At 41.2% G+C, this 71,789-nt stretch overlaps 2 protein-coding genes and 2 pseudogenes across 3 annotated transcripts; 1 reads left to right on the top strand and 3 right to left on the bottom strand.

The window, feature by feature from the left end:
• Positions 1-3,971: 3,971 nt before the first annotated feature.
• CLDN25 (claudin 25) lies at positions 3,972-4,664 on the bottom strand. Its single transcript, XM_019974840.2, has one exon. The coding sequence runs from the start codon at positions 4,662-4,664 to the stop codon at positions 3,972-3,974; it is 693 nt and encodes a 230-aa protein (XP_019830399.1).
• Positions 4,665-13,348: 8,684 nt separating this feature from the next.
• ZW10 (zw10 kinetochore protein) lies at positions 13,349-48,601 on the top strand. 2 transcript variants are annotated; one of them, XM_070803450.1, is made up of 16 exons: positions 13,349-13,537; positions 15,731-15,865; positions 20,447-20,548; positions 20,751-20,828; positions 20,982-21,141; positions 22,598-22,750; positions 23,181-23,372; positions 31,482-31,645; positions 32,535-32,717; positions 36,648-36,886; positions 39,580-39,651; positions 42,375-42,544; positions 43,387-43,517; positions 44,155-44,286; positions 45,102-45,255; positions 48,075-48,601. In XM_070803450.1, exons 1-15 carry the CDS (start codon positions 13,433-13,435, stop codon positions 45,213-45,215), a joined length of 2,130 nt encoding a protein of 709 aa, XP_070659551.1. In that variant the 5' UTR covers positions 13,349-13,432; the 3' UTR covers positions 45,216-45,255; positions 48,075-48,601. The 2 variants fall into 2 exon arrangements, with proteins under 2 accessions (XP_070659551.1, XP_019831062.2); XM_019975503.2 differs by having other exon boundaries at positions 13,350-13,537; positions 45,053-45,255.
• LOC109568752 (large ribosomal subunit protein eL42-like) lies at positions 16,321-19,835 on the bottom strand (annotated as a pseudogene).
• Positions 48,602-67,711: 19,110 nt separating the features above from the next.
• LOC109568794 (lysosomal-associated transmembrane protein 4A pseudogene) overlaps positions 67,712-71,789 on the bottom strand; it is a 9,229-nt pseudogene continuing 5,151 nt past the window's right edge.

Genomic DNA, 71,789 nt, shown 5'->3' with positions numbered 1-71,789 from the left:
ATTTGCCACAAATGTATGAGAAAAGACTGAGCTGAAGCTAAGATTTAATGAGTTCTATTTTTATTTCTCATTATTTTCCCTACAAAGTAGCAGGTAGATAAAAGCACCGTGGCAGTTTTAGGTGAAAAACATCTTCTTCCTCAGATTCTTTCTCGAAAAGTAGACTCTGTCCAGAATGCAGATCACTTCCTTCAGGGGATGACATGCTATTGACTGCTTGGGAATCAATCAACAGGGCCTGCTCCACTCCCGAATTTTTTTTGTTTAATGCCTTTGTGTCCTTTTTAAAGGAGAGTTAGAAAAACAGACTTTTTTTTTTTTTTTAACAGATGTTAGTTTGTGCCCTTTCTTTGCAGAGGAAGCCATAATCACATGCTGATGGAAAACATCGTCAGCACCTGCACCCTGGGGATTAGGGTGAGGGCTGCAAGCCACCAGCAGGAGCAGGTGAGCTATCTGACAACAAAGACCCTGTTTAGACCCCAACAAATGCACAGAGAACGAGATTTTTCTGACAGGTCTTTTTTCTTCTTCTGCTGGGGTGCTGGTTTTTCCTTTGTTCTGGTGGATTGTCGGCAGCCCACCCCCACGAAGCAACCAGCGGGGTGATGAAAGACTTCGGCAGCATCCAAACCTTGGATTCAAGTCTCTGCCAGCTAATTACTCACTGTGGGCATGTTGCCTAAATTCTTCATTTCCTCATTAGGAAAACAATATCTGTTCTCCCCAGCTCAAAAAACAAAACACCAACCCTCAAAATAACAGTAAATAAAGCACAAGATATGTGAAAGTGCATTGTCATTCTTAAACCCCACCCAGCTATGTGGCAGGGATATGGCACAGGGACAGTTCAGTTCAGTTCAGTCACTCAGTTGTGTCCGACTCTTTGCGACCCCATGAATCGCAGCACGCCAGGCCTCCCTGTCCATCACCAACTTCCGGAGTTCACTCAGACTCACATCCATCAAGTCAATGATGCCATCCAGCTATCTCATCCTCTGTCGTCCCCTTCTCCTCCTGCCCCCAACCCCTCCCAGCATCAGTCTTTTTCATTGAGTCAACTCTTCGCATGAGGTGGCCAAAGTACTGGAGTTTCAGCTTTAGCATCATTCCTTCCAAAGAAATCCCAGGGCTGATCTTCAGAATGGACTGGTTGGATCTCCTTGCAGTCCAAGGGACTCTCAAGAGTCTTCTCCAACACCACAGTTCAAAAGCATCAATTCTTCGGTGCTCAGCTTTCTTCACAGTCCAACTCTCACATCCATACATGACCACTGGAAAAACCATAGCCTTAGGTGTTAGGAAAGTGGGGTGGGCTCCTGCTGCAGGTCAGCTGAGCTCCTATTCCCAGCCCCATGCTTGGCTTCCTGTGGTTCTAAGAACACAGATAACGTTCTTCAGGCCTTACAGGCCCTGCAAGGTCTGGTTCCTTCCTACTTCACCAGCCTTGCCTTACACTTTCTTCTCTTTCCATCTAGAACTGCTGTCCACCCTTTAGCTTTTAGCCAGTTACCATTTCCTTAGGGTACCCACTCATCGAACCTGACTAGGTTAAAGTCCTCCTATTGCATGATCGTATAGAACTATGTGGTGGTGGTGTTTAATCACTCGGTCATGTCCGACTCTCTTGCAACACCACAGACTGTGGCCTGCCGGGCTCCTCTGTCCATGGGATTTCCCAGGCAAGAATACTGGAGTGGGTTGCCATTTCCTTCTCTAAGGGATCTTCCCCACCCAGGGATCAAACCCGTGTCTCCTGCATTGGCAGGTGGATTCTTCATCACCAAGCTACCAGGGAAGCCCATGGAACCATGTACATTTCCAAGTTTGTAAAGTCTGTCACAATTACAATTTCCACTGATGTGACTCCCTGTCAATATTTGTGTCCCCTAATTGCCTAGATGAGGGGCAGGGACAAGTTTTGTCTTACTCCTGGTTGCTAGCACAATGCCTGGGATGTGGTAGGTGGACAGTAACATTTGTTCAAAGAGATGGATGAATGATGACATGGGTCCTCCTTGTAGATCCTATGGGATCCAAGGACAACTCTTGGCTATTTGAGCTTCGATGGCACCCCACTCCAGTACTCTTGCCTGGAAAATCCCATGGACGGAGGAGCCTAGTAGGCTGCAGTCCATGGGGTCTCAAAGAGTCGGACACGACTGGGCGACTTCCCTTTCACTTTTCACTTTCATGCATTGGAGAAGGAAATGGCAACCTACTCCACTGTTCTTGCCTGGAGAATCCCAGGGACGGGAGAGCCTGGTGGGCTGCCGTCTATGGGATCGCACAGAGTTGGACACAACTGAAGTGACTTAGCAGCAGCAGCCTGGTTGAAACTTGGCCTCGAGATCTTTGAAATGTAATCGAGAAAGGATAGTTGATAAAATGGGCATCAAAACCAGAGAAGGCCAGAATACAAATTGGATGCAATCCCCTTTTATACTGAAAAATTCATTTACCTAAGGCTTTTAGATCTGTGTATGTGAAGTGAACATATACAAAAGGATATATGTAAAAGGGAAAAGAGCTTTCTGGAGAAACCGATCCCTACAGGATGTTATTCTGGGTGAGAAGGTATGTGAGTCAGGTACTGCAGACAAAGCTGCACCAGGGCAGACTCATTTCCTCAGAAAAAATAAAGGGAACTGATATGGGCTACGCTGGCAAACGGTTTATTCTTGTGTTGGTATGTGCATATTCTTGTTGAGCAATGGGTACCTCAAGATGCCAGGGCTAGGCCAGGGCTCTTCATTAGAGAAGGAGAAGCATCTGAACACAAACAGTACAGCCTAAGGGCAAAGTGCACCACCAGTGTGTGGAGGGAGGGTCTCCTGGGTCCTGTGAGCAAAGGTGCCTTTGAACTTGAAGAAGCGATCTGTGTGAGGACATTGGGACCATCACGCTTAGTTGTTCTCCTGTGGGAATTGTCGATAGGGTCAGTGGTGACTCTTAGCCAATTAGGGGAGTGGGAGGCAGATGGTAGTGAAAGGAAGAGGGCGAGTTTGCAGGGTAATTTCAGCTGATGAGCGGGTTTACGAGCAAGCAGGAGGCTTCCTCTTGAGGACCTGCAGAAATTCCTAGGGAAGATTTGGGGCGGATGGTCAGGAAAGGAGGACAAGCAAAGGAACTGGGGTCATTGTGTGAAAGGGACTTTATTGGTAGCTACAGCCTAGGTAGGTCATCTGACACTTGGATTAAAATGTAAGGGATTTATGATGTGAGTCATATAGTAAAAGGTATTTCCAGGAAGCTGACAATTCTTTCCAGGTATATGCCCATGTTGGGCAGTCCTTGGGCACAGCCACGCCAGGGATCTTCCTAGGGTCAGTGCTGAAAGTGCCCTGTTCTGGGCAAACCAGGATTGTTGGTCACCCTATCACTCACTCACACCATTTCTTACCTTCATGTTGGGGAGACAGACCACATACAGCCTCCTAACATAGCAGAAATAAGAATATGTCTTCCCTTTGGAATATTAAGAATCTACAAAACAGCAAAGATATATTGTGACACTCCCTTTCAAATCATGCACCTGAAGCTGAAAATGAAGGCAAGGAGGGTTCCAATCCTGAGGTATTATTCTAGGCCAATATTTCATTTTCAGTTGCCAAGGTATATTCTTAAACTTTTCTATCTACATGTAGAGTAGACTAGTTTTTCTAGGATGGATGCAATTTTGTAATGTTTTCCTTGGTAATAGAAGAATCAAGTATATAATTCATAAGTTTAACAGCATGTTACGTAAATAAAATCTAAATCAGATAAATATGCTTTTAGAAACTGTGCTTTGATTTTTCATTCTGAAATTAGGATCATCACATCACTAAGACAGTCAAATTCCTGAACAAACAGGACAGTGACCACCACCCCTAAAATGAGGCAAACAAATATAGAGTGAAGAGGGTAAGGAAGAAAAAGGATTCTACTGACATTCCTCTGTCCCAGAGATTCCTTGGCAGAAGCTTGTCCTAGATGAGCAGAGTCCTAGGTCTTGGCATTAGGTAGAACGAGCCATCAGATACCTCTGCTGGAGCACAGGATGGTGGGGCTGTTGTAGGAACAGCCATGTGGGGAAAAGTCACATCTTCTTTTCCCAGGCAGGCTGAGAAGACGAGGAGTAACCCACCAAGGGCCAGGAAAACACCAGAAGCCCAACCCAGGTAGAGGGCATCTCCAAACTCCCACCGAGGCACAATCTCAGGGATGCTGTCATCCCAGAAGTCTTGGATTGTGGCGTAGGCCACCCAGGAGACGGGAAGGAGGGTAGTGGCCGCAGCTGATGCCTCCAAAGTCCCTCCCAGGAGGCAAAGCCTCCTTTTAAGCACCCGTCTGATCCTATGAAACTGGAAGCATTCAGCCCCAAAGCCAGAGAGCAGAAGCCCCATGAGTCCGAGCCCATGGGAGGCCACCATGAGGATGCGGGACGCCTGGAGCTCCTGGGGCAGAGACAGGAAGGACTCAAAGGCTTTGCACACGGTGGCAACTTCCTCCTGATCCACGCAGACCTCCCAAAGCCCCATGGTCCAGGTCTCCATTTCGTTCAGCTCCAGACTGAGAGTCTTCCACCGGGGAAGGATAGTGGTGACGCATAAGCAGATGCAGCCAAGGAGAGAAAGGAGCAGTCCCCCTAGCTGGATTTTCCCGTGGAAACTCCAGGACATGGTTGCTCCCACCAGAGAATAAAGGCAGAAAGCAAAGGGGGAGAGGCGGCTCAGTGACGGCGTCAGGCAGGACTTTTGGGAAGCTGAGCAGAAGGTCCTTCAGGTTTGGGGAGGGTTCCTGTTTCAGTTTTCTAGGCGGCTGATGCCAGGGACTTGGCAATGTTTGGGTTTAGGGGGTGTGCCCAAGATTAGATGTGGGGGTGGATCCTGGGGGAGGGGCCCATGAGAGGCAAAATAGTCAGATAGTAAACCATCAATACATATTTGATGAGTACATTCAAAAAATTCCTCCCCAGGTCCAAGAAGACAAGAATGATGTTCTGGGAGTACACATTTAATGTAATCTTTCCGGAGGGTAACATGACATCATGATTTACACTTTTTGTTGTTTTTTTTGGTTAGTTGCTCAGTTGTGTCCGACTCTTTGTGACCACATGGACTGTAGCCCATCAGCTCCTCTATCCACAGGATTTTCCAGGCAAGAATACTGGACTGGGTTGTCATTTCCTTCTCCAGGGGATCTTCCTGACCCAGGGATGGAACCCATGTCTCCTGCATCTCCTGCATTGGCAGGCAGATTTTTTACCTCTGAGTCACCAGGGAAGCCTTTTACACTTTAAAATATATACACAGGTGCATGCGTGCTCAGTCGCTTCAATCATGTCTGACTCTGTGGGATCTTATGGACCGTCACCTGTCAGGCTCCTCTGTCCATGATATTCTCCAGGAAAGAATAATGGAGTGGGTTGCCATGCCCTTCTCCAGGATATATATGCATACTTTGTCCCAACACCCTACCTCCAAGAATTTATTGTGAATATATACAAAGATGTATGAAAATATCCTTTGAACTAGTGTTGATCATTGTGTATTATTATGTACAGTTTAGGCAGCTGTTTTAAATTGATGTAGAAGAAATTTTAATGACGTGAAAAATGTTTTTGATATGTTAAGTGACAAAAACAGTGACCAAACAATATATAGGTTCACTTTCACAAAAAAGTGCATATATCTGTATCTATATGTATTAATATGTATGTGTGTTTGTATATGTATATATGTATTAATATGTATGTGTGTGTGTATATATATATACACATATATGTGTATATATATATACATATATGTGTGTGACAATATACCACAACGTGTTAACCATGGTTATTTTTAGTGGTAAGAGCATGGATAGTTTTTTATTTGTGCCTATATATTGAGTTGGCCAAAAAACTCGTTCGGGGCTTTCCATAACATATAATGGAAAAGCCCAGATGAACTTTTTGGCCAGCCCAAAATTTTATACATTTTACAGATTTAATCATTTCGTGATTTCGTAGGCAGAAAGAAAAAAAAAAAAATCTCCTATCCAAGGAGTTTATTCAGACCCAGAATATCGCAGGAGGTAAGCGCTTCCACCTCCGTCTCCGGCTGACAGCAGCTGTAAATAGATGGTAGTCACACCAGCTTTCATTCCTACTTGCTGCTGCTGACAAGAGGCAGGCTCCGACAGGAAAGGAAATAATTCGCATTTACTGAGTGTGGTTAAAAACCAGACTTTTGGCCAGATTCTTTGTCCTTATTTAATGTTCACACCCGCGCTGTGAGATACAGGTTAGGGAGCTTGCCAAGGTCCCCCAGCTGGTACGAAGAGATCCAAGTCCTGAGCCCGCGGCTGGGACTCATGTTTCCTGTGCGGTCTCCCGCCCGTACAGAGACGCTTCCTGCGCTGCGCCTGCGCACTGGTGACACAGCACGCCGCTGTGGGCTCATCTTTATGGCAAAATACGAAAGAAAACTGGGGTTTATTATATTGAAGACGTAAGTGTTGACCAACGTATTCCCCTATTTACATTTTAATCTGAGTCCCCTGTAGTACACTAGGAAGTGAAAAGGGGGCGTGGGATAGTAAGGGGGAAGCATCTGAAAAAACAGTACCTTGACTTAACCTGAATGACACCTCAACGCTTAAGCAACCTGATTAACTTGTCAGTCTTGTAGGGGTGGACAGAGGTGAGCAGAATCTTCTGGAATGTCTCCTTTCCTTTCATGTTTTATTACGGAAAATTTCAAACATAGATAAAAGTAGAGCAGATGGCATAAAGAAATCTCATGTACTCTCACTCAGCTTCAGAAATTCACTGATAGCAATCTTGTTTCATCCATACCTGCAGCCACAGCTCCCCGTCCCTCCTTTAATCCTGCCTTGAAACAAATGGGATGCTCTTTTAAATTGTAGTCTCCTTCTGCTGCTTTTACAGCAACCACATGTTCTAATCAAAGCGATGGCAAAATATTATGCTTCCCTGGAAACCCTGTCTGCTTGTACTATATCCATCCAGATTTGTGTTTGACACTTTGCTTCCTGAATCCAGGCATGCCACATGTGTGTGAGACATGTTCGGTCAGGAGGAGTTCTTTCAGACACTGTTCCTTCCTTCTTTGGCTTTTCTTCAGAGCCCTTTCTTGTGAAAATCTGTGAGTTAGGAGATATACAAACCAGGATAAGTATGAATTATAAAAGAGATCAGGTAAGGAAAAACAGAACCCATTTATTTGTTAATTTCTTTAACAAAATTTAAAATAAATATCTGGCTGCACCAGGTCTTAGTACTGGCATGTGTGATCTAGTTCCCTGACCAGGGATCGAACCCTGGTCCCCTGCACTGGGGGCATGGAGTCTTAGCCACTGGACCACCAGGAAGTCCCCTAATTTCTTTAAAATTTTTTTTAAATTTATTTTTTATTGAAGTATAGTTGATTTACAATGTTGTGTTAGTTTCTGGTGTACAGCAAAGTGATTCAGTTATACAAATATATATATATACACACACAACAGTTATATAAATATATATATATATACACACATGTAAATTCTTTTTCAGATTCTTGTTTATTGTAAGATATTATAGTTCTCTGTGCTATACAGTAGTACCTTGTTATTTATCTGTTTTGTATGTAGTAATGTGAATCTGCTAAACCCAAACTTCTAATTTATCCCTCTCCCCCTTTCCCTTTAGTAACCTAAGTTTGTTTTCTGTCTGTGAGTCTATTTCTATCTTGTCAATAAATTTATTCGTATCATTTTTTTTTAGATTTCACATATAAGTGATACTATATATTTGTCTTTCTCTGATAGGTCCATTTGTATTGCTGCAAATGTCATTATTTCATTCCTTTTTATGGCTGAGTAATGTCCCATTGTATATATACCACATCTTTTTTAATTCATTCATCTGTCAATAGACATTTAGGTTGCTTCCATGTCTTGGTTATTGTAAATAGTGCTGCTGTCAACATTGAGGTGCATGTATATTTTCAAATTCGTTTTCTCAAGATATATGCCTTGGGGCTTCCCTGGTGGCTTAGAGGGTAAAGCATCTGCCTGCAATGTGGGAGACCCGGGTTCTATCCAAGACTCGGGTTCAATCCCTGGGTCGGGAAGATCCCCTGAAGAAGGAAATGGCAACCCACTCCAGTACTCTTGCCTGAAAAATCCCATAGACAGAGGAGGCTGGTAGGCTACAGTCCATGGGGTCGCAAAGAGTAGCACATGACTGAGCCACTTCACTCACTCACTCACTCATGACTAGGAGAGGGATTGGTAGATCATATGGTAACTCTATTTTTAGTTTTTAAAGAAATTTCCATACTGTTTTCCATAGTGGCTGCATCAAATTACATTCCCATCAAGAGTACAGAAGGGTTCCTTTTTCTCCACACCCTCTCCAGGATTTATATTTGTAGCCTCTTTGATGATGGCCATTTTAAGTGGTATGAGGTCAAACCTCATTGCACTACTTTTGATTTGCATTTCTCTAATAATTAGTAATTTTGAGCATCTTTTGACCTACTTTTTGGCCATCTGTATGCCTTCTTTGGAGAAATGTCTATGTCTTCTGCCAATTTTTTTGATAGGGTTGTGTGATTTTTTGGTTATTGAGTTGTATGAGTTGTCTGTATATTTTTAAAATTAGCCCCTGTTGGTTGCATCATCTGCAAATATTTTCTGTCAGTGTGTAGGTTGTCTTTTCGTTTTGTTTATGGTTTACTTTGTTGTGCAAAAACTTATAAGTTTGATTAGGTCCCATTTGCATATTTTTGCTTTTGTTTCTATTGCTTTGGGAGACTGACCTAAAAAGACATTGTTATGATTTATGTCAGAAATGTTTTGCCTATGTTTCATCTAGAAATTGTTTGGCCTCATGTTTTACACTTAAGTCTTTAAGCCATTTTGAGTTTATTTTTGTGTATGGTATGATGGAGTGTTCGAACTGCATTGATTTACATGGCAGTCCAGCTTTCCAAACATCACTTGCTGAAGAGATACACCACCCCCTGCCCCCTGCCACGTTGTATATTCTCGCCTTCTTTGTCGAAGATTTATTGATGGTAGGTGTATGGGTTTATTTATGGGCTCTGTATTTTGTTCCATTAATCCATATGTCTGTTTTTATGCCAGTATCATGCTGTTTTGATTACTGTAGCTCTGTAGTACTGTTTGACGTCTGGGAGGGTTATGCCTCCAGTTTTTCTCTTTTTCATCAGTATTGCTTTGGCAATTCTGGGTCTTTTATTGTTCCATATAAACTTGAGCATTATTTGTTCTAGTTCTGTGAAAAAATTTCATGGGTAATTGGAAAGAGATCTCATTAAGTCTATAGATTGCTTTGGGTAGTATGGCCATTTTAACAATATTAATTCTTCTAATCTGAGAGCTGTTAATTTCTTTTTCTTAATTCAAGTGTTCACTTGTACTTGGGTACATTGTCTGTGTGTAGCAATCCCATTCCATTCCCTATGCTCTTTACTGTTCTTCCTGACTCTTCCTTGTCTTTTGCTGGAAATTTGAAGAACAGTCTTTAGCTTATCCAGTGCTCAGGGAGAGGTGGAACTTCTACAGTTTAGTTTCTTAGAAGAAGATTCCAGAACTTCAACCTGATAACTCTTTCCATTCTTAATTCAGATTCCTTCTTACTGTGAAACCTCCCTGATGCAATCTGAGACTGGGTTGCTGCTGCTGCTAAGTCGCTTCAGGCATGTCCAACTCTGTGCGACCCCATAGACGGCAGCCCACCAGGCTCCCCCATCCCTGGGATTCTCCAGGCAAGAACACTGGATCGGGTTGCCATTTCCTTCTCCAATGCATGAAAGTGAAAAGTGAAAGTGAAGTTGCTCAGTCGCGTCCGACCCTCAGCAACCCCATGGACTGCACCCTTCCAGGCTCCTCCGTCCATGGGATTTTCCAGGCAAGAGTACTGGAGTGGGGTGTCACTGCCTTCTCCGTCTGAGACTGGATACTCCTCCAATATTTCTTCTGCCCTTTGTATCTTCCTTAGAGGTAGATTAAGCTTCCAGGGCTGTTACTTGTACGGATCCCTTCCAAGGGCTGCACTTGGTTTTATATTTTTTATTTTACATTCTTTTCCTTAAAGAGTCCTCCCCCTCCTGACAATTGTGTAAGATTTAGGTCCCACAATATCTGGATCAATCCCTTAACTACCTCCAAGATAGTAATGACCAATATTTTTTCCTGAGATTATTTATTCACATATTTAGGATTCCCAGCCTAGCAGTGTCTGTCATATAGTAGTTGCTCAAGAAATATTGTTACAAGTTTTCAAGAATTTCATCTGCAGGTCCTTCTTTCCTCACTGGGCATTTGTTAGTATAAATATTTAGATTTCAAGGAGAGGCTGACAGGTCCACCAAACAAAAGTTGGTTAATCTTCTAGAGAGAGGCACTTCTCAAGATATTATGGCTTCCTGTCTCAACCCCAAATTCATTTCCTTTGCTTATGTCACAGGAAGATTCCCCTGCCTCACTAGTACAAGAAGATTGTTCCATGGACACTTAAAAATGACAAGAACCTTCAGGTCAGCATCCACTTGGGGTCTACCCTCACAATGTACCTTTAAAATTTTTTTAAAAAGCATTTTAATCAATGCAATATATGTTTATTGTAGAAAAATAGAAAAATCAGGTGAAAGAAGAGAATAAATACCATCAGTTCATCACTAAAAGTTAATTTGGTGTACATACTTTATATTTGTATCTATTTGTATATTTGTATCTATTTATTATTTTTAATACTCTAAGTTTATAAGCATGAGCAGAAATGAGAATATCAGGAATCCTTGCAGTTAGTCACAAACTAGAGTAGGCGGGTCACACATATTCACACTTTGCAATTACAAGTGGGAGACGCTGCTCTCATCAACTTTGTATGTGGCAGCCGAGTGCTGGCAATTTTAATTAGGTCATTTCATACTTGACGCTGTGTACTTGTTCTGAGAACACCTCCCAAATTAATTACTCTTCTACACCTTTCCCAATAAGGACCTTATTTTTGTTTGAACAAAGTTTACATGTATGTTCATTTTTTTTTTTTTAGAACTTTATAGCTTATAAAGCTTTATAATTAACCCTGTGCCCAGATCCGTGGGTCAAGAAGATTCCCTGGAGAAAGAAATGGCAACTCACTCCAGCATTCTTACCTGGAGGAATCCCCATAGACAGAGGAGCCAGGTGGGTTACAGTCCACGGGGTGGCAAAGAGTCGGGTATGACTGAAGTGACAGCAGGCAGGCACATATGCACATAGTATATTGCGAACATCTTTTAGTATGTAACACTTGAAAAGTGAAACAAATTTTTTAAAGTTTTGATAAAATTGATTTGTAACCTCTGACAGAAAGCTCTAAGTATCATGTTCCACTCCATTCAGTACTAATGTTATTTATACTTCAGTTCAGTTCAGTCGCTCAGTCGTGTCCGACTCTTTGTGACCCCATGAACTGCAGCACGCCAGGCCTCCCTGTCCATCACCAATTCCCGGAGTATACCCAAACTCATGTCCACTGAGTCAGTGATGCCATCCAATCATCTCATGCTCTGTCGTCCCCTTCTCCTCCTGCCCTCAATCTTTCCCAACATCAGGGTCTTATCAAATGAGTCAGCTCTTCACATCAGGTGGCCAAAGTATTGGAGTTTCAGCTTCAACATCAGTCCTTCCAATGAACACCCAGGACCAATCTCCTTTAGGATGGACTGGTTGGATCTCCTTGCAGTCTCCTTGGAACTCTCAAGAGTCTTCTCCAACACCACAGTTCAAAAGCACCAATTCTTCTGCACTCAGCTTTCTTTATAGTCCAACTCCCACATCCATACATGACTAATGGAAAAACCATAGCCTTGACTAGACAGATCTTTGTTGACAAAATAATGTCTCTGCTTTTTAATATGCTGTCTAGATTGGTCATAACTTTCCTTCCAAGGAGTAAACGTCTCTTAATTTCATGGCTGCAGTCACCATCTGCAGTGATTTTGGAGCCCCCCAAAATAAAGTCTGACACTGTTTCCACTGTTTCCCCATCTATTTCCCATGAAGTGATGGGACCAGATACCATGATCTTCGTTTTCTGAATGTTGAGTTTTAAGCCACTTTTTTCACTCTTCTCTTCCAATTTCATCAAGAAGTTCTTCAGTTCTTCACTTTCTGCCACAAGGGTGGTGTCATCTGCATATCTGAGGTTATTGATATTTCTCCCAGAAATCTTGATTCCAGCTTGTGCTTTTTCCAGCCCAGTATTTCTCATGATGTACTCTGCATAGAAGTTAAATAAGCAGGGTGACAATATACAGCCTCGACGTACTCCTTTTCCTGTTTGGAACCAGTTTGTTGTTCCATGTCCAGTTCTAACTGTTGCTTCCTGACCTGCATACAGGTTTCTCAAGAGGCAGGTCAGGTGGCCTGGTATTCCCATGTCTTTCAGAATATTCCACAGTTTATTGTGATCCACACAGTCAAAGGCTTTGGCATAGTCAATAAAGCAGAAATAGATGTTTTTTCTGGAACTCTCTTGCTTTTTCGATGATCCAGCGGATGTTGGCAATTTGATCTCTGGTTCGTCTGCCTTTTCTACTTAAGTTAGGTAATGTAAATAATATAAATGTATATTTAATAAATATTACACATACGTATGGGGCCTCCTAGGTGGCGCTAGTGGTGAAGAGCCCGCTTGCCAGTGCAGGAGAGACAGGGGATTCAGGTTCCATCCCTGGGTCAGGAAGAGTCGCTGGAGGGCATGGCAACCCACTTCAGTATTCTTGTCTGGAGAATTCCATGGACAGAGGAGCCTGGTGGGGTACGGTCCATAGGGTCACAAAGAGTCCGACAGGGCTGAAGCGATGTAGCATGCGCACACTGACACACACATAAATAAATAAATATACATACATATAAACTATGCAATATGAAAGGAGTGCGATTATGGGCATACTTTTATTTATAAGGTGATGCCACGTCCTTGAACAACTGCAGAGGCACCATTCACATACATTCTGATGGTCACTGCAGTCCATGAGAATGAATACTTAACGAAAAAAGATCAAGATGCGCTTCTTGGGTCTTCAGGCTACATAAATTTCACAGGAAAGCGTTTTGCAATTGAGAAAGGTTCACTCTGGACTGGTTATTAAATAAGACCATTTCACTTCTAGTGAAAAACCGGCGGGAAAAGACCAACTATTTAAAAAGGAGCTAGTAAACGCGTCTACGCACAGTTTGCCAACTACGGGACACCGTGGAAAATCCCCGCCAGGATAGCCGCGGTGCCTGCTGGGAGCTGTAGTGCAGCCATCGCTTTTCGTGAGGAGACCTGGGCCCCGCGAGACTTCGTTTCCCGGCAGGCCGCGCGCCAAGGCTGCCGGCGGGACGGGAGCTGCCGCGCTGGCTGAGAGTGACCCTGTCAGTTTTGGTTCTTGTGGTGGCGATGGCCTCGTTCGTGACGGAAGTCCTGGCACACTCCGGGAGGCTGGAGAAGGAGGATCTGGGCACTCGGATCAGTCGCCTGACCCAGCGGGTGGAAGAAATCAAGGTGAAGCCGGAGCAGCGGGCGGCTGACTGTAAAGGGACGGAGGGAGGAACGAGAGTGGGTGCAAGTATGTGGGATGAGAAGGGGGCTTAGAGGGGAGCCCAGACTGGGACTGGGACTGCGGAGCCGAGGAGGCTGGGACGGTGGGAAGAGGCGGTGGCTGGGGCAGTATTGGGAGTGGGGTTAGGCTGGGGAGGTATGGGATAGGGGGACGAGGGGAGGGCGGTGGAGACCGGCGGAGCAGGGAATTTGGGACTGGAAGCCCGAGGCGTCTAGGGAGCGGGGGATAGCAGCTGGATAGAAATGAGGGCAGGGTCACCCCACCCCTCTTCGGTGTGTAGTTTCCTCCTCTGTATGATTCGTGGATGAATGTGATAGCTTTGGGAGGATTGTACCGTTCTCCTCCCTGAATTTTTGTCATTACAAACGTATCAGTACTTTATTAAACTCAACTCTCTTCACCCCCAGGCCTTTGAGACTATGCCGAGTGTTATAAAACACGTGACTAGCACTTCTTTGGACCTTGCTGTCTTGGAATTGATACAAAAACAGAAGGCACCTGACCACACGGAGTTTCACTTAGTGCTACTGTCATTACCTTACATTTGTTATTTGCCACATCTTTGTTGCTTTCTTAAACATCTTAAAAAGACGTGTACACTGTGGATTTAAGAGAGCAAGTTTGGCACTGAACCATAAAGGCACAAAAATGGTTTTATTTTACCAAAATGATTTCCTAAGTGTTAAGTATTCACGTCACTGGCATCTCCTGGAATATGGCTTTAGGATTTTTCATTGCTTTTTTATATGATGGAAAGAAGACCAACTGTTAAGCTACAGGCTCCTCCCTGTTCTGGAACTAACTTGCCTTTCTCTGGTTTATTTTCCCATCCAGACAGATGAGAATTACTTTCTATTCTCCAAGCAGACCCACTTTTTCCCTAGTTGCCAGATTTTGTTTATGTTGCCATCTCTCCATCTTTTACCTGTTAGTAGTTCTACTCATTCTTCAAGTTCCATCTCAAATGTCGTTTCGTGTATGAAAAATATCCCCATTTACCCTCAGGCAGAGGTGCTCTGTCTCTCAGCTGTGCTTCTGGAGTACCTGAACTCTTGTTATATTGTATTTCTGTGTTCTGATTACTTAAGTGTATCCTATCTTTCCTACCTAAAAGGAATTTATTTGGGACAAGCATAATTTCCTTGGTTCAGTTTAAAGAATCTGCCTGCAGTGCAGGAGACACAGGAAACGTGGGTTCAATCCCTGGATTGTGAAGCTCCCCTGGAGGACGAAATGGCAACTCACCCCAGTATTCTTGCCAGAAAAATCCCATGGACAGAAGAGCCTGGTGGTCTACGCTCTGTGGGGTTCAGAAGAGTCAGACATGACTGAGCAACTGAGCATGCATGCAAGCATCGTTTATTCTTGTCTCCCAAACATTGACTAATTCAGTGAAAAATATTCAATAATTTATTAAATTATTTTGCGTTAAAGGAAATAATGGAACTCAGATCAACTTAGGTTTTAAGATTGTGTGTGCTCAGTCGCTTTGTTGTGTCCAACTCCATAGCCCCATGGACTGTAGCCTGCTAGGCTCCTTTGTCTAGGGAATTCTTCAGGTGAGAATACTAGAGCAGGTTGCCATTTCCTACTCTAGGGGATCTTCCCAACCCAGGGATTGAACCTGCGTCTCTTGGGTCCCCTGCATTGGCAGGAGGATCTTTTACCACTAGTGCCACCTGGGAAGCCTGAATTATTTAAGATTAGGTCTTGCAATTTTATAAGCAAGAAAATAGAAATTCATAAATCAATTGAGGTATACAGATTATGGTCTTAATTTATTCATTTACTTTTTTTCCTATTAGATATATGATTAAAATTAGTGACTATAGTCTGAACTGGTTTGATTCAAAATGAGAATTTCTGGCTCTGCCTTTGTCTTTTTCAGTGTTTGTACAATTCTTGGGCACTGTTGGGATTTGTTGATCATTGTCTTCTTGTATCCTTGTGTTATGGGACTCTTAACGGTAGGAGAAATGTTTTTTCAGAGAAACCCATTGGCTTGGAAGGGAAAGTGAATGGGTATGAGTAACTGGGCAAAAAGGCCCTGACTTGGAAGATCCCTAACAGAAGACGAGCTGTGTATTTTAAGAGTTCCCTACTCATGTCATTGTAACTTTTCTCTTGTATAATAGGGCGAGGTGTGCAGTATGATCAGCAAGAAGTATAGCGAATTCCTACCTAGCATGCAGAGCGCACAGGACCTGGTTACCCAAGTGGATAAGCTATCTGATGACATTGGCTTGCTGAAATCTAGGATAGAGACTGAGGTAAGAACAGTTTGTTATGTGGGATGGGTTTGTAGGGAGAAAGTTCAGCTTCCTGATTCCAAGGACAACTCAGTTTACAATTTTTTTTTTAATCTTCATTTTTTTAAAAAAATAAAACTTATTTATTTGACTGCACCAGGTCTTAATTATGGCATGTGGGATCTAGTTCCCTGACCAAGGATTGAACCCTGGCCCCCTGCATTGGTCCTCTTAGCCACTGCAGGGAAGCCCACCAGGGAAACCACCACCAGGGAAGTCCTTAATACAAATTTTAAAGACCTCACTTTCCTTATTAGTGAATGGAAGTTGAATTAGATGACCTTAAGGTAACTTCCAGTTTTAAAATACAAATGTTTTCCAAAACTACAAACAATTTCTTTTTTATGGTAAAAAATTTTAAGCTATGCTAATAATGTCTTGCATCTTAGTTCACTTTATAAATTAAAAATATAGCCTCAAGATTTTAATGTCTTCATAATAAAAACAGATAAAGCATATAAGTGAATCATTTGGCCTTGTCTCTTATCATCTCCTACTTTAAAATGCTTGTATCTCTTAACGGCATGCATTCTCTTATATCTGCAGCTGGCCTCAACGTATTAAAGCTTCAGCACAATCTTTGTCTTTTGGCTTTCTTGTGGAAAATTGACTTGGATTGCCAGTCACAACCACTGTACTTCCTGTCATAAAGCCACTTTCCTTGGACACGCAGGGAATCTCTGCCCATCTTATACTGTGTCACTTTATACTTTATGGGGCTAGTGCTTACTGTACTTCCTATGGAAAGTCTGGCAGTTTTTAAGAATGTTCACCTTGTTTGCCAGAGTACTGTCATCACAAAGGAGTAAGCCAGTGTTGAAACAGGAATATCCACTTCATAATTTAAAAGTTGCTTTTCATGTATATTATCTCACCAGGATTTTTCCCTTACAGTTTTCTTTTAGGAAAAATAAGCCGTTGAAAAAAAATCAAGTTGATATTAGAGGTTTAAACTGAATAGGTGTCTTGTACATCTGTTTCTAAATTTTCACTCAGGGTGCATTGATATCCAAAATCAAGATGTTGAGATATTCTCAAGGTCCTAAAGGAAAGAAAGACATCAAGTCTCTTCTCTGTGTGACAGTTCCTAAAGAAGGAAAGGGAACAGATGTGTTTTTAAAAGTTCTGTATAAAACTTGAATTGCAAGTGGGGAAACCACTAGCTATTTGGAAAATCTATTTAGTACTGACTTTACCTGTCATTCTGGTTAGAGGTTTTAATAAAAATAAATCCATTACTCTGCAACTCTGGCACAGTTCAAATAATATATTCAAAGGGTATTTGTCAGACAAATAAGTCAGTAGTGCAATTACTAGACTGTGTTATTAGAAATGAAGTATCTGGAACAAGAAAGTAATGGACTATGTACGTTTTCCTGGCCAGATTATGACTGGACAAGATTTATTCAGTTCTGATTGTTGTATTTTTAAAGATGACTGGTCTTGATGAGAGGGTCCAGACCTGACCACCATACCATCTGAAGAACGGTGAAGAAACTGGGGGTATTTAGCTGTGAGAAACACTTTCAATATTTGGAGTCTTATCATTTGAGAGAAAGATTCAAATGTATGGCTAGAGAGGGGGAATTCGATTCAATAGGTGGTCTAAAGGGTTTATTCAGTCATTTGATATATTTACTGAGCATCTGTAAATTGCCAGATACTATGGTAGTTGGTGAACTAGTTTTTTATTTCAAAATGTGAATCTCATGCCTGCTATAGAGGAATAAAATAATGTGATACACATTAAATAGGAATAATTCAGTTAAAGAGAGGAGATGTTGCTAAAGATGTCTTCCTGTACGAATTGGGGTCCAAACCAAAGTCTGAAGTGATAGGTAATTAAGCAAAAGAAGAAGGAGAAATGTTTAGGCAGGCACAGGGGACAGCATGGTGGAAACGTGGAGGTAGTGGAGAGACACCACTTTTGGAAAGCTGCACGTATTCCATATGACAGATGTTGATAGAATGTGGTGGGAGGGGCCATGGGATGAGATTAAAAAGGTAAGCCAGAACCATGTGTATCAGTTTAAGTAGTAAGGATTTTCTTGATTGCCCTGTAGAAGCCGTAGAGGAGTTTTAAGGAGGGGAGTGATGTCAGATTTGAATTTTAGGAATCCCATTCTGCTTGCAGTTTGAAGAAAAGACTTGAGGGAAAAGAGACTGGGAAATGAGAAGGCAGCTGAAGCATCAGGAGGCAGTTAAAGTAATCAGGCAAGACAGGCTGCAACCTTCACCACAGTCAGTGGCAATAGGCATAGAGAAAAGTGGATCAATCCTGGGGACTTTCAAAAGATATAGGATCTTTGGGAGTTGCTGATGTGAGGAATCAAAGATGGAGGAGTCACTGGTAACTGTGGAACTAGGTTATTGATGTGCTATCCATTGAAACAGGGAATCTGGGGGAGGAGGAGGTTTTGGTTGAGTTTAAATATGGGCTGCCTGTATGAGATCCAAATGAAGCTGCACAGTTGGCTTGTATGAAGATGGAGGCTAGACTATTGTAAAGAAAGATGGGGCAGGGCCAGAAACTTGAAATGCAATGGCTCAAACAAGATACATATTTTTTTAATCATGGTCTCCAGGCTAGAAGGCTGATTCTACAACCCAGGGCCTGGCTGTTCTAGTGCATTCTGAGTCAAGAACTGTGGCGGATAGTCTGTTCCCTACAATAGTAGCCAGTGGATGAATGTTTTTGCACAGCACCCTGAGCCCCAGTTTCTACAGGGCAGTGTGGTGGGCTGCATGATAGAAGAAAACTCCTGAGCTTAGACAGCATAAACATCTTCTAATGGGTAGTAAGCGTGCTGGATTTTTGTCATGAAGGGAAATACTATTTCTGTTTTTCAAATGTTTGTTTACTACACAAACATTTTTGAAAAGATAGTTCAGAACAAAAGACAGTCCATTGCTTCACTTGCAAGATGGTGCTGAAGTGTAGAAAATCCTAAAAAATGGTCTTCCAACAGTCTGTAGAGCAGTGGAACTGGCAGCATTTGGTGGTTTGGTAGGCACAGAGTATCTCAGACCCCATCTCAGGCCTACTGAATTTGAGGCTGCATTTTAATAAGATTCACCAAGCAATATGTATATATGCATGTTATAGTTTGAAAAACACTGCGTTAGAATTTTGCTGTTTTTGTGGTTGCAGTTGGTCTCTCCCCATGTCCAGTGATATCTGGAGGTTCAGAGAAAATAGAGGGCATAGAGAAGATGCATCTATTTTCTTAAGACCCAGATTTGGAAATGGTAGACATCACTTCTGCTTATATACCACCGGTGGGATCTTAGTCACATGGTCACAACTGACTGAGAGGGACAGTGAAAACAGATAGTGTAGTTGGGTAGCCACATTCTGTTCCTATGAGAGAGTGGATTTTAGAGGATAGTTTGCATATCACCCCCTCCATATACATACTTGGATTTTAGGAAAATGGTGTGGACTTGAGAGAGCCACACTTAGAAATTGAAACTATGAGAATGGAGAGAGAATATAGAGCAGGGTTTTTCAATCCAGGCACTGTTGAATGCCTAGATTGGGGCTGGATATTATTCTTTGTTGTGGGGGGCGCTCCCGTACATTGTAAGATGTTTAGATGTTGAGTATCCCTGGCTCTACTCACTAGATGCCAGTAGAACTTGCTGATTTGTGACAAGCCAAAATGTCTCTAGACATTGCCAAATGTCCCTGGATGGGGGTGAGCAAAAAATGTTTGATTTTTTGAGAACCATTGGTTCAGAGTAATAAGAGGGCCAGGGAGAAAGGATTATCAGTATGTGTGAAGTGATCAGAGGGAAAATGAAGGTCCCAAAAGAAAATGAAAAGAAATGGCCAAAGAACCAGGAGAAAAATGAGTAGAAATTGGTGTCATAGATCTAAGGAAAGGAGAATAACAGTGTACTGACGAATGGTTAAGTACTGGTGATACATGCTTTAGACATAGCAGCAAGGATTTGATTGATATTTTTTTCTTAAAGATGGGGCAATTTTTAACATATTTAAATCTGATGGGAGGAGCCATCCTCTAGTAGATATTGAATCAGTATGTAATTCATGAATGAAGAATGAATTGGTAAGAAGTAAAAGATAGAGAAAAGAGGAAGTAATTGATAGTGCGAAGTCCCTGAAAAGGTAGGACAGAATAGGAGGTGGATCCTCACTTAACCTAAGAAAACCTTCCTATTGGTTAAAACTGTTCAACTCTAGAGTGAATTATCACTTGGCCATGGGGACACCCTTCTGGTAATCCAGGTGGGTGAGTTCTGTGATGTGAGGTAACTGCTTAAACTAAAACTCGTTGCTGACAAGAGGATACTATGTTGATGACAATGGGTGTTTCTGCATAAGACAAGGATTTGGGCCATTTGGACCACTTCAGGTCTCTTCCTACTACATTCTATGATTTTTATTCCATTCTTAACCAGCATTTAAATTTAATCATGAGTTATATTCAGCTAATAAGGCTTATTGATTATAATGAGTGTTTTATTTCTTAGGTATAGTATAGCTAAAAAGTACTTATCTTTGGTATTGTGAATTAGGTCCGCCGGGATCTTCATGTATCAACTGCTGAATTTACAGACTTGAAGCAGCAGCTGGAAAGAGACTCAGTAGTCCTCTGTTTGCTTAGACAGCTACAAGAGGTCAGTAAATTCAAACCAAACTTTAGCACTTTGGTGGTGAGAAAGTTGTTTTTTTTTTTTTTTTTCCAGTTGGTCTTATCGTTTAATGAGTATCCCTTGACTATGTGCTATTTTTTTCATATTTTAAAAACAAGCAAGCGGACAGACTTGAAATAATAAGATGTATCAGATAAATACCTAATAACTATACTTATCTTTTCAGTTTTCTACTGCTATTGAGGAATATAATTGTGCATTGGCAGGAAAGAAGTATATTTCTGCTGCTCAGCATCTAGAAGAGGTATTAAACACTTTCTCTAAAGCATGAACAAGTAATGCTACTCTTGTTTTAAGTAAATTCTGTGTCACATGTATTCCTTACTGTTATACAAATATGTTCGAATTGCCTAGAGTACAGATGAAATGTTTAACAGTGATTCCATTTCACTGCCAGGCCCAGAAATGCTTGAAGTTGTTAAAATCCAGAAAATGTTTTGACTTAAAAATACTGAAATCTCTCAGCATGGAGCTGACAATACAGAAACAGAATATACTTTATCACCTTGGAGAGGAGTGGCAGAAGCTGATTGTATGGAAGTTCCCACCATCGAAAGGTGATGCTGACCTCAGTGAACTGCTTTGCTTAATCTGCCTGAGCCAGTTTGGCTTCTGAATGTATTCCAAATATTTTATATTGGGAGAGAAGAAGGCTTCATTTATTAATCTCCCAATTCTGTATTGAGTTCTCATTTAAGCAGATATGCTGTTGGGACCAAAATGCTTGTTACTTTCTTCACACTTCTCTTTCTATCCCTTTTGCTAGGAAGGAGCAGAGAAGGGGGGAGGTGATTGGGAGGGGTCCTTGAGGTGAGGGTATGCTAGAGGAGGTGGAAGCACTTCTCCATTGTAGAGTGTGCTCATTCCCAGAGCCCTCATCCCAACAGTTTATCTTTTCTAAAAAGCTTGAAGAAACTGTTCGACCTTTCTCTCTCTTGCTAAGGAAGACAGGGGATCAATGGGATAGGAGTTGGACCCTATTTTTTCAGTCCTTGGGGAAAATCGGTGACAGAATCATGAGAAATGGGATAACTCTGGCCCTGGTTTTTATTTATACTACTTGGCTCTCAGCCCCTCTGCCCACCTCTGGGTGTGAACCCTCTTTGATATCTTGTTTATACAAAGTATAATCTCTGAGGGTATATTGAAAGACATGCCATTAAATCCAGTATATTTTCCAACATTTAATCTTGAAATTTAGTCTGTTTCAGAGGAAACCTCAGAGTCTCCCCTTTCTTCCTTCCCCTTATCCACTTTGGCCTTCAAATACAGTGTGTATGTATGTATGTACATAGACACTCCGCCCCCTCACACACACCCCATGTGTATTTTCAAGGAAGTCATCCAGAAGTTTTCGATTCTATTTCCAAGCAGGTTATAAAATTAAGAGAAGATGGCAGTTCTTTGTTGTAACACACCCTTCTTGTTAAACTTGTTTGGCAGGCTGTTCTCTTTCCTTCATAAGAGGGAACATAGAAGACGAGGCCTTAACTGAAACTAGGATCTCACTTTTTATTCTTTGCCTTCATTCAGTCATTCAATATATTTTTTATTGTTGAGGTATTGTTGATTTACAGTGGTATGTTAATTTCCTCTGGACAGCAAAGTGATGCAGTTATACATACATATATATACACACACACACACACACACACACATTTTAAAATTTTCTTTTCTGTTATGATTTATCATAGGATATTGGATATAGTTCCCTGTGCTATACAGTAGGACTTTGTTGTTTATCTGTTCTCAACACATATTTAATATGCAGTTATTGTAGGTACATCATCTTTTGCACTCAGTTTGATTCTTTGAGCATACCAAAAGAAGTAATTTCTTGTTTTAAAGTGATGCCAAGGATTTGTATGCAGTAATTCGTACTTGCTTGCATTAGAAGTGTCTTGTACTAAAACCACGTTTTTAGGACTCTTGGTAGACCGTGGGCTCTCAGGAATAGAAATGGGAACATCTTGTACTGCTGAGACAGCTGATATTTTTTTCCCTTCTCCATAGATATCAGCAACTTGGAATCTTGCCTGCAAACAGAGCTTCATTTATGCACCGAACAATCTCAAAAAGAAGAGAAGAACCCCGTGCCACCAATCAGTTCTGTCCTCTTGGCATTTTCTCTTCTTGGAGAGTTACATACCAAGCTTAAGTCATTTGGTAAGCCATCCTACTTTGTTTCATTTACATGACATTTTCAGAAAGTCCAATGTTAAAGGACTGACAGGAAATATTAGCAAATATTCTCTGAATGATATTGATGATGGATCATAAAGTTTGGCTTCATGATTCATTAAATAGAATTGTTATAAATATTACCCTTTTCATTAAGGGCTTAGATCCTTTCCTTTTTTTCTTTTCTCTCTCTTTTTTTCCTCAAACTAGCTGCTGGTGTTTTTTTATTTTTTAATAATTTAAATAAAAATCTGTAGACAATCTGGGAAACTTCAGTGGGAAAACTTGCAGTGCATATGGGTGTTATGTAATGTCATGGTACATGTTTTTTGTTGTTAGGCTCAAAGATCTTTTGTTTTTTCTCAAGTGTCTTCAAGTGATTTTTGCTTTATGAGTGTTGTGATATAACTTTCAGGTCAGATGCTGCTGAAGTATATCCTTAAGCCTCTGGCATCTTGCCCATCCCTTCTTGCTGTGATAGAAAGCCAGCCTAACATCACCATCATTCGTTTTGAATCTGTGATGACTGACTTGGAACATCCATCGCCATCTGAAGTTTTTGCCAAGATCAGACTGGTACTGGAAGTGGTCCAGAAACAACTTCTAGGTGTGTATTTCCAGGGCCATGCCTTCACATTTTGGAAAAGTTGATGTGGTATTTGAAAGTAAATATTATTTTAAAAAGTGGACAAAAATGTCGCCATTCTGAGTGAATGGAGGATGGAGGTGAGTAAATTATGTCTTGGGGAAAAAGTAGTTACCTTTCTGTTTCTTGCTCTCTTTTGCTTTCCTTCTCTGCCTAGTGTTGACAGGTAAGGTCATCAGTGGTACCCCGTATTCTTTGTTTGTAATATATAGTTGGATTTTGGAATGCATTTCTCTCATGGGACTTCTAGGGACATCATATTTTGGGACTTTTGGTTAATTATAGGAAAAGCAGAAATGAACTAAGTGCTGTTTTATGTATTTCAGTGGGAAAATCCCCATCAACCTAGTTGATATGAACAAACTGGGTTTAACGTGGGACATGAATTTCATTCCAACTCAGCCTACTGGTTAGACCTTTATATATTCACCCTTGAAACAACCAGTTTCTGTTGCTTGAATCATTTTTTGGCTGTCACACTATTAAAAGTAAAATTTCTTCTTTTTTTATTATAATACTGTCATTTTAGTCTATTTGACTTACCTTCTTTTTGCTTTTCTCAGTTGTCTTATTGAATAGTCAAATTAAGCACTCTTGCTGTGGAAAAAATGAAAAAAAGAAATGCTGCTATTGTTTGTAAGCCTTCCTGGCAGTCACATAATTTATTTATATATAAAGACTTTATTATTTTTTATTAAAGTATAGTTCATTTACAGTGTTGTGCCAATCTCTGCTGTATAGCAAAGTGACTCAGTTGAATACATATAGACATTCTTTATTTATATATAAATAATTTAAAGCAAAGAATTCATTCTAGTTCTGATAGCAAAGAATAAAACATTTTAAGACTTGGATGAACTGCAAAAATCCAAGGTAGTTTTCTTCTTGTTCGTTTACTTAGGGAGATAATGTAACAAAGAGTCCAAGGATTGGAAGGAACTAGAAAGATAATCAATGCAGATATCTCTGAGGCTTGACTCTACTCTGTAACACTCCCATCAACTGGTCACAACAAGCCTGAGCACCTTTTGAGAGTCTGTCCTACCTCTGTGCAGCTCTGAGTACTGTCAAGTTTTTGTTTGTTTTTTTTTTTCAAAATTGTGTCTCTTTTCTGTATTAAATACTCTTGCCAAAATGCCCTTTTTGGAAATTAAATCTTTAGGGCAGTTGTTTAAGAAATATGTTCAAAATATATTGTGCTGTAATATCTGCTTTACTGATGCTGTTTCTACTATGTGGAGCTGTATAGAAGTCTAATTCTTTGAAATTGGTCTTTGAAATTCTTTCCAGTCTCTGTTATTATGTCCCCTACGTCTTACCACCATCTTTACTTTTTTTTAAGATGAAATAATGTTAGATCTTCTTATCTTCAGTGATCTTCTGTGGATATATTCCATTTCTTCCACAGTCCTTTTTATTACAGTATGGTGTTGAAAACAGAACAAAGTATTCTAGATATAGCCTGAACCAATTCAGATTCATATGGAAGGATAATTCACTCCTTCGGTCTCAGTTTCAGGTTTCTGTTAGTACAGCCAAAGGCTGTTATTACACAGGTAACTTACTGAGCTTGATGTAAATGAAAATCCCACATCATACTCAGTGCAGATGGCTGCTTTCCTGTCTTACACTTGACTTTTTACAGTTAACATTGATCTTTGTTAGATTTTACATGATAAAATTTTGCAGTGAGTTAACTCCCCTTTCTACTTCATGTTGAATGCATATTTGATAATCATGTTTACTTGTAGCTTGTCAGTGATGGTACTGTTAGCCTAGGATAGGGCTAGATTGGAGGGTGCTCTAGGAGCACACTGAAATGTCTTTTCAGGTTGACATTGGTCCTTTAAGTGCTCAATCCACTGTGTTTGTAAGTTTTCTTTGTACCTAGGATATTCAGAGCAGAAGACAACTAACTCACTGTTGCTGGGTTCTCTTCTCATCTCTTTAATATCTTTCAGTCAATATTCCTTCCTTCATACTTAGTTTCTCTTCTTTGCATCAGCAATAACACCTAAAACAATGTTAACAAATATTAATGTCTGTGCACATTCCTGACTTAAAACTGATTTTAATGGAAATAAATGGGGCTTTTTTTTTTTAAATGGTTTATTCTTCCCCTAAATATAACCTGAGGATCATACTTTGTAGCCTTAGTTCTTTTTGGAGTCTTCTACTTTCTTTGCATTTTAGTTATTCTGAAACTTCATAAAGGTTTTTACCTTCTCTCTTATGTTTGTCTTTGGTTATATGCTCCTTTCATCTTTTAAATATGTGTTTTTTACTTCTAAGTTTTCTTTATTACTAAGCATCATTGTACAAAAACAAAAGAATTTTTAAAAAGAGGATAAAAAATTCTTTTGGAAATAATTTGGCAAAATTTATAAAAACTCTTAAAATGTTTGTATTTTTAAACCAAGATTTCAACTTCTAGGAATCTGCCCAGAAGAAATAATCTTAAATATATGAAACCATTTAAAAAAAAAAAAGCCCCATTTATTTCCATTAAAATCAGTTTTAAGTCAGGAATGCACACTGGCATTAATATTTGTTAACATTGTTTTAGGTGTTATTGCTGATGCAAAGAAGAGAAAATAAGTATGAATATTAAAGAGAAGAATTTACTTGTAAATGATGTGATTGGATACCTAAAAACCCAAAAGACTACTAAAACTTTTATAATTAGTAAGAAATTTACTAAGTTGTCTAGGTACAGGATAAATCTATAAAAATCAGATTTATTCTCTCTAGCAACAATCAGTTATAAAGTATAAAGGTATCTTATTTACAATGGCAACATAATCTATTAAATTCTTAAAGATAAATTTAATAGGAATAATATATGTAAAGGAAAGCAGAGAACTTACTGAGGGCTTAAAGGGAAGGGAGGCTATCATGGATTAGAAGACAATCTCAAAAAGTTGTCAACTCATTCCAAAATAACATATAAACTTAATACTTTCCAATCAGTTGCTTGTTATATATTTTTTGAATTGGACAAATGAATTACTCTAGAGCTTATATCAAAAAATATGAGCCTTGCCAGTAAAGATTTGAAAAGTACTAGTTGGAGAATTTTATAATTAAAACTATGTTTTTGACATAAAACTATGTTTTTGACATAAAACAAAAACTATGTTTTTGACATTCAGGGGAATGAAAAAGAGTCCAGAAGTAGACCCAGGAATAAAGGAGAATTTACCGTTTGATCAGTCACAGTTTAGTTTAGCGGGACACACAGTTTATTAAATAATAGTGCTAGCAAAACTGGCTATGTGGAATGAGACAAAGTTAGATTCCTGCTTCGTACTTCAGAGATACATTCCAGATGGATTAAAGCCTTATATGCAAAAAGTAGAACAATAAAAGTGTTGGAAGAAAATTCACAAGAATACTTAAATATTATCAGGAAGCTCCAAATACATAAAGGAAATGATTGACAAATTTGACTGTGTATAAATGTCAAATTCTATGATGGTGAACAGTACCATACACAAAGATTATATTATACTGGGAGAAAATACCTGTAGTGTGTTTGACAGACAAGGAGTTGATTTTTAGATTTTTTTCCAAAGAAAGAGAGAACATAGTAACAGAAAAAGGGTAACAAATATGAATAGGTAATTTATGGAAGAAAAGGTTCAAATTATTAATAAAAATAAAAATATGTGTTGCTTAATCTCCCTAATAGTGGAATGGAAATCACACCATCAGAGTAGAAATTTCCTCCCTTAAGGTTGACAAAATTCAGAGATATGTGTAAGACACTTTTGGTAAGAAAATGGAAAGGTAGGCTCCATCATTGCTTTTGTGAGTGTTTTTTAGCAAGTAATCTGAGGCACTATAGTTATGCTAAGATATTCATCCCTTTGACCCAGGTAGCCCACTTTTTAATTCCTTACAGATGTCATATCAACAGTATGTATGTTTGCATATGTAAGTACTGTATGTACTTGCATACTGGAATGGGTATCATCTGAAGAATGGTTGTATAACTTACAGTTGAGCCATAGTATGGAGTACTATGCAGCTATTAAAAAGAAGTAGAGCTAGATACCTCAGAGATGGCCACCATCTATTTTTAAGGGATAAAAAGTTAAGTGTAAAATCTATGGCATGAACCCATTTTATAAAAATGAAAGTGTAGCCCCCTATTTGAGTATTATATTAGTTTACTAGGGCTTCCATAACAAAATACCACAGGCTGTGTGACTTAAAAAGCAGAAGTTTATTTTCTCAGTTTTGGAGGCTGGAAGTCCAAGATCAAAGTGTCAGTAGATTTGGTTTCTCCTGAGCCCTCTCTCCTTGCTTAGCAGACAGTCTTCTTACTGCCCTCACATGGCCTTTCCTCTCTGTATGCTCATCCCTGATGTCTTTCCTTTTCTTAGAGGAACACTAGTCATAGTGGATTAAGGGCAGGGCTCCACCCTTATGACCTATTTAAAGGTGAGTCCTGTCTCCAAATGCAGTTACATTGGGGACTAGGGCTTCAACATATGAATTGTAGGGGACACAGTTTGATCTATATCAAGTGTGTATATTATAAATGTAAGGGAGGAAGAATACAAACCAAACTCTTAACATTGGTTACTTGGGCACAGAGAGACAGACAAACTTGTGGATATGGAGAGGGAAAATTACCCTTTTTCTTTAGAAATGTTAGTGGTGTTGATTTTCTAGAAAGTATAAGTTACTAGAATTTACTGAGAAGTAGAGACTCTGAACATACAAAAAGTTGTAGAAGAAATTTGAAAGGTTGTTAAAGATTTCCTATTTAAAAGGTCACCATTAGGCACATTAAGTTTATGGCTAAATTCTAGGTACCCTTTAAATTACACATAATCCTTTTTGATAATCAAGCTCTTTTGGTCAATAGAAAAGGATAGATAAGTATCCTGATTAATTTTTTAAAAACAAGCATAAATTTGATATCAAAATGTACACACAGAGAAAACATATAATGATTTTATCAAGTCATTTTACCACTAGCTAAATTTACAAGCTCAGTTCAGTTTAGTTGAGTTGCTCAGTTGTATCTAACTCTGTGACCCCATGGACTGCAGCACGCCAGGCTCCCCTGTCCATCACCAACTCTCAGAGCTTAGTCAAACTCATGTCCATCGCATCAGTGATGCCATCCAACCATCTCATCCTCTGTCATCCCCTTCTCCTGCCTTCAGTCTTTCCCAGCATCAGGGTCTTTTCCATGAGCTCAGTTCAGTTCAGTTGCTCAGTCGTGTCCAACTCTTTGTGACCCCATGAATTGCAGCACGCCAGGCCTCCCTGTCCATCACCAACTCCTGGAGTTCACTCAGACTCAAGTCCATCGAGTCGGTGATGCCATCCAGCCATCCCATCCTGTCGTCCCCTTCTCCTCCTGCCCCCAACCCCTCCCAGCATCAGAGTCTTTTCCAATGAGTCAACTCTTCGCATGAGATGGCCAAAGTACTGGAGTTTCAGCTTTAGCATCATTCCTTCCAAAGAACACCCAGGACTGATCTCCTTTAGAATGGACTGGTTGGATCTCCTTGCAGTCCAAGGGACTCTCAAGAGTCTTCTCCAACACTACAGATCAAAAGCATCAATTCTTCGGCGCTCAGCTTTCTTCACAGTCCAACTCTCACATCCATACATGACCACTGGAAAATTCATAGCCTTGACTAGACAGACCTTTGTTGGCAAAGTAATGTCTCTGCTTTTGAATATGCTATCTAGGTTGGTCATAACTTTCCTTCCAAGGAGTAAGCGCCTTTTAATTTCATGGCTGCAGTCACCATCTGCAGTGATTTTGGAGCTCCCCAAAATAAAGTCAGCCACTGTTTCCACTGTTTGCCCATCTATCTCCCATGAAGTGATGGGATCAGATGCCATGATCTTCGTTTTTTGAATGTTGAGCTTTAAGCCAACTTTTTCACGCTCTTCTTTCACTTTCATCAAGAGGCTTTTTAGTTCCTCTTCACTTTCTGCCATAAGGGTGGTGTCATCTGCATATCTAAGGTTATTGATATTTCTCCCAGCAATCTTAATTCCAGCTTGTGCTTCTTCCAGCCCAGCGTGTCTGATGATGTACTCTAAATATAAGTTAAATAAGCAGGGTGACAGATCCCATTAAAATCACATTTTTGGTTGGACATTTAATTGTGATTTCAGGCGACTAATTTTGTCAATTCTTTTTTGAGAGGAAGCTTGACAAATTCCTAATATATTTGCTGAAAATGTTTCCTAATATTGTCTGCTTTATCATCTTAAAATGCTTTTTGCATAGCAAAATTTTGCCTTGCTCTGTTTTAGCAAGTTGCACTGCCATTTGTTGTAAAATTCGTGGAATATTTTCTCCCAGTCTCTTTTTTCCTTTACTGTTTCTAGCAGTTCCTCCAACTTTTGCATCTTCATTTGATTCTGCATCAATAGTATATTTTAGTTTTAAATTTGAAGCTTTGTTTATAGTTATTTTCTTAAATGAGAAAAATATATCATAATGAAAATAATAAGCACTTCAATTTAACTGCTTTTTTCAGTTTATATAGTTATCACTGTAACCTGTGCTGTATGCACAGAATATTCAAGTGCACACATTACAGTGTTACATTGATGCATAGGAAAACAAAGTCATTGGAGTGGAATGAATCTCTTTACTCTGACTACATCGGAAATGTGTTTATATGAAATACTAGAAGTAATATACGTGCCTGAAATCAACACTACAGTACACATACGTGATGCTGTGGTTAAAGTGAGACATGGTCTTATCAAAGCAACAAAATTGTGTTTAACAGAAAAGTATTTTACACTACTTCCTTTGTTTTGTTTTTTTTGAGTTTAAAATTTTTATTCAAAAAATGTATAGAGATCCCATGTACCCTTCACCCAGTTTTCCCCAATGTTAGCATCTTGTGTAACCATAGTATAGGATCAAAACCAGGAAATGGACTGTGGTACGATTCACAGAGCTTATTCCGATTTCTCCAGTTTTCCTTGCACTCATTTGTGTGTGTGAATAGTTCTGTGCAATTTTATGACCTGTGTAGATTCATGTACCTACCACTACGATCGAGCTACAAAACCAGCCGATCACCACAAGGCTGCCTTATGCTACCCATTATAACCACACACCTTTGCTTCCAGTTGTTGAAATTACTTAAAATTAAAAAAAATTGAGTTCGTCAGTCACACTAGCCCCATGTCATGTGCTCAGTACCAAAATGTGGCTGATTGCCATCATATCAAACAGTGCAGGCCTAGACTTGTGATATTATAAGATAGCTCAAGGCTTTGAGGTAGTATGGTCACTTTCTTTTAAGGTTCTCTTATACTATTTAGTTAATTAATAATGAAAGTCACACAGTCGTGTCCAGTTCTTTGCGACTCCATGGCCTATACGGTCCCTGGAATTCTCCAGGCCAGAATACTGGAGTGGGTAGCCTTTTCCTTCTCCAGGGGGTCTTCCCAACCCAGGGATTGAACCCAGGTCTTCCACATTGCAGGTGAATTCTTTACCAGCTGAGCCACGAGGGAAGCAGTTAATTAATTAACTTCCTCAAAATGTGTTAGAAAAAGCCACCATAAAATATACCATGGAAGGTATATTGAAGTATTCTGTTTGACAGACTAGATATTACATGATAATGTAAGGTATTTATTGATATTTTGCTTAGAATAAACACTCTGATCCTTTGCAGAGATGAAAAAGTATGTTTATTTATTATTGGAGAGATGGGATTTTATTCTAAACTAGTTTCAACTTGGTGTGCAGAACTTCTGAGTGCTTGTCATATAATCAGACCCGTGGATTAGCAGTGGATGATTATAATGTAGATAGCTTACTACCTAATTGTTACAGAGAACAGGCAGGCAGTCTTACACTGCAGATGATTCATCTGAGCAGTGAAAATGCAATAATAATTGTGTGTCATGATTTTCCCACATAGTTAGTTGAAGTAGGGTAGAATTACTTGTGCTGTTTTCTTCCCTGTCATCTTAAAAGTGAAGAGTTCTAGAAAAGTAGGGAATCTGAGAATATATCTGGTATGTGAATAGCTTCTTGTTTAAAACTTTTTCTTTTGATTTCAGATTTACCTCTTGATGCTGACCTAGAAAATTTAAAGACATCTAAGATCACATTGGCTGAGATGCTTGGTGACATAATCTGGGAGGACCTATCTGAGTGCCTTATTAAAGATTGTTTGGTTTATTCTATCCCAACAAATAGCAGCAAGTTACAGCAGTATGAAGAGGTAAGAGCAGAAGTGTCACTGAAGGTTTGGGGAGACCACAGGTTCTTGTCACTGTCCTTTGTTTATCTTAGAGATCGTTTGTTCTTTAAGAAAATTATTCATAAGGTGTGGATGCAAATTCCCTATAACTTCATTTCTCTTCTGGCTTGCTGCCTTTTGATTGGGAAGTATGCTTTCTTATTCAGTATTAATATGTTTTCATTAGGTACTTTTGAAAAACAATTGTTTTTATATTTGTATCAGGTCTAGTAGCTACTAGGTGATACTTTACTTTTTGGCTTCTTTCTAGTGTTTCCTCAAACACTAAAATAAGTACAGAAGTCCCCCTCTTATGTTTGGGGTATGTTCTAAGACCCTCCATGAAGACGTGAACCTGTGGTTAGTATTGAACTGTAGATGTATGTGAAGTGTTTTTTCTATACTAATGGGCAGGTAGTGTATATAACACAGATATGCTGTACAAAAGGATGATTCATATCCCGTGGGTAAAACACAGCAGGACAGGGCGATATTTCATTACGCTACTCAGAACAGCACACAATTTAAAACTTAGGAATTGTTTGTTTCTGAAATTTTTCATTTAGTATTTTCAGACCATAGCTGACTGTGGGTAACTGAAACTGAGGATAAGGGAGGGGGATTACTGTATATTTACTAAAAAATTTGTTGCACTTTTACTAAGCAGAGTCAGAAACTCCTAATGAAGATGCTCTTCCTGATGAGTTTAAATGTGTAATATTTTCTGCCTAGTAGTGGATGGTCTGTTCTAAAACTTAACCATCTGCTCCTTATTCTTGTCTGTACATTGGATTTGAAATTTTAATATTGAAAAGGAATATATGTATATAATTCTTTACTTTTCTTTCTTTTCCTTGCATTTCTTTCTTAGATCATACAATCCACTGAAGAATTTGAAAATGCCTTAAAGGAGATGAGGTTTTTAAAAGGAGATACTACTGATTTGCTGAAATATGCCCGTAATATCAATTCTCATTTTGCTAACAAGAAGTGTCAGGATGTGATCGTTGCGGCTAGAAACCTAATGACCTCTGAAATTCACAACACTGTGAAGGTATGGGGGGGATGGTTATAGTTTATTACATTGAGTTAGGAAGCAGCTGATTTTTGAGATGATTGTGGTAGAGTGGAAGAGCACATGACATTTGCTGAGGTCATTGAGGTGAGTTATTAATTTTCTTAAACACTAGTTTTCTCATTTTGAAAGGGGTCCTAAGATCTACCTCTTTCATAGGGTATTGTGGGATCCTGATAAGATAACACACATAAAAGCGTTGTATAAATTGAAAAAGTATACGTGAATTTAATGAATTACTGTTGTTGAAATCATAGAGTATATCAACCTATAGTTTTCTTGACTTTATCACTTGAATTTTTAGTACGCAATTTTGTGACAGGTACTGTTATATCCAGAGATTATATCCTGTTGTGAAAATGTTGACTTCATTGCTTAGGCTAATAGAGGTGCTAGTTTTGAAGTTAATAAAAGGAAACAAAAAGATACGATCTTTGATGGTATAAACAATTATCTGTAAAATCCATGGACAAATTATAATTTGCATTGAGAGTAATTTACTCCTTTGACCTTAGATAATTCTGTGTATTTTTTCTGTTTTTTTTAAAAAATATCTTGCATATATAAAATAATATTTAGCAAATATAAGTGTTATTTAGATTAAAAGACGACATAGACTAAACTAATCCCTTAGAAAATTCCTCAGCTGCTTTTCTGTGACCACTGAGAGGACCATGCTTCTCTCCTCTCTGTGCTTTCTGCATGCCCCTTTCTCCTGGGGTTACCCTGTTGTAGTGTCCGCTTCAGTAAAATATTTAATTAGCCATTTGAGCTCCACAGATATTAACACATTTTGGTATAATCTGGGGATGTGAGGGGAACTGAAGTGCACTCAGTACTGGGAACTGGGCCGCAGGGTTTTACATGAAAGTCAGTTATGTCACTCTCATGCACAAAGCCCCGTGGCTTCCTGTCTCATTCAGAGAAGGACCCAGTCGGCTTACCGTGGCCTGCAAGGCCCAGGGTGATGGGTCCCCTATTGCCGCTCTGACTGCATCTCCTGCGGCATTCCCCTTCAGTCACTCTCTTCATTTGCCAGGACGGCTTGGCTACAGAACTCTGAAACCTCTTTCCCCCTCTGCTTGGAATATTGCTATAGACTTGCTCCCTTTCCTGATCACTATTTTACTTTTTAAAAAAAATTCATTGTTTTAAAAAATATTCCTTTGGCTGCGCCGCTTAGCATGTGGGATCTTAGTTCCCCAGCCAGGGATCAAACACACGCCCCACCCTTGCATTGGAAGCACAGAGTCTTAACCACTGGACCACCAGGGAAGTTACCTGACCACTGTTAAAACTGTAACCTCCCCTTATTTCTTTTTTTTTAAATTATTTATATATTAATTTTTATTTTTGCCTGTGCTAGGTCTTCTTTGCTGTGTGGGCTTTTCTCTGGTTGCAGTGAGCGGGGACTGCTCTCTACTTATAGTGTGCGGGCTTCTCACTGCAGTGGCTTCTGTTGTTTCAGACCGTAGGCTCTAGGCCTGCAGGCTTCATAGTTGTGGCTCCCAGGCTCTAGAGTCCAGACTCAATTCTTGTGGTGCATAGGGTTAGTTGCTCTGCAGCATGTGGGATCTTTGTGGATCAGGGATCGAACCCGTGTCTCCTGCATTGGCAGGCAGATTCTTTACCACTGAGAGTCACTCAGTTGTATCTGACTCTGTGTGACCCCATAAACTATAGCTCGCGGGGCTCCTCTGTCCATGGAATTCTTCAGACAAGAATACTGGATTGGGTAGCCATTCCCTTCTCCAAGTGATCTTCCTGACCGAGGGATTGAACCAGGGTCTCCTATGTTGTGGGCATATTCTTTACCATCGGAGCCATTGGGGAAGCCTCCCCCTATTTCTTGTACTCTTTCCTTGCTTTGATTTTCTTCCCTGACAGGTCATTTGGTAAAGAATCTGCCTGCAATACAGGAGACTCAGGTTTGATTCCTGGATTGGGAATATTCTCTAGAGAAAGGATAGGCTACCCACTCCAGTATTCTTGGGCTTCTCCTGTGGCTCACCTGGTAACAAATCCACCTGTAATGCGGGAGACCTGGCTTTGATGCCTGGGTTGGGAAGATCCCCTGGAGAAAGGAAAGGCTACACACTCCAGTATTCTGGCCTGGAGAATTCCATGGACTGTATAGCCCGAGGGGTCCCAAAGAGTCCGTCAGATATGACTGAATGACTTTCATTTCATGTTACTTATTGTCAATAAATATTTTGTCTGAATTACTGTTTTTCCCTGCTAGCAAACACGCTCTATGTGGGGAGGGTTGGTTTCTCTTTTTCCAGTGTGTTTTGTTCTTTGCTGTTTTGTTTACTGTTGTACCTCTAGCATCAAGAATGTACCTGGTGCCCACTACTGTGTTCTTAGTGCTCAGTCAATATTTGGTGAATTAATATGTATCCCAAGAGCTCGTCCTAACTCCTTGTTATAAATGAGAGTGTTACTAGGTTGCTTTGTGGCTCTGGGCTAAATCTTTCAGCCTTGTTGGACCTCGGTTTCCTTTTATGTAACATGACAGAATTGAACTAGATAATCTCTGAGCTCCCTATTCAACTAGTTCTGACATTCTGCAAGACTGTATTTGCCTCCCAAATATCCAGATCCTAATGATGGCACTTCCTCTAGATCAGAGTTTCCCAGCAATGCCACCGTTGACATTTGGGACCAGGTAATTCTTTGCTCTGGGGCCTGTCCTGTAGGATGTTCAATAGCACCGCTAGCCTCTACCCACTCGATGCCAGTGGCACCTCCCCTGGGTGTGATATTTGTATTCTCATTGAAACGTTATAACAGCCCTACAAAATAGATGTTATTGTACAAATTTTATATATAGATGGCAAGTCTGATGACTTTAATGTTTTTTTGAGACTTGAAAAAAACTTAAACTTTTTCTATCAGAAATTTTCCATAGAGGTCCAGTATGTGCTGAGCTGAGCAGCTCTTCTTGAGGTAGGAACCTGCCGCTTCCACCTGCTTAATCTCCCCCCAACTTTTTTTTGGCTCCTGAGGCATCTTTGATAAGCGAGATTTGAAAACCATTGTTTTAATGCAATTTATTCATATTGCAATGAGAAAATTGAGGTCAAGAGAGGTTAAATGACTTTGTGTAAAGTTAGGGTAGAAAATATCACTGATGTTTCCAGACTAGAGGCCTAGTATTCTTTCCTTTGTGTGTGTGTGCTCTCGCGCTTTAGTCGTGTCCGACTCTTTGCGACCCTGTGGAGCCTTCTTTGTCCATGGGATTCTCCAGGCAAGAATACTAGAGTGGGTTCCCATGCCCTCCTCCAGGGGGTCTTCACAGCCCAGGAATCAAACCACTGCCTCCTGCATTGCAGGCCATATTCTTTACTGCTGAGCCACCAGGGAAGCCCCGTTCTTCTCTTTATTTTTCACCAAATCTGGGAATTCTCATTCAGTGTAAATGGAGGGAAGGTTTTTGGATTTTGTTTGGAATTTTGTTTTTAAGAGCAGCATAAGCTAGCTTGAATGTGTTGTTTCTTTGGCTAAGCCGAGACATGTTTCTGATGGGAAATAACTTAATGACAGTGGAACACAAAGTCATACTGGTGTGCGTTAGTGCAACAGTCTAATCTGAGAAAGAGGATTTGTTGAAGGTCCTTTCATTTACCTAAAGTCTTGGGTCAGTTTCACAGCTTTGTTGTTTTCCACCAAGAGTAAGAATGCAGAGTGAAGAGAACGGCCCAGTAAAGGGTATTGCTTATTCCTTATGGCGTCCTTTCACCCAAGGTTGAGCAGTCATTGAAGTACTGCCACGTTCACTCATATCTTGTAATTATTCTGTGGATCCACAACTTCATTGTGATGGAAGCGGTCAGTATCTCATTCCTGACCATCTGCATGCATCTGGATTATTCTGAGGACGATGCGTTTTCTGTGTTTGACTCTTAGATCACTCCTGCTTCTCAGATAAATGTGCCAGACTTACTTCGTCCTAATGAGGACGACAAGCTACAAGTACAGGAAGTATCCACCGCTCAGTGCAATGAAGTGGCGAATTTAGAGCCTGAGAATACATTGGACCAACATTCCTTTTCTTTGCCCACATGTCGCATCAGTGAATCTGTGAAGAAATTAATGGAACTTGCCTATCAGACTTTACTGGAAGCAACAACCAGCAGTGATCAATGGTATGAGTTTTGAGTTATCTGAAAATGGCAATGACTTGGTTAAATGTATATCTAAACTAGACATTTCTTAAGAAAATTAACTGGAATTCTTTGGGTTTTCTTATCCTATTAATATTTTTTCCCTAAAGAATCAGTATAGCACACAGATATGTATTAGTAATTAACTTTTACTTATAACAACATATAGTCTTACAGCAAAGTATGAGAAATAAAATCATATATGTGGATGGACAAATGGATTTGACATTAAAAATTGTTAATCACTTTTTAACAAAAACCTCTTTAATTTTTTACTTTCAACTTTTTATTTGACTTGAATGGTATTACATGAGAAAGCTCTTGTGAAGAACATAGAATGCTCCCTTGGAAATAATTAATACTCAGATGTTAATTAGCATTGGTGGTGGTGGTCATAGTGATAGTTGTACCACCTGCTTCAGCATGCTCTGGCTCTTTAGCCTAACATTCATTTTATCTTTTGAAATCTAGTTCCTAATTAATTTATATTTTAAATACTAATTTTAAGCAGTAATAGTTTGTTGGGCAGCCAAAGGTAGACGGAAAAGAATGAAATGCACCAAAGTTCTAATTTCTCCCTTTCCAGAAGATTTCTTCTAATCAACATTATATTCAAGATACCTAAACTCGATCCCACATACTTCCATATTTGAATCTCTTTTTGTTTAATAGGCTCCTTCCCCTACTCCTGAACCAGACTGAGGAGACGACAGTAGGCTGTAGCCCAAGTTGATCATAGAGTGGGTTTTCCAAAGCCTCTTTAGTTTGAATCTGTGTATCATAGTTTTTTATTTCACATTCTCATAGGAAAACAGTTTCAGTTAGAGCTTGACTTAATCAAATTGCGTCTTCCATGGGGCTTCTGAAGTTTTAATTCCCATGTATAAACAAACCCCTTTATTCTGTTCCAGAAAGAACATGCATTCTAAAATACTTCCATGACTTCAATGAATCATTATATTCATAAGTCTGTCTGGTTTTAAATATAAGGAGGAAGAAAAATGTAATACATGTGAAGGGAGTTATGTACTCTTTTGGCAGAATAAGAGCTTCCCTTTGGCTCAGCTGGTAAAGAATCTGCCTGCAGTGTGGGAGACCTGGTTTCGATCCCTGGGTTGGGAAGATCCCCTGGAGAAGGGAAAGGCTACCCACTCCAGTATACTGGCCTGGAAAATTCCATGGACTGTATAGTGCATGGGGTCACAAGAGTCGGACACTGAGTGACTTTGCCTTTCACTTGGCAGAATAAATACAGGAGTGAATAGGGCTTCCTAGGTGGCCCAGTGGTAAAGAATCCACTTACCAATGCATAAGACACAGGAGACGCCGGTTTGATCCCTGGGTCTAGAAGATCCCCTGGAGTAGGAAATGGCAACCCACTCCAGTATTTTTGCCTGGAAACTTCGGTGGACAGAGGAGCCTGGCAGACTACAGTCCATGGTGTCACAAAGAGTTGGACATGACTGAGTGACTGAGTATGCATGCAGGCATTTTTACGTGGCATTCACCTGAAATATACTCAAGCAGAAGTTAGGGACGCAAGGCAATTTTTCATAAGATAATACCAAACTATATATATATATGTGTGTGTGTGTGTGTGTGTGTGTATTTTTAAATTTACTTATTTGGCTGCACCAGGTCTTAGGTGCAGCCTGTTGGGTCTTTACTTGCAGCATGTGAACTCTTAGTTTCGGAATGTGGGATCTGGTTCTCTGACCAGGGATCTTACCCACGTCCCCTGCATTGGGAGTGCAGAGACTTAGCCACTGAACCACCAGGGAAGTCCCACCAAACAACAGTTTTGTATACTGAATGTCTACAGACATCCTTCTCACCAAAAAATTAGTTTTAATAGGACAAACAAAAACACAACTACAACAACCCACTTTCCTATTATCAAACTTCAAACAACAAGAATGCAATGAAAATGAAATAATTTAGGTATCATAGTCATCAAGTTTTAACAGTGTTTTGGGGTATAGTGAACCATGACTAATTTTTAATAATCATTGGTGGAATTCCTGTGACTTACTCAGGGTACATAGTTTCAGTTAGTCTTATGTAGAAGTAAGCTCCATGAGCCTTTTATTTGCTCTGAGAGCTTTTTAATAATAATCTTCAGGTGTTCTAAGACCAGACTTAAAGGGCAAGAAATCTTGAGGTTGGATTCTCTCCTAGAAATATTGATTCATGTCCTTGCGTTGGGGTGAGAAGGAGAAAAGGTGGAGGCTGAAGGCAGACTGGCCCTGGCAGCACCAGTGAGTGCCTTTATTGATGCTTTGCCCTTTGCAGAGTGCGCCAGTGAGCAGGTGACATTTGCTGAGGCTTAGCTCCATTCATTACTGAAGGGATACTCGGGGTCCTGGCAGAACACAAATTGATAAATGGAAAAGAGGCTTTAGCTTGAACGCCACTGTTCTTAGTGCTGTGAATGGGCCCAGGTTTTCAGACCTGCAGTTCAGTTGGTAACTCCTAGCTGAGAATTCATTCCATCCAGAGGAGTAGTGTTCTCAGCAGTGGCCAAGGCAGCTGTAGTCTCAGCTGTAGACTGAGCTTAGTCTCTCCAGCTGTAGTCTTAGTAGGGGATCTCACTTAAGGTGCACTGACTTAGAATTTTTTTTCTCATTGCCTTTATATCCTTATGCGTTTCTCTTGAAACTGTGTTTTCTTTTTAGTGCTGTTCAACTTTTCTACTCAGTGAGGAATATCTTCCATTTGTTCCATGATGTTGTACCAACATATCACAAGTAAGTGCCACTGTGTCTGACTTCTGTATAATATTGTAGGCTTGAAATGTTTGAGTCAGGTTAAAACAGTAACTTTATATTCCCACATAAGATAATTAGCTGCTAAAACTCACAATAAAGTACAATAAACCATTTACAATACATGTTTAAAGAACATCAGTCATTTAATAATCAGTTAATAGGGGTACTATGCTGCTGCTGCTGCTAAGTCACTTCAGTCGTGTCTGCCTCTGCGTGACCCCATAGATGGCAGCCCACCAGGCTCCCCCGTCCCCGGGATTCTCCAGGCAAGAACACTGGAATGGGTTGCCATTTCATCTGTAGTATAGTAGGTAAGACAGATTTGAAAACTCAAGAGAACTTTTACCCTATTAGTAATGGTAGGTATTTTCAAAACTGTCTCACTTTACTTGGTTGCAAAACAAAAAGGTCATCCATTGCTCCATATTGCTATCTAGTAAACATCCCACATTTTTTCCTTGGCATTCATAGCTTTGCAGACTTAATACCAGGGGGCACTAGTGGTAAAGAACCTGCCTGCCAATTCAGGATACTTAAGAGGTGCTGGTTTGAGCCCTGGAGGGGGGAAAGATCCCCTGGAGGAGGGCATGGCAACTCACTCCAGTATTCTTGCCTGGAGAATCCCATAGACAGAGGAGCCTGGTGGGCTATGGTCCATAGGGTTGCAGAGAGTTGGACATAACTGAAGTTACTCCATCTTCCTCCACCTTTTCTCCTCACCCCACCGCAAGGACATGAATCAACATTTCTAGGAGAGACTGCATGTGACTTAGCACACACACACAGCTGCTGTTCTTAGTGACCTTAGGGTGTATTTACCTCACATCTTGGATTTTTAAAGTTTCTTTTGATATTAATCTGATAAGTTAATATTTAAGCCTCCAGGAGTTCTCTCTATCATCCAAATAAAGTGTTTTGGATGACTTTATAAATATTTTAAGTAATATGTCAGCAAAGCTATTCCTTAAGTCAAGAACTCTCGTTTCAAAGAAAAGGTCAGTTTAATGTTGATAGATTTTTGAACAATTGAGATGTTTTTAAGTAGGCCCAGTTATTTTGTTCTAAAAGACCACTTATTTATTGTAAATTTATTATTTTTATTTGTATTCTCTTTGCTGTGGCTTAAAACTTTTATTTCACTTTCTACTTAGTTAGGTAAAGGAAAAGAGAAAACCTCTTCAGGTCAGTTGATAGCCATGTCCTTGGGGATTCAAAGACAGTTGGCTTAGGGCTTTTTGTGCTTAGAAACATTTTTCACACTGGGGTGGAGTTAGATCTGTTGTTTCCCCCCTTTGTATGATCTGAGAACTTTATGCTAGACCAGTGGTTTACAAACTTTAGTGTGTTTCAGAATCACCAGGAAACTTTGGTAAAATACAAATTACCAGATTTCATGCCCCACAGATATCTGTTTCAGTAGGGCTGGAGTAATGTTGTTTGGTCGTTAAGTTATGTCCAACTCTTTGAGACCCCATGGCCGGCAGCACGCCAGGCTTCATGGTCCTTCAGTGTCTCCCAGAGTTTGTTCAAATTCATGTCCATTGAGTCAGTGGTGCTGTCCAGGCATCTCATCCTCTGCCGCACCCTTCTCCTCCTGCCCTCAATCTTTCCCAGCGTCAGGGTCTTTTCCAGTGAATCGGCTCTGCACATCAGGTGGCCAAAGTATTGGAACTTAAGCTTCAGCAGCAGGGTTGGGATAAAGCCTAGACTTTTTAACAGATTTCCAGGTAATGCTGCTATTTTCTTGCCAGGGGACCACACTTTGAGAACCACTGTTCTAGATTAGTGTTCTCAGCTTTGGCAGTATTTTAGACTCTTTCATGGACCTTTGAGAATATATATATTTGCTTAGGCCCCAGTTCTAGAGATTTTGATGTATAGGTGTGATTTAAGACTCAGATATCTCTGTTTTCTAAAGCCCTGTGATGATTCTGACATGTAGCCCAAAGTGAGGACAACTGTCTTAGGATGTTAGTTTCCAGCTTTGTATATTCTAGCCTGACATGGAATGGAAGTTTTAATTGAAAACCAGGAAGTTTTAATTGAATGACTGCAAGTGGATATGTAGCAGAGGTTTAAGACAAGCTCTCTTCCCATGCTAGGCATATAGACTAATATGTGTGGACGAATGAAAACAGTGATTTTTAATCTTTTATGAAAATTTAAAATCACCTGGGGGGGGTGGTGTTTAAAACATATAAATGCCCTGATTTCACTCAGAGATTGTGTTCTGTTTGGAGAGTGAGGTCTGAGCATCTATATATTTAAACTTTCTCAGATGACTCTAATCTGCAGCCATCTTTGAAAACTAGTGAATTGGAAAATAGTTAAGTGCTTCATTGTATAAATGAAATAGGAGTTTGGAGAAAGAGGAAGCAAACCTATATTTCCACAGACTTATCAGTGTTAAATTTTAAGGGAATTATGTATAGCGATTCTAGGTTTCTAGTACAAAGAGTTGACACAGGTAAACATCCATTCCCTTGCTCTTTCTTTCTTATTAATCACTGGGCTAGTTTTATCGAATAAGGTCTCATGCGGGCAGAACAAACTCACTGCGTGGGAGTGGGAGCGATGAGTTTACATCTTGCTACGTATGGCATTTATACAGTAGACAGTGATTAATCCCGAGAAAGTCATTAGACGAGTCAACTTCAGTAACAGGTGATTTCTTTCTTTTCCTTCACTTCCTCCTGACCTAGGGAGAACCTTCAAAAACTGCCACAGTTGGCTGCCATTCACCACAACAACTGTATGTATATTGCCCACCACTTGCTAACCCTTGGGCATCAGTTCAGATTGCGTCTCGCCCCCATTCTGTGCGATGGCACTACTACTTTTGTGGACCTTGTACCTGGCTTCCGGAGACTTGGTAATGATGCCTTAAATGTAGGGAAGCATTTTGATAATGCAGCTTGTCAGACTAGTATCTGTGTAATTTACAAATGAGACCTGTTTGAAATTAGATGGTGGTCCCTGAGCTATACTGGAAGAGAGGGGGCATTTAATTCGCAGGTGTTCCCAGTTATTTAGCTTTATGAAGTGAATGCAGTCTTTTGAAAGCATTGCTTTTTCATGACATGATTCTGTGGTACATTAGAGTTCCAAACTGCATTGCTGGTGTGTGGTGAATTCACCAAATTAGAGTTTTGTCAGTAGAGTGACATGTCCTAAGAGGAGTAGTGTGACAGTCCTGTTAGCATTATTCGTAAGAGTCACTAATGTCAGTGCTTATTTGTTTGCACAACCTCAAACCAGCTCCCTTCTATTCTACCTCCCTTAGCTTTACTTCTGATTATTAAAAATCAAAAGAAATATGGGATATCAGTATGTTTACTATAATGATAGCCTATGAAAAGCAGAGAATCTGTATCATTTACGTAGCTTTTCAATTCCTGACTTTCCCCTGAGGTGGTGTAGATATATCAGAAAAATAAGCAGTGGCTTCTACTGTATATGTAGTCTTTCTTATCTGATTCTGGATGGACTTTTGAAAAAAGCTCACTATTCTGAGGATGGGCTTAGAGGGACTGGCTGATGTATTAGAAGTGGTGTTTTTATTAATCGTAACCTTAGGGCCACCTTATGTTAACTAACAAGCAGTTGTTTTCAAATAGGCAAAAACAGATACTAGGTTCCGTCTTGTCTCTCCTCTTCCACCCTGTGTGTAACTGAACAACACTCAGAATTCTTTATTCTCTTTTCTCGTCATAGGGACAGAGTGTTTTCTGGCCCAGATGCGGGCACAGAAAGGAGAACTCCTGGAAAGATTATCAAGTGCTAGAAACTTTTCAAACATGGACGATGAGGACAATTATTCTGCAGCAAGTAAAGCGGTGCGGCAGGTAGGGAGCTGTTGTTAGCTCTGCAGTTCGTGCTCTTTCTTTAGATGCTTCCTGCTTGTTTTTAAGCTGCAAAGTGTACGTGGCAGGTAGCTCAGTTGATTCCCCACAACTCCCTGTGGAAATGTGGCCACCTTTTCTGGTCACGTTGATGGCCTTTCCTTTCCTTTTCCCTGCCCCACCAAGTCAATAGGAAGCTCTCTTCCCATTAAGCCAGTAGTGCGCCTAGTTATCTAATAAGTCTCCCATCACAAGTATTGGGTTGGCCAAAAAGTTCGTTTGGGTTTTCCCAAAAGATGTTGCAAAAAACCCAGATGAGCTTTTTGACCAACCCAGCGTTTTAACCCATGAACTTTGAGAAGTTTGAAATACTAGCTTTCATCTTAAAAAAAAAAAGATGCTTCTCTCTCTTAAGTGACACACCTTTTTACTCCAGTTTTCCTGTCCACAGGGTAAGTATTTTTCATCAAGCAAAGATATCACTAGGGTGAAATATTCGAGAAACGTGTTCTGAATGGCTTTACATCACTTTTATATAACACCTCTTCTTCCACACACACAGAAATGGTAAATGTAAATCTAGGAAAATGTGAGTTGTAACCACCTCTGTTCCATGTAAAGATCTGTGTTTTTCTGACAGGTGCTGCACCAGCTAAAGAGACTCGGAGTTGTGTGGCAGGATGTCCTGCCGGTGAACATATATTGCAAGGCTATGGGGACTTTACTCAACACAGCGGTCTCCGAGATCATTGGCAGGATCACTGCACTGGAGGTAAGGGCCACTAGATGCCTCTCCAGACTTGAGCTAAAGTTGTTCTTCCGATGATGTTGATGCCTCATTTTTAGTCAACACAGATGGTAGAAGAAATTGTTCATGTTTCATGTCTAAGTCATTATACTGTTATTTTCTCACTTTTGTCTTAATTCTGTTTTGCTGGAGTCTTGCTAATCTTTGTCCTTCGTATCTATCTAAGAAAGTAGGATTATACAGCTGACGCCACCTGGCATCTGTGTAAATTATGAGTGAGGAGCCTGGAAATGGGGCAGTGCTCCCAAAATCCAGAGTGTGAAGTTGTATACTTAATGAGTAAGTGGATCGAATACTCTAATTTAGTAAGATAGAATGCAGCCTTGTGCAGGCACCACTGTACCAGCACCCTGTTGACATGGGGACTATATGTGTGGTCCTGCAGCAAAGTTGCCTGGACTCTGCGAGCTGATTCCTCTAAAATATAGATTGGCTAAACCCCTGTAATAAGATTCCCTGCTTTCCAGCACGCTGCACCATTTTCTACTGGAGAAACAGATTCTTTCATGCAAGCAAATGAAATTACCAACAATCTGTTGAAACCTGTTGCATATCATTCTAGTTTGGGGAGTATTGTCAGAGCTGATGAGATCAGTAAGATCTGCTAAATTGGTTGGAAAATATCTTGCTGCCACTGACCCCCTGCGTAGCTTGCACCAAAGATCTGCTGTTTTCTTCCCGCTAAATTGGTCCGATTCTGTTCTGTTGTGTTCCCTTTGTGCAAAATCAGGACATCTCTACCGAAGACGCTGACAGATTGTATTCCTTGTGCAAAACAGTGGTGGATGAAGGACCTCAAGTATTTGCACCTCTCTCGGAAGAAAACGAGAATAAGAAATACCGAGAAGAGGTGCCAGTCTACGTGTCCAAATGGATGCCGTTCAAAGAGCTGATGATGATGCTACAAGCCAGTTTGCAAGAAATTGGGGATCGGTGGGTAAAACCCTTCTGTAGGACTGATTTATGTCTTCACAACCATAAAAGAATATTAGTGCCATCGAAGGCAGTGCTTTTCTCTGTTTCTTAGTGTTACTCAGGAAGGTTTCATATCGAGTAGCAGTAACTGGGGCCTTTGCACGGCCTGTCGTAGCGCGGATCTCATGACCACTGTTCATATTTGATAGTGTAAGGACTTCTTGCTTCTGTTATTTTTGTCTTGAGCGTGTTGTTTTGTCGTGCTCTACAGATAGATGATCTTGTACCACTTGCACTTACAAGAAATACAACCTTCTGACACCTAGATGGAAATTCTTGCCCATTTTAACCAACAGGGGATGCATTTTAAGATCGATTTTGTTATGTTAGTAGAGAAGTGACTTTTACCTGTAAGAATAGTCAGCATCAAACCATTGTTGGATTGGGCAGCAGTTTTTCTACAGGGATTCAGTACCACACACATAGAAAGGATTCCTCTTTTCTTAAATACAGTGGATGTTGTTTTCTCTCAGCACCATCGGTTAACATTGCTATGCTCTGCAATTGCGTGCTTTGTTGTATCCTATTGAGTGTGTGAAGGTCATTGATACTGTGCAAAACAGGATAGATGTTGGCTAGTTGCATATCCATGGATGCTTTAATTATTGTCTTGGTGTATGATTAACAAACACACATAACCTTGCATAGAGAACGCACTGAATAGGCGTTAAGGTCCATATCCATCTCTATAGCTACTTGTCTAGCTGATTTAGGTTGGTTTATTACAGATGCCCAAGTATATTAGACTACCTATCCTTGATGTGTCTGAGTTGTTCCCAGCAAATACTATTCATTCTTAAACAAGGTAAATGAGAGTTTTGCTTGAAAAAAAAAAAATCACCTCAGAAGACCTCTAACTGCACTTAGTACAAACTTCAGTTGATTCCTCTATTATTTACAAGTCCTTGGTGGGTTATGTCTTCAGATAAGACTCCAGAGGGCAGCAGATGAGAAATTTTGTTTCTGCTGTTAAAAGGGCCCTCTTGCAGCCCAAGAATGATCATTAATTCTTTGTTGAGAACAGTTATAATACTGATATATCTCAGCTTCTTTTCTTCTGACTAGGAAGATGTTTCTCCTCCCAGAGATTTCAGTAGATATAAGGATAACTAATTGAGAAAATATTTTTTTTTACCAAAGTAACTATCTCCAGTGTGTAGTTTAAACATTTAAAAATTAAAAAATATACCTATGAAGGAGTACAGTATATATAACATATTCACAGGTCTAAAGAAAAAAAGAGTAAAATAAATGTTTGCGTACCTATTACCCAACTTAAGAAAAATATTATCATTACCTTTGAAGACCCTTATGTGCTGTTCCCCAAATGGTCCCCCCTCCCCCAGAGGTAACTGTCTTGAATTTTGTGTTATCTCCTTGCTTTTCTTTATAGTTTTACCACATTCGTACATATCCCTAAATATAAATTTTAGACTTGCCTGTTTTTGAACTTCCTGTTAATGGAATCTTCTATAACTTGCTTCTTTTGATTAGAAAATTCATTCATGAAAGTATGTGTAGCTACAGTTCATATGCACTGCTGTATCATATTCTAATAATAGTCATAGTTTTTTAAAAAAGAGTTATAATTAACATATTATATTGCTTTCATGTTTAAAACATAGTGATTTGATATTTTTATGCATTATGAAATGATCACCACAGTAATAGCAGGTACCATCCATCACCAAAATTGTTACAATATTGATTATATTCCTTATGGGTATGCTACATCCCTGTGACTTACTTATCTTATAGCTGCATATTTCATAGTTTATTTATTCTGTTGTTTCACATTTTCACCAGTATTTGGTATTATCAGACTTGAAATTTTTTCCTGGGCTAGTTGCTGTGAAATGGCTCATTGTCCTTTCAGTTTGTATTTCCCTAAATTCTAATGACATTGAGCATCTTTTTAGTGATCATTTTTTTTTTCCATTGTAAAATGCCTATCCTTTTTTTTATATTGAAAAGTCTGTGCTTTTTTGTGGAAAAAAGCATTTTGATGCATAATATTAAGTTACAGGTGCACAATATGGTGATTCAGTTTTTAAAGGTTATACTCCCTTTATAGTTATTATTGGCTATATTCCCTGTGTTGTACAATACATCCTTGTAATTGATTTTATTAGTTTGTACCTCTTAGTCCCCTACCTCTAAATTCCCTCTCCCCACTGGTAACAATTAGTTTTTGTTCTTTCTGTCTGTGAGCTGTTCATATTTTTTACCCTTTATTCTACTGACTTTTTTTGTGTGTGTGATTTTATGTATTATTTTTTGTGCCTATTCTTTCTCAGTTAAAATGTGCTGCCTGTGGTTTGCTTTTTAAAGTAGTTACAGATCCCATTTCTCTATATAACCCTGTGAGCATGTGGTCATAATTGTCAAGTTTAAATGGGCTTAGTGAGTATAGAATAAGGGAGAAGAGTTTTTATCTTTCTAACTTGGTCTCTTCATCTGTCTCTGCTGATATCAAAATGCAGCCAAGAAGCAGAAGATGTTAAAGATACTGAGTGGTAGACTCATAAAGAAGGGGGAAAATGCCAGAACTTGTTTTATTTCCATTTTAACACATTATTGAATTAATATCATTTATATAACAAATCACCGGCCACAGACAGTAGTTTCTGCAAAAATCCCCTGTTCAGTAATGAGTTAAACAAATATATGTTTGGAATCAAGTAAGCAATTTAAAAACTTTGCTTATACTTAATAGGAAATAGAAATTGTATTTTTTTTTTTTTTTTTTTTAGAAATTGTATTTTTTTATTTTGCAGGTGGGCAGATGGAAAAGGGCCCTTGGCAACTGCATTCTCTTCCAGTGAAGTGAAAGCTTTAATCCGTGCCTTGTTCCAGAACACAGAAAGAAGAGCAGCCACCCTTGCTAAGATTAAATAGTTCCATCTTCCTGGGAAGGCCATGTCTTGGCCAGGAGGATTCCTCTTGGCATCATCACTCCTTTAAAGACTTCTTGGAATCACTGATTTGTTGTGGAAGTTTGATTTCACCCAAGAACGCCTTACCTCCTGGCCTGTATGCTGAGATATCAAGTGAAGTACCTCAAGTTGTTGACTTTTCAGCCGCTCTCCCATGATAAGAAACTCGAGGGGGGACGCTGTTTCATGTTGCTCCCAGGGTCTGGGGACTGTATCCATTAAGGAATCCAGGACATTCTAAGAGTCAGGATAAAGAATTTGTGAGGGATGGGAGATTTATTTTGGAGGGCAAGGGAACTATATTTGGTCTCGTGGGAATTAAAGAGACTGCTTTTAATTTTTCTTTCCAATAAATAATGATTTTCGGAGTTATGGGTGAGTGTCTTTAATAATATGGGAGCTTAACAAAGGAGGCCATCAAGTTTTCCTATCTTTTGTGCCATTTTTTTATTGACATTTATGATCCTCACAGAGGAATCACTGACTTATCTTCTTTCTTCATGATACTCTCTGATAATTTCTCAACATTCTTAGGACCCCTAAGACTTTCTTTTAGTATAAATTTTTGGCACTTTTTGCTGTTTCAACTAAATGCTTTTTTCTTTCTGACCTTGCACACGGCTCGTAGGATCTTAGTTCCCTGACCGGGGATTGAACCCAGGCCTTAGGCAGTGAAAGTGCAGAGTCCTAACCTGTGGACTTCTAGGGAATTCCCAGACTAAATTCTACTTTTTTTAATTGGATTTTCTTTTCTTCTTCTTCTTCTTCTTTTTTTTTTTTGTCTTCTCAAATTCCACTGCTTCTGTACCTATCAGATGGCAAAGGTTTTAAATTGCAGCGTGCCTTCGGTCTGTACGTGCTGTGAGGCGCGAACTCTGGGTTCTACAGCCTAATCCTTTATTTGGTGAACATGGTTAATCCTACAGCTCAACTTTCTGTGTTTGTAACTCTGCAGCCATTGGAGGTTTATATTAGATTGAAGTCATTCTCTGTAGAACTCTGGATTGTATCTCTTCATGCAGAACTATGATTTCCTCTTGTGAAAAGAGGGAGAAGAGTGTCATGTGCGTGCGCCTCGGGGAAAGTGCCGTCTGGAGGAAGATTTCAGTGCAGTGGCCTGCTTCCTCAGGCTTCAGCCCCCAGTCCCCGGCATGCATAGAGTAAACTGCTTTCAATTATTCCCACTTCCCCTTGTTCTTAGTTCGGGCTCAGCCGCTAGACATTCTGGTTGCTTAGTTTTCCTTTTACCTGTTTAGAGGTCATAGAAGAATGAATTAGAAAGAAGGCTGGTGTTTTTTTTATCAGAGAACTCAGCTGTGGTTAATGACAACCTATTTATTTATACTCAACATACCCTATTATGACAACGCACAGAAAAAAGACGCCTGAACCAACTTTAGTTTTTTTTTTGAGAACAAAGAAGTTGTCTTCCTTGAGAGAGGGAGAGGGGACCGTTTTCACAGATGAAGAAAATAACTGTTTTTGAAAATCCACACATTTTGAGGTAGCATTCTTTTTTTTTCAGTGATGGAAAGAATGGGGAGCTAAGGACAGAACTGAAATACATGAATTACAGGACTGTTAACACACAATAGAAGATTTCTTTTGTTCATAGAAGCTATTCCTGTTGCTTGACAGGTGTAGCAATTGAGGGGTGGGATCTCTTATATCTGAATAGCGTGCTCCTCATCCCTTCCCTCCCCCCCATTAGCACAAAAAACCATCACAATTCTTCTGAGGCTGGGTAGACTCCATCCCTCAGCATTTGTTCCTCTGATGAATACTCTATATTATAGCACACAGAGCACGCAGACTCCAATTGCCAAGGCAATGAACAACTGGTGTTTAAGTGAATATTCGTTCTGGTCAGAGATGAGCCTCTGACTGAGCAACATGGGAGTAGGGTCTTGCAGCTCTCACTGAGACCTTGAGGTAACTGTTCTGACCGGGAACCTAGGATGGACTGGGAGGGGAACCTTCTTCCTCTAGAAAGAGTGTGGATTATGGGAGTAAGCTGATTTTTTTTTAAAAGAATTGTTTTTTTTGGTTTTTTTTTTTTTTAATGTGGACCACTTTCAAAGTCTTTATTGAACTTGGTACAGTGTTGAACTTCTGTTTTATGTTTTGGGGTTTTTTTTGGCCAGGAGGCATGTGGGATCTTAGTTCCCCTACCAGGAACCAAACCTGCAACACCCCCTGCATTGAAAGGGAAAATCTTAACCACTGGACTGCCAGGGAAGTCCCGAGGGTAAAGGGACTTTAAGAGGCTTGACTCTTGTATCTGTAGGTCAATGAGAAGAAGCTCTTCCCGGATTACACCCAGTACTATACCAATGACAGGGAAATGAAATTCCAGAAAGGGTCTCCAAGGTTTTAGTAACATGGAAAGTTTCTGTTAAAAAGGCAAACCCCCGAAGTAACTCAATAGTGGTTCTGTTGCAGTGTGGATTCTGAATGGTTGGTGACCCATGCATGGTCACTTTTGCACTGGATTCTCTCTGAAATGGAGATCCTCCAGATGGCACTCTCTGCTCAGGCCTAGGAGCAGCACAAGGCAGCTAGGCCTGGTCTGTGGAAACCGAGGCCGAGGAGCTTGTCCATTCCACCCTGGGCTTACTTTCTGGCCTTGGTCAGCGCAGCAAGGTGGTCCAGACTCTATATGCATCTGTATTATGAACGGTGACATACTACTGAACAATCACTCGTGAATAGATCAGATGGTATTTTCTTTGAGTAATAACATTGTTTAAAAAAGATGTGGGCTTCCCTAGTGGCTCAGTGGTAAAAAATCTGCCTGCAATGCAGGAGACGCAGGTTTGATCTGTGGGTCAGGAAGATCCCCTGGAGGAGGAAATGGCAACCCACTCCAGTATTCTTGCCTAGAAAAATCCCATGGACAGAGGAGCCTGGTGGGCTGTAGTCCAGGGGATCGCAAAAAGTCAGACGTGACTAAGGGAGCGTGCATGCATTCTATTATTTATTTGATTTCCTATGATTAAGTCTATCTTCTGAAAGTTCTGAGATGTACACATACATCCTCTGGGGATGTTTTTGTTATGGGTTTTCGTTTTGCGACAACTTCCTCCTAAAAATAGACCTTTTGATAAAGCCTAAAATTTCCTGAAAGTTACAAAGCCCCAGTTTTGAGAAGTTTTTCAATTATATGGTTTAGACAGACATTCCTCTCCTTGTCATGAGGAGTTTGGTTGAGAAGTTTGTGATGTCACATAATATAACTGGAGCTAGCCTTAGATGTCTCGAAACCATGTTATGAAATCTCTGCCTTGAGTTTGGGGAGGAGGGCAATGATGCAGATGAGCTATGTATAAGTTCTGCACTCCTCCTCAGGAATCAGAGTGCCCCAGATTTCTTGTGTAGTGTGAGAGAGCGGGGTGGGAGTGGATAGGTCTTAGCTACACATGCTATTGAAGAAGACACTAGTACCAGGGCTGAAGACACCTACTCCCTCCCTAGCCTCAGCTTTACAAGTGGTCCTAAAACTCCCTACACTTACTGGGTGCAGGCATTACTCAAGTCACCGAACAATGACCCCCTCAGAAAAACCCCACGAAAATTCCCTGTTTCTCTAGTGTTTCAAATTCTAGTGCTAAAGAGATAGATTTATTCATAGTGATGCCTTAGGAAGCATCACTACGAACAAAGCTAGTGGAGGTGATGGAATTCCAGCTGAGCTAGTTCAAATCCTAAAAGATGATGTTGTGGAAGCGCTGCATTCAATATGCCAGAAAATTTGGAAAAAAACAGGACTGGAAAAGGTCAGTTTTCATTCCAATCTGTAAGAAAGGTAATGCCAAAGAATGTTCTAACTACCGCACAATTGCACTCATCTCACACGCCAGCAAAGTTATGTTCAAAATTCTCCAAGCCAGGCTTCAACAGTACATGAACCAAGAACTTCCAGATGTTCAAGCTGGGTTTAGAAAAGGCAGAGGAACCAGAGATCAAATTGCCAACATCCTTTGGATCATAGAAAAAGCAGAAGAATTCCAGAAAAACATTGACTTCTGCTTTATTGATTACAGCAAAGCCTTTGACTATGTGGATCACAACAAACTGTGGAAAATTCTTAAAGAGATGGGAATACCAGATCACCTTATCTGCCTTCTGAGAAATCTGTATGCAGGTCAGGAAACAACAGTTAGAACTGGACATGGAACAACTGACTGGTTCCAAATAGGAAAAGGAGTACGTCAAGGCTGTATATTGTCACCCTGCTTATTTAACTTCTATGCAGAGTACATCATGAGAAATGCTGGGCTGGAAGAAGCACAAGCTGGAATCAAGATTGCCAGGAGAAATATCAATAACCTCAGATATGCAGATGATACCACCCTTATGGCAGAAAGTGAAGAGGAACTAAAGAGCCTGTTGATGAACGTGAAAAAGCTAGCTTAAAACTCAACATTCAAAAAACTAAGATCATGGCATCTGGTCCCATTACTTCATGGCAAATAGATGGGGGAACAATGAAAACAGTGACAGACTTTATTTTCTTGGGCTCCAAAATCACTGCAGATGGTGACTGCAACCATGAAATTAAAAGACGCTTGCTCCTTGGAAGAAAAGCTGTGACCAACCTAGACAGATGTAAAAAGCAGAGACATTACTTTGCCAACAAAGGTTCATCTAGTCAAAGATATTGTTTTTCCAGTAGTCTCGTATGGATTGAGAGTTGAACCGTAAAGAAAGCTGAGCGCCGGAGAATTGATGCTTTTGAACTGTGGTGTTTGAGAAGACTGTTGAGAGTCCCTTGGCCTGCAAGAAGATCAAACCAGTCCATCGTAAAGGAAATCAGTCCTGAATATTCATTGGAAGGACTGATGCTGAAGCTGAAGCTCCAATACTTTGGCCACCTGATAGGAAGAACTGACTCCTTAGAAAAGACCCTGATGCTAGGGAAGATTGAAGAAATGAGAAGTGACGATAGAGGACGAGATAGTTGGATGGCATTACCGACTCAATGGACATGAGTTTGAGCAAGCTCTGGGAGTTGGTGATGGACAGGGAAGCCTGGTGTGCTGCAGTCCATAGGGTCCCAAGGAATCGGACATGACTAAGTGACTGAACTGAACTGAACCGAAAGAAAAATAACACATGAAATAAGTAAATTAGGTAATACGTTTGAAGATTTTAAATGTGTGGAAAAAATAAACACGGGGTGATAAATCCAAATTCCTTTGTCCTTCCAGAGCTGGAGGAAAGGGGAGAGAGCTGACATTCTGAATAGGATGGTTAGGGGACACCTCCCTGAGGAGGTGGGCAAGCTATGTGGATGTGTGAGCACAGACAACTCTGAGCAGAGAGACCAGCCCTTGCAAAGCTGTAAGGTGGGAGGAGTGTGTCTGGTGAAGAAACAGCAGAGAGTGAGGGAGAGAGGGGAAGGAAAGGTGCTTAGAGAAGTAATAGGGGTTGTGGGGGGTGGGGGATGAAGATTGTGCAGGTCATTAAAAGGATTTAGATTTTTTATTTTTTTTAAACAGAGTCAAATAGGAAATTTTTAGTAGCTTCCAAAAGAGAGAAAATATGTATAAAAGTAGAGAAAATAGTGTGGTGAACCCCTGGATAACTACCATCCGTCTTCGGCAATGGTGATCATACAGCCAATCTTGTTTCATCTGTGCCCCTCCCCACCACCCCCACCCCATTGCTCTTGAAAACACACACTGAATTGTTGAAGCAAATGCCAGACAGCATTATCATTTTAAACCCAGGGCTCATTCTTGTGAGAAGTCTGAATGCTGTTTCTTCCAAGCTTTCTCTTTTTCCGTCTCTCCGCCCCTGTCATTTCTCTGCTCTGCCCACAGGACGTGTCTTTTAGCTGGCAGCCTCTCCCTTTTATCCCAGCTTCAGTTCCTCACTCAGGTTGAGCCTGTATCCACCCCACTCCCTTTCCCTGAGCACTGGCTAGTAAATAACAAACGCTCAAATGCCACTGTTGATGGCTGACTGGCCACCCCTTGACCTTTGCGTCCTCCTCCTCTCTGCCTGGCCACTTGCTCCAGCTAACCCAGTTCCGTGGTTTCTGCGTGTTCAAAGGTTGCCCAGAAAAGAGTCTTCCTGCTGATCATCTCATCAGAGAGGATACCTCCTGATGAGAGCGATCCCTTAGAACCAGGGTCTCCTGGCTTCCTCTCACAGACAATCCCAGGAGACTCGGTGTCCCAGCTCCAGCTCTCGGGTGTTGGCTGGACTCTGGGACTGGCTTGGTTTCAGGCAGAGTGACTCCCTTCCCTCAGGCCTGTCTGGGTGGAGTGGCATCAGGAGTGGAGCAGCTGCTGGCTGGCTTCTGTCTCCCATTCCCATTCTCTGACTTCAGAAATGCTGCCTGAAAGAGTATTAATTGTTTTCATGAGCATGAAGGGCTCCATTTATGCTTGATGCAGCATGATAAAAATTATGCACTGCTTTGAATATCTCAGATTAACCTTGTTATACATTTCATTTAATTTCCATGCTAAGTTCTGTTCCTAGAGGCATAGTCTAAATAGTTTGCCATATCTGCATCTACCTTATTATTATTTAAAACTAAAAAATTAGGGCTTCTTGCTCACCTTCTCTTTAGTCATCTTTTCTTTTGTAAAATTGACTTTAATCGCAGTAGGTTTTTTGCCCCCTTTTTGAAAATTGGGACACTTTCTTATCTTAAGGACGACGTAACCTGGATTTGTGATTACATCTGAAGTTCCTTTTAAGTCCCAGAATTCACCTGAGCCTGGAACTGTGAAAAACCCAGTTTTTTCTTTTTCCGCCTTTCCACCTAACTTCGGCTTCATTTCCTCTCAAGTGCATTGGTTCTAGCCTTCCCAGGTTGAAGGTAGTTCTCCTTGATAGGAACTGGGGAGCAAGAGTGTTTGAGTCGTTCAACTCACTTTGTGTCACTTTTTTAACATCACGTGATCACGTGCGCATGCTGCACGCTCAGGCCTTTCAGTCCTGTCTGACTCTTTGCCATCCCATGGACTGTACCTTGCCAGGCTCCTCTGTCCATGGAATTTTCCAGGCAACACTACTGCATCCAGCTGCCATGCCATCCTCCAGGGGATCTTCCTGACTCAGGGATCAAACCCTAGTCTCCTGAGTCTCCTGCGTTGCAGGGGGAGTCTTTACTGCTGAGCCACTGGGGAAGCCCCATTATCAAGTATAGCAGAACCCTTTTTTTCCTTTTCTTTCAGTGACCATCCTCTTTTGCTGCCCTCCATCCACTGTCAAATTCCTTGAAACAATGTTTTTCGTAAACTTCCGCATATTCTTGGCTTGGATCTATACTGACACTATCTTTTCAAGTCCAGGCCATTCTTCTATTTTTGCTTATAAAGGGCCTGTTTTTGTTGCTATTTTGTTGAACTCATCATTGGGTTTTCATTTGTAGACTCCTGTTTTTTATTGTATTGTCATACTTATTATACAGTCAGATTTTTGGTTTTGAAATACCTTCTCCTCTTTCTTTTTTAAAAAAAATTTGGCCATACCTCAAGGCATGAGGGATCTTAGTTCCCCAACCAGGAGTCGTAACCCCTGGACCACCAGGGAGGTCCTTCCCCTCCTCTTTCACTCAGAGTATGAAGTATTTTTAATTTTACTCATTAAGCTATAATTAATGCTCAAAATTCTCCAAGCCAGGCTTCAACAATACATGAACCGTGAACTTCCAGATGTTCAAGCTGGTTTTAGAAAAGGCAGAGGAACCAGAGATCAAATTGCCAACATCTGCTGGATCAACAAAAAAGCAAGAGAGTTCCAGAAAAACATCTATTTCTGCTTTATTGACTATGTTAAAGCCTTTGACTGTGTGGATCACGATAAACTGTGGAAAATTCTTCAAGAGATGGGAATACCAGACCACCTGACCTGCCTCTTGAGAAACCTATATGCAGGTCAGAAAGCAACAGTTAGAACTGGACATGGAACAACAGACTGGTTCCAAATAGGAAAAGGAGTACATCAAGGCTGTATATTGTCACCCTGCTTATTTAACTTCTATGCAGAGTACATCATGAGAAACGCTGGGCTGGAAGAAGCACAAGCTAGAATCAAGATTGCCGGGAGAAATATCAATAACCTCAGATATGCAGATGACACCACCCTTATGGCAGAAAGTGAAGAGGAACTCAAAAGCCTCTTGATGAAAGTGAAAGAGGAGAGTGAAAAAGTTGGCTTAAAGCTCAACATTCAGGAAACTAAGATCATGGCATCTGGTCCTATCACTTCATGGGAAATAGATGGGGAAACAGTGGAAACAGTGGCTGACTTTATTTTGGGGGGCTCCAAAATCACTGCAGATGGTGACTGCAGCCATGAAATTACTTGGAAGGAAACTTATGACCAACCTAGATAGCATATTGAAAAGCAGAGACATTACTTTGCCAACAAAGGTTCGTCTAGTCAAGGCTATGGTTTTTCCAGTGGTCATGTATGGATGTGAGAGTTGGACTGTGAAGAAAGCTGAGTGCTGAAGAATTGATGCTTTTGAACTGTGGTGTTGGAGAAGACTCTTGAGAGTCCCTTGGACTGTAAGGAGATCCAACCAGTCCATTCTTTTTTTAAATTTTATTTTATAATTTTACAATATTGTATTGGTTTTGCCATATATCAAAATGAATCTGCCACAGGTATACATGTGTTCCCCATCCTGAACCCTCTTCCCTCCCCATATCATCCCTCTGGGTCATCCCAGTGCACCAGCCCCAAGCATCCAATATCATGCATTGAACCTGGACTGGTGACTCGTTTTATATATGATATTATACATATTTCAATGCCATTCTCCCAAATCATTCCACCCTCTCCCTCTCCCACAGAGTCCAAAAGACTGTTCTATACATCAGTGTCTCTTTTGCTGTCTCGTATACAGGGTTATTGTTACCATCTTTCTAAATTCCATATATATGTGTTAGTATACTGTATTGGTGTTTTTCTTTCTGGCTTACTTCACTCTGTATAATAGGCTCCAGCTTCATCCACCTCATTAGAACTGATTCAAATGTATTCTTTTTAAAGGCTGAGTAATACTCCATTGTGTATATGTACCACTGCTTTCTTATCCATTCATCTGCTGATGGACATCTAGGTTGCTTCCATGTCCTGGCTATTATAAACAGTGCTGCGATGAACATTGGGGTACACGTGTCTCTTTCAATTCTGGTTTCCTTGGTGTGTATGCCTAGCAGTGAGATTGCTGGGTCATAAGGCAGTTCTATTTCCAGTTTTTTAAGGAATCTCCACACTGTTCTCCATAGTGGCTGTACTAGTTTGCATTCCCACCAACAGTTTAAGAGGGTTCCCTTTTCTCCACATCCTCTCCAGCATTTATTGCTTGTAGACTTTTGGATCGCAGCCATTCTGACTGGCGTGAAATGGTACCTCATAGTGGTTTTGATTTGCATTCCTCTGATAATGAGTAATGTTGAGCATCTTTTCATGTTTTTGTTAGCCATCTGTATGTCTTCTTTGGAGAAATGTCTATTTAGTTCTTTGGCCCATTTTTTGATGGGGTCATTTATTTTTCTGGAATTGAGCTGTAGGAGTTGCTTGTATATTTTTGAGATTAGTTGTTTGTCAGTTGCTTCATTTGCTATTATTTTCTCCCATTCTGAAGGCTGTCTTTTCACCTTGCTTATAGTTTCCTTTGTTGTGCAGAAGCTTTTAAGTTTAATTAGGTCCCATTTGTTTATTTTTGCTTTTATTTCCAATATTCTGGGAGGTGGGTCATAGAGGATCCTGCTGTGATGTATGTCGGAGAGTGTTTTGCCTATGTTCTCCTCTAGGAGTTTTATAGTTTCTGGTCTTACATTTAGGTCTTTAATCCATTTTGAGTTTATTTTTGTGTATGGTGTTAGAAAGTGTTCTGGTTTCATTCTTTTACAAGTGCCAACCAGTCCATTCTAAAGGAGATCAGCCCTGGGTGTTCTTTGGAAGGAATGATGCTAAAGCTGAAACTCCAGTACTTTGGCCACCTCATACAAAGAGTTGACTCATTGGAAAAGACTCTGATGCTGGGGGGGATTGGGGGCAGGAAGAGAAGGAGATGACAGAGGATGAGATAGCTGGATGGCATCACTGACTCGATGGATGTGAGTCTGTGTGCACTCCGGGAGTTGGTGATGAACAGGGAGGCCTGGCGTGCTGCGATTCATGGGGTCGCAAAGAGTCGGACACGACTGAGCAACTGAACTGAACTGAAACTATAATTCATCTATAATGTATTAATTTCAAGTGTACAGCTTCAGATTCTTTCCCATTATGATTTATTATAAGATATTGAATATAGTTCCCTATGCTATAAAGTAAATCCCTGTTATTTATCTATTTTATATACAGTAGTGTATATCTACTAATCCCATACTACTAATTTAATCCCTCCCCTTCCCTTTTCTTCTTTGGTAATAGTAAATTTGTTTTCTATGCCTGTGAGTTTGTTTCTATTTTGTAAGTAAGTTTTTTTATAAGTTGCATTAAAAAAATTCTACATATAAACATTATGTCTTTTTTTTAAAAAAAAGTCTATAGCCTTGAGATTATTTCTGGCACCTTTCTGTGCTCTTTTTTCTTTTTTGGCTTCACCATGTGGTTTGTGAGATCTTAGTTCCCTGATGGATTGAACCTGCGCTCTGCAGCGGAAGTTCATAGTCCTAAGCACTGGACTGTCAGGGAATTCCTTTTCTGTGCTCTTTGAAATATGCTTTCCTGAAGCTGGGAATTGTGCCTTGGCCAAATCATTTCTTCCTCGCCTATTATGAAATTTGCAGTTGTTCTCTAACTGATGGTTTGAATAAAAAGGTCCTCACTTTGCTTCTTTTGCTTTCTAAAAAGTGATCATTAGCAAAGCAATTAAAAAACACATTAGACATCCTGGTTTTTAGTAGAATGGAACCTACTAGTAGACTTATGGAAAGCAGAAATTCCCTATGTCTCTGTGTCAACTTCTTGTTTATTAAAAAAAAAAAAATTAGCCACTTTTTCCATCTGGCTGGGTGGTGCTGCCATAGATGCTTGTGGAGTATTATTTCTAATTTTCTGTTTCTCTTTGCCCCAAGTATCTAGTTGTTTAGCATTCACTTTTCCAACCTATGAGAACTTAATTTGGGGTTCCTTGAGAAAGTACGATCTTAACTCTCTGCTGTTTGTTTTTGGCTAATTTCTGCCAAAAAATCAGTAAGGAACAACGAGTAGTTCGATTAGAGCACAAGCAGACTTATATGACAACTTTTTTTTTTATAAAGTCATGGTCTCATTAAGAAAGTAATATTATTTTTCCATGAAGCAAAGACAGTAAAAATGTTTTTTGCTTTGCACTGAATTATATTTCCCCTTGGAGTTTGCTTCAGAGTAGAAGGGAAAGGCTCCTGAAAAGCCTGAATCCTAGTTCTCTGTTTTTTGTTTGTTTGTTTTGTTTTCTGGAGAAGAGTAGTGGAAGCTATGGATGGGTAGGTGGGAATAAAAAGGAGGAACAAGAAGAAAGAGCTTTGATCTTTTGGAGGATCATTGAGGCGGCCAGCTGGTCTACCCAGACTTGAGTACAAGGAAGGGCAGAAGAGGCAGGGTTGGGGCTGGGTGGGTATGGTGCCAGCATGGGCTGTGGAGTCACACTGGCCTGGGTTTCATATCGGAGTCTACATCTACTTAGTTCTGTGACCTTGGACAAGTTTTTTATTCTAAGACTTAGAATCCTCATTTGTAAAATGAAGTTAATGACTGAGGTCATGGGTTTGCTGAGAAGATTCAATGAGATGATTTATGTAAAATGCACGGCACAGGGCCTGCCACAGAGTGATGACCACACAGATGTTAGCTTTAGCACCTCAACCTCAATGAACTCAACTTAGAGTTTAGTTATGTAGGGGTTTCTCCAACTAAACTCGAACTCTTTGCAGTCAAGAATGGTGTCTAATGCTCTTCTGGGACGGAGTATACGTAATAGATAATCATGGATTGCTTTGAGGTCAGCCCCACACAGTGGGTGACAGCTTGGCCCAGATAAAAAGCAGGGCACATTTGCGGCGTGACCTGGAGTGTCCTTGTATGTAGTCCTTGTGACCTGTCATGTGGGAAGGGTTTGACATGGTTTTCCTTGATTGTGTGCAGATATTTGTACTTATGTGTGTATATATGTATAGGTACATATGTATATGTTTATGCAGATGCATACAAACCCATTTGTTTAGAATTCATGCCACCTGGAGGTGCAAGTTATTGATAACTTCAGCTCTTGTTATCAGGACTCTTCAGCACTAACTGAAGGCCTGACATTGTCCCTGAAACGCCAACAAATTCTATAAGGCTTCTGAACCAGGAAGGAGTAAACCATCCCAGTGCACTTGGAATGTAGCATATTTGATTTATATTCTAATTCTTTGGAAGTTGTTCTCTAGCTTTGATAGGCTAACTTTTGATCTTTATTTTATTTTTTTATTGTTATTATTTTATTTGTGGTTGCACTGAGTCTTCGTTGCTGTGCAAGGGCTTTCTCTAGCTTCAGGGAGCAGGCGCTACTCTTCCTTGCAGTCCTCGGGTTTCTCACTGCAGCGGCTTTTCTTGTTTTGGAGCACAGACTCGAGGCGTACAGGCTTCAGTAGTTGTAGCTCGTGGGCTCAGCAGTTGGGGCTCTCCAGCTCTAGAGCAGAGGCTCTGTAGTTGTGACACACAGGCTCACTTGCTCTGAGGCATGTGGAATCTTTGTGGACCAAGGATTGACTCCGTGTCCCCTGTATTGGCAGGAAGATTCTAATCCATTGTGCCACCAGGGAAATCCTGATAAGATAACTTTTAAGTAGAATGGAAAGTTAACCAAAATAGTCAATCTCCCAACAAACCTGGACAAATAGAGCTTTACTATATGACGTTATTGTTACAGGAAGTGGCTTTCCATTTGGTTTTGTTGTGATAATAATTATTTTGGGGTGGAGGTGGAAGGGTTTAAGTGACAAGATTTTTTTTTTTTAAAGCAGGCAACAAAAAAGACGAATCAAAGTGCATTTGTTTTTCTCAAAGTCTATTTGGCTGTCTTCAGGAGTGAACTCCAGAGTGACATGGTGAGAGGCAGGTCCTAGAGACTGCTAAATGAACTCTCCCCTCTGGCCCAAGTCTGGCAAGACAAATGAAGGAGAACTTCAGAGCATTAAGCTGAAATCTCAGGACTTGCCTGGTGACCTCGTGGTTAAGAATCTGTGGGTTTGATCCCTGGTTGGGGAACTAAGATCCCATACGCTACGGGGCGAATACACTCATGTGCTGCGACCACTGAGCCTGCGCGTTCTGTGTGCCGCAGCAAAGACACAGAGCAGCTGAGGGAAAACAAGAAAAGAAAAGCTGAAGTTGCCAGGCTGACAGAGGGAGAAAGAGCAAATGTGTGATAAATTCAGTGCGGCCAAAAGAACAGAGAAGGGATACAATCGTCATAATGTTCACAGAACCCCATGGAAGGTGTGGTAGCCTCAGACTCTTTCACACTTTGTAGTTATTTTAGAAAAATGAGTCATGTCCATTACATCGGTGTTGTTAAATGGTCATAATTTACATTGATGACTGTGCCTGGTTGCTAAGCAGTCATGTGTGACCTGGATCAACAGAAGCCAAAGACTATATGTTTTCACGTTTAATCCTAAGAACACTCTTTTGAGAAAGAAGGATATTACTATCCCAGTTTTGCAGATGAGGAATCAAGGCACAGAGAGATGAAGTGTCTTGCCCAGGGTCACACAGTGGATAATACAAAGTCAGGGTTCCATCCCAGGTTGGTTTGACTCCAGAGCTGGTGCTCTTTTCACTGTTCTCATGAAAATTCCTTCTCACGCAGGGGTCTTTCTGGTTCTCGTGTGTCCCCAGATGTGTTAATTGGTGAGGTCTGCTGTAACAAACGGAGAAGGCAATGGCACCCCACTCCAGTACTTTTGCCTAGAAAATCCCATGAATGGAGAAGCCTGGTAGGCTGCAGTCCATGGAGTTGCTGAGGGTAGGACATGACTGAGTGACTTCACTTTCACTTTTCACTTTCATGCATTGGAGAAGGAAATGGCAACCCACTCCAGTGTTCTTGCCTGGAGAATCCCAGGGACGGGGGAGCCTGGTGGGCTGCCTTCTATCGGGTTGCACAGAGTCCGACACAACTGAAGTGACTTAGCAGCAGCTGTAACAAAGCACCAGAAGTTGGGTGACTTAAGTAACAGAAATGTATCATCTCACAGTTCTGAAGGCTAGAAATCTAAAGTTAAGGTGTTGGCAGAATTGGCACCTTCTGAAGGATCTGTTCCAGGTCTCTCTCCTGTCTGTCTTCTCTCTGTGTCTCTTCATATCATCTTCCCTCTGTTCAAATTCCCCCTCTTTTAAGGACTCCGGTCAGTCATATTGGATCAGGGCCCACCCTAATGACCTCATTTTAATCTCTATAAAGACACTATCTCCAAATAAGGTCACTGTCTGAGTCACTAGAGTTTGGATCTCAACACATGAATTTTGTGGAGGGAGGGCAATTCAACCCGTGTGTGTGAGTCACTAGGTCGTGTCCAACTCTGACCCTGTAGCCCACCAGGCTCCTCTGCCCATGGAATTCACCAGGCAAGAATACTGGAGTGGATTGCCATTCCCTTCGCCAGAGGATCTTCCTGACCCAGGGATTGAACCCTGGTCTCCGGCATTGCAGGCAGATTCTTTACCACGTTAAGTACAGGGAAGTCCTAATTCAACCCGTAACATCAGATAAATCACCTACAGGTCATTCTCTAGCAGCTGCGCTTCAGATGATTTGTTTGCAGCAAGGGGACTGTTCCCATCACTCCTTATTTTCCCTGGCCATTCTATTTAATCTGTTAACCAGTGAACATGGTCACCTTCTAAGTGGGCCTGCTCACTGGAGTGAGCTTTAGGTCAATAAAGCATTCAGTGGGCTCTAATTTAATTAACCAAGTTACTGGGACAGCTGCTGTGTAACTCTGGTTTACGGACTGCCAGAGCTCACTGCTGATCCCAGGCATTCCTGTTGCAGCCTCAAGCCCTGGGGAACTTTGCTCCTGTTTTGGCAGGAAAAGACAGGGAAGCTGAACTGCCATCTAGAATTTCCTACCCTCAATGTGTCTTTCAAAAGTATATGGGAGGGAGAAGAGGGTGCTGCTGCTGCTGCTAAGTCGCTTCAGTTGTGTCCGACTCTGTGTGACCCCATAGACGGCAGCCCACCAGGCTCCCCCGTCCCTGGGATTCTCCAGGCAAGAACACTGGAGTGGGTTGCCATTTCCTTCTCCAATGCATGAAAGTGAAAAGTGAAAGTGAAGTCGCTCAGTTGTGTCCGACTCTTAGCGACCCCATGGACTGGGGCCCACCAGGCTCCTCCATCGATGGGATTTTCCAGGCAAGAGTACTGGAGTGGGGTGCCATTGCCTTCTCCGAGAAGAGGGTGAGATATATAGAAAGAGTAACATGGAAACTTACATTACCATATGTAAAATAGATAGCCAACAGGAATTTGCTCTATGGCTCAGGAAACTCAAACGGGTCTGTATCAACCTAGAGGGGTTCGATGGGGAGGGATATGGGAGGGAGCTTCACGAGGGGATATCTGTATACCTATGGCTGATTCATGTTGAGGTTTGACAGAAAACAGAAAAATTCTGTAAAGCAATTATCCTTCAATAAAAAATTTAAAAATGAATTAAAAAAATTCCTGTAGGCAAAAAAAAAAAAAAGTATATGGGAACTACCGTAAAAGTCAAACCCCTGCATTTTCATCTACCTCTTTTCTCATCTTGCCACAAATCAAGTCAGTTCTCTCCCATAATTTTAAAAGGTTCCCTGTTGGCTCAGTGTTCCCTGCATTGGTGCCTGCCAATGCAGGAGACCCAGGTTTGATCCCTGGTCTGGGGAGATCCCACACGCTGCAGAGCATCTAAACGCGTGTGCCAACTTCTAGCCTGTGCTCTAGAGCCTGGGAACTGCCACTACTGAGCCCACGTGCCGCAGCTAGTGAAGGCAGCACACTCTAGAGCCTGTGCTGCACCACAAGAGAAGCCGCTGCAATGACAAGTCCACACACTGCAACTGGAGAGGAGACCCCACCGGCGGCAACTAGAGCAAAAGCCCACACGGAAACAAGGACCCAGCACGGCCATTAAAAGAAAAAAAAGGTTTCCAAAGATCTCCCTCGGCTGGATTTGTCAGCTTCTCGCGTCCCACCTGTCCAACCTGGCTTAGTTCCTCAAGCCTCTTCCTGTCTCTCCAACCTAAACACTAGCTCTAGATCTCTCTCTTCCTCCAAGGGCACCAACGTTGTCCGTCCTTCTCTGATCTTCTCAGGCCTGTGGGAGGCAGCCCTGGAGAAGGGGAGCAAGCTCTGGATTTAAAGTCAGAAGATTCAGATGCATGTTTTTCCCTTGTCACTGAACTCACCAGCATGAACCTGGGCGTAGCGTTTAGCCCCTCTGCGCTCGGTGTGATCATTAATCAAATGGAGATAGACGTCTCCTGCCTCGCGTCCCTCCCAGGGTGGGCATGAAAACAGAGTATACTTCAAAGGAGCTGTCCCCACCCAGGATGACGTGAACATGGAGAGAAATCTGATTTTGCTTATGTTGCATGTACCACGCAACATATTACTGGGACCATTTTGCTGCCTCTGTTTTGCGTGTATGTGTGTGTACGTTGGACTATGAATTCCAAGACAGCAGAGGACTTTGTGCAGTGCCCCAACCCCACCATTCGCAATCAGCCACTGATGTGCTTTGGATAACTGATGAAAGCCGGTCTCGGAGAAGAAAGAAGAGACCAGTAAGTGACCAAAAAAGTGAAATTTAGTTGCTCAGTCGTGTCTGACTGTTTGCGACCCCATGGACTGTAGCCTGCCAGGCTTCTTTATCCATGGAATTCTCCAGGCAAGAATACTGGAGCGGGTTGCCATTTCGTTCTCCAGGGGATCCTCCCGACCCAGAAACTGAACTCGGGTCTCCAGCGTTGCAGGCAGATTCTTCACTGTTTGAGCTACCAGGAAAGCCCAGGGAGTGCCAAAGTGGATATCAAAAAAATTTGTACATGGAGAGACTGACTTTCTCTGAGTGACAAAGCTTTTACAGTCACATCAGCCATTTAACATTGATTTAAGGTGTTTGCTATTGCTGACCTGGAGCAGATGTTTAGGAAGATGCTTTTAATCAAACACATGATTGATTGATTTTGCTACTCCGTTGTGTCTTGATTAAGGCAGCTGAGAAACGCCCTTTGTGTCCAACAGAGACACCGCTGACTCCGCATGTGGGGAATTCATCCTGGAGTTCATACTCCACCAAGCATTCCCTACGGTCACATCTTGAGATAAAAATCTGAACGGCTCCCAAAGCAAATGGCTTTTAAGCACAGTGAAAAAGAGGTCTTTGATGAACAAAATGAGCCATCTGGGGAGGTCACTTTTATTTATAGTATGTAAATCACAGACTTGATATTTTATTTTTGAGCTTAAGAAATCGTCCAGAAACAATGGCTGCTTCTTTGCAGGCTTAGAAGCCGTTTCCTAGAATACAGGTCAGGTCGTTACTTTGTCTAAAGATTTGAACAAGCGTGGCTTGGTTTCCCTTTCCCCCTGGGAATGCAGGCTCCCACGTGGGGAGAGGGAGCTGCTTTCCCGTCCCTCCCACTCTTTTTTTTTTTTATTAATTAATTTATTTTTTAATTGGAGGGTAATTGCCTTACAATGTTGTGCTGGTTTCTTCTTTTCATGGCTGCCTCAGTGGCTGATGAGGGACAGCACAGGGCAGGGACGGGATGGGACTACTGGGCAAGGTGCTAGGAATGACTATGTATTAATACAAAGAAAAGACGTTACTAATTTTGGATTTGGGGGCTGAGAGGAGATGGGTTAGCAATTGAGCTATATTTTGAAGCACCAGAAGTCTTCCAATTGTGAAAACACGAGGGAAGCGCAGCCTCGGTAGAAGCATGGGGGTGGCAGTGGGGGTCTGCTTGAGGAATAGTCTAGGGCATTGACTGTAGATGGAATAAAGGGTCCAGGGAAGGAAGGATCCAGTGAAACCCGAGGCCAGAAAGATTAGTTTGAGATTGGATTGTGAGGGGCGTTGAATAATTAGCCTGAAGAAAGTGCGTTTGATCCTGCAGGCTTTGGAGAGTAGGTGAAAGCTTATGTAAGCTGCAGAGTGGCCCGGTCGGACCTTTGTTGAGAAAGGAACCCTGGCAGGCATGTGGAGCATGGGTTATGAGGGGAAAGAAGGCAGGCACAATACGGGATCTAGAAAGATGGGACTGATGAGCCTATTTGCAGGGCAGCAGTAGAGATGAAGACACAGAGAAGACAGAGACTTGTGGACGCAGTGGGGGAAGGAGAGGGCGGGACGCATTGAGAGTCGCATGGAAACGTACACACACTACCGTATGTACAATTAGATGGCCAGGGGAAATTTGCTGTATGATGCAGGGAACTCAAAGCTGGTGCTCTGTGACACCCTAGAGGGGTGGGATAGGGTGGGATGGGTGGGAGGTCCAAGAGGGAGGGGACATCTGTATACCTATGGCTGATTCATGTTGATATATGGCAGAAACCAACATAATATTGTAAAGCAATTATCTTCCAATTAAAAATAAATTTAGAAAAAAAGAAGGGAGGCAGAGGGATTGCTTAGAAGCCAAGACGTGATAGGAGTCTGAACCAACCCAGCAGGGTGGACCTTTCCTGACTGGTCAGGGTGGTGGAGAGGAAGCAAAGCTGACAGCTGCAAGTGTTGATTGAGTGAGTGGCGGCTGGAAAACTCTTTACTGGGCACTTACCATGTGCCACACTGTGTGCCACCGCTGCTGAGGACCTACCTGTCACCTTGCTCGTCACCCCTGTGCAGGGTGCCTGGGCTGCTGGAGGGAGCTTTCCAGGACGGGGACTGTCTGGGGTATTGGGAAGACAGAGGGACATTTGACTTGGGTCTTAAAGGATGGTGCAAGCTGATCACATCCCTGGGCTGCTTTAAAAAAATGTATATTTAAGAGATTTATTACAGCATCTTATCTCAAAGATGGAAGCACATACACATTAGAAACATGCAACCATCATCTTCCACAGTCAAATAAAATGTGACATATTTTTCCTGTTCTCATAGCTGAAAACGTCAGATCTTACACTGAACTCATTCACCCTGAATATTGAATTCATTCTTTCTGAAAGTATCCAGGACAGCAAATAACCGAAACGCAAACTATTATAAAAAGAAAGTGCAAAGTTAAAAAAGAATACTTGTAGAGAATACCCCCTTTCCACCAACCCCCATCAAAGGCAAACAATGGCATTTTGCTCTTGCTTAACCTAGATAATCTTCAAAAATGACTAAAATGTAATATTCTTAACAACAGCAACAACACAATCTGATATCCAAATAGCTTGTCAGTGTTTGAAAATAAATACTTGAACAAAGGAAAATGTACTTTGTATCAAACATGTATCAGGACAAAAAGGTGGTACAGGGTTTATTGACAAAGGCAGAATTTCTTCAGGCAGGTATATAAGGAGGCGTTGGTTCTTTCCCAGGCATCTTCACTGCCATTTCATAGGTTGGCAAAACATACTGGGGAGGTGCTTCAAAGGCCGGATACACAGCAATCTATAGCATGTTGCTGCTGATGTATTCATAACAGTCCCAAACACAGTTGATCAGATAAGCCTTAAACTGATGAACAAGGCGAAGAACACAAGAACAATGAACAGGAGGTAGCTGGAGTCTGATGCCAGGAGGTCACCTTTATAGGGAAAATCAGGTAATTGATCCATATAGTCTTTGATTCTTGGCAAATAAGTGAGAGAACTGAAAGCAACCAGGCAGCTGAGAAAAAAGTCAAAAAGCCAGGAGCAGACGAGCAGAATCAACCAACCCAATTGATAAGAAATTCCTCCGTATACCAGCATTAAACTGATTGTAAACATAAGAACAGAGACAGCAAAAAAGAACACAGGCATTATCAGTCATTCTCCCGGACGAACAGTAATTGCCAATGACTTCATACAGCTAGCCTTGAGTTTGGGTGTGTTACCTCCGCGGTCAGCAGAATTGCCATCAACAGGTTGAGCACCATGCATCCCGTCCCCAGGATGATCGTCAGGTGCGGACATCGCAATAGTCGAAGCACCAGGTGCTGTAGGACCGGTCACTGAGGCTCTGCTCCAAAGTCACGGACACCACTGGGAATCTTGAGGGTCTCTTTCTTGGCCCCTCACAAACGCCTTCCGCCCCGCGGTTGAATATCGATAGCTCCGTCTCTGTGTACAAGCCAAACGACGAGTCTTCCTGGGCTGCATTTAAAAAATGATTGCCATTGCTCTAGGGATAAGGCCCAGTCTTTACCTTGGCTCTAAAGGCTCTGCCTAGGACTTCACTGGTGGTCTAATGGGAATCCACTTGCCAATGCAGAGGACACGGGTTCAGACTGCGTCTTTCGTCTGTTTCACGCTCTCTTTTGCACCTGGTACTTCTCAGAGCACTTCCTCACAGATGGAACTGAGGACCTTCTGTGGTCCTTTGGTTCGTGTGTGTTTCTTCCCATTAACCAGGGCAAGATCTTTGGAGCAGGGATTGAGTGCGATTTTTGCTCAGCATTGTATCTTTGGTGCTTACACAGTGCTTGGCACATAGTACATTCTCAACAAATATATATTGGCTGACTGGTGGACTCAAATAATTAGTATAAGGGGGATGGTCTTTCAGGAATAGAGGACAGCAGGAACACAGGTGCTGTGGTTTAGTGTAGGAAGGACTGGAGACTGGCTTATGCGAAAGGGGTTAAGCGAAGAAAAAATTAGGCTAGAAAAGTATGTTTGATATACTTGGAATAAACCGTCTGTGCCCTGCTAAGAACACCCTGGATTCACATTAGGTGCTCCCATTACATCCTGTTCCTCCCTGTGAGAGACAGCCCTCTAATTGTTGGCTTGACCCAACTAGACTATAAACTCCTTGAGGGCAGGGGCTCTGTCTGACTCGTTTGTTAATGTAACTCCAGAATCTAGAATGGTATATCTGGTACTTGGTAGGAAGCAACAAAAACTTGCTGAATGAATGAGTGAGTAAACGAATGAATGCTTTTTATCATGGGAGCTTGAGAGCCATGGTAGGTTTTTAATCTGTTTAGATTTGCTCTAGGAAATGCTGCTTTGGCAGCATGGTAGAAAAAAGAAGGGTACATTTTCATTTATTTTATCCTTTCATGTTGATACTTGCTATCTAGATTTCCTGAAAAGGAAGAAGTAAAGGTGTAGACTGATTAGAATGGAATAGACGAGAAGCAGGAGACAAACTGGGTGGGTGTTAGAGTCATTCTGGGGAAGATGCTGGTGGATGGTCACGGGAGTAGCTGTGGGTAGTTGGAAGAAGGGGTGGACTTGAGAGATGACAAACTTGAATGACTGATGGAAGGTAAGGAGTTGGGAGCAGGCAAAGATGATCCCAAGATATTCCTGATTTCCATTTGCCAAAGAAAAGTCAAATTTCTGGCTGGGGAGAAAAGGGGCTAGTGAGGGGAGAAGACTAGTGAGGGGCTAGTGAGCAGGAGTCACCTCCCTCTCCAGGATTCTCGCCTGGAGAATCCCAGGAGGAGCCTCGCAGGCTGCAGTCCATAGTGTCGCACAAAGCTGGACACGACTGAAGAGACTTAGCACACACGAGCCCAGGCCCTGCAGGAGGGGCTGCCCTGCCCTCTTGGAAATGCTTGGGCACCCCCTATTCTAGACTTCAGGCAAAATAACAAGACAGAAGGGAGTGCTCCGAGACAATATGCTGATGAAAGAAAGCAGCTCATTACCGTATGAGACCACATAGATTTCTTTTCCTTCTAAATACATGTTTATCCATTTCTTTGTATTCAAAGCAAGCAATACGGCAACAGACACTTGGGGTTTCTTCACTATTTATTAATATGCAATAATGGTCTGGAATAACTTAACTGAATCTAGCATTTTCCCAATTTTCACTCATTAAAGCGTCCTTCTTATTAGACTTAGGAGTCATTCATTTAATTTCTTCATCGAGATAAACACTCTACAGAGGGTTGGATGGAAGGGGATGTGCTTGGGGCTCATTAGACTGTGGGATGGCAGTAGAGGGTCTGGTGGCTTGAACTAACCTCAGTGGGATGATCCAAACAGAACTTGAAGGAGGTGGGGCTATTTGAGGGGATGCAGGGATACTGTGGGTGTAGGTGGACCATGCTACAGATGGAGACTCCGTGAGGTTGATGGACTCATTGCTGATAGATGAAGCTAAAGAGGGGGGATAGATGGGACTAAGGGGGATATTCAGAGTGTTCCAGAATCTCAAGCTGGCATTACGCCAGACATGTTTTCCTCCTAGAGCACCAACCTTTCCCTCTCCAGAGGATAAAATGAGAGCAATTATGGAGGCTGTCTAAGCAAGTTGGAAATCCACAAGGGATGCAGTCAGAGAAGATCATGGGCAGGCTTAAATCCACAAAGGCTGAAGCTGTCATTCCCTGGCAGACTCGAAGGGGAGATAATGATCAAGCTGGAGCTCCATAGGCACTGGCTGGAGCTGCAGTCACAGGCGGGATTTCTTCTCTTGGAGCCTGCCCATGCAGTGAATATGTGGCTTGTGGGGCATATTTGGGAGTGGGGAAGACCCTGGGCCAGATGTCAGGAGACCTGGGCTTCCAAGCGCCCATGGCCTCCAATGTGCTGACTTACTCGCCTTTCAGAGCATCAGCTTTCTCCCTTGATAAGAGAGATGGTAGATTCAGTGGTCTCTTTTAAAAAACTTTATATATATGAGAATTCCATATAACTTGAACTTGGATATTTCCATTTGGGTGGGGGAGAAAGATCACAGTGTTATCTCTTTGGAGGTACCAGGTCCCAGCTGAAGGGCGGTTGCAAGAGGCCCTTGTTTTTTTCTTTTTTTTTTTTTTTTGAGAGTAGAAACTGATGGAGGAGAGAAAGCAAGAAAGCAAGTCTCAAGAGGAGGCTAATCTTTAGAGGTGGTCCGTGGAGTCAGGGAATATCAGTGCGGGGAGGCCAGGGGGCAGGGCCAGGACTAGGGTGAGATACATCTGAATCTTCAGGGTGAAATTACAGTGGGATTATGCTTCACTGGGTTTCAGATACAGCACACTAGGGCACCTGATTTAAGATGGCATCGTTCATGTTATTCAGGTGCTGACACTCGATCTGCCAGTGAGTGCCGTCTTAAATTCTGAACCCTACACTCCCACTGCTTCGCTCTAGAGGTAGGTATCCTGTCCAAACCAGCCAGAGCAACCCAGAGTGGCTCATCTTGGATGGAAGGAGTATCAGAGAGATAGAGAAGAGAGACTTCTTGGACAGCCAGGCAGAGAGAATGGCCAGAAAGAGGCCATTTCCTCTGCCTATTTTTAAGCTTTTTTTTTTTTGCCATTGAGTTGTACAAGTTCTTTGTATATTTTATTGTATATCAAATATATGATTTGCAAAATTTTCTCCCATTCTACACGTTGCCTTTTTACTTTACTGATGGCTTTATTTTGTCATGCAGTCTTTTATGTAGTCCCATTTTTTCCTTTTTGTTTTTGTTGCCTTTAGTT

Source organism: Bos indicus, chromosome 15 (genome assembly GCF_029378745.1).
Source record: "Bos indicus isolate NIAB-ARS_2022 breed Sahiwal x Tharparkar chromosome 15, NIAB-ARS_B.indTharparkar_mat_pri_1.0, whole genome shotgun sequence".
In the NCBI taxonomy this organism is placed as follows: Eukaryota; Metazoa; Chordata; class Mammalia; order Artiodactyla; family Bovidae; genus Bos; species Bos indicus.
The sequence above is the reverse complement of the archived record's forward strand: the minus strand, read 5'-3'. Positions and strand labels throughout refer to the sequence as shown.

Bases quoted from the DNA above. Each gene is read 5' to 3' on its own strand.
- ZW10 (XM_019975503.2), top strand. From the start codon at position 13,433: ATGGCCTCGTTCGTGACGGAAGTCCTGGCACACTCCGGGAGGCTGGAG. The intron at 20,549-20,750 runs GTCAGTAAATTC...TTATCTTTTCAG, and splicing joins TGCTTAGACAGCTACAAGAG to TTTTCTACTGCTATTGAGGA. The intron at 44,287-45,052 runs GTAAGGGCCACT...GTGCAAAATCAG, and splicing joins GCAGGATCACTGCACTGGAG to GACATCTCTACCGAAGACGC.
- CLDN25 (XM_019974840.2), bottom strand. From the start codon at position 4,664: ATGTCCTGGAGTTTCCACGGGAAAATCCAGCTAGGGGGACTGCTCCTT.